The 72,089-nt window shown below is 43.2% G+C and overlaps 1 protein-coding gene across 9 annotated transcripts; it reads left to right on the top strand.

Moving 5' to 3' along the window:
- Positions 1-4,335: 4,335 nt before the first annotated feature.
- Positions 4,336-50,962, top strand: LOC106600628 (zinc fingers and homeoboxes protein 3). Of its 9 annotated transcripts, none has more exons than XR_006769144.1 (9): positions 4,336-4,795; positions 39,700-39,734; positions 40,783-41,919; positions 42,096-42,209; positions 42,431-44,083; positions 44,279-45,148; positions 49,299-49,599; positions 49,767-49,970; positions 50,258-50,962. XR_006769144.1 is itself a non-coding variant. In XM_014192122.2 (8 exons), exons 3-7 carry the CDS (start codon positions 41,128-41,130, stop codon positions 49,548-49,550), a joined length of 3,681 nt encoding a protein of 1,226 aa, XP_014047597.1. In that variant the 5' UTR covers positions 4,336-4,795; positions 39,700-39,734; positions 40,783-41,127; the 3' UTR covers positions 49,551-49,599; positions 49,767-50,962. The 9 variants fall into 9 exon arrangements, 5 of the variants coding, with proteins under 5 accessions (XP_014047597.1, XP_014047598.1, XP_014047600.1 ...); XR_006769145.1 differs by having other exon boundaries at positions 50,264-50,962; XR_001327861.2 differs by having other exon boundaries at positions 49,861-49,970.
- Positions 50,963-72,089: the final 21,127 nt, after the last annotated feature.

Consider the following 72,089-nt stretch of genomic DNA (forward strand, 5'->3'; position numbering starts at 1 on the left):
CTCTGCCGCTGGTATCGCCTTGATAGAAAGAATGTCACTGAAGGGAATGGGGGCCGTTTTACGAGCTCCTGACCAATTGTGCTATTTTGTCTATTTTTTATGTTCAGAATCTTTCCGCCATCGTTTCCTATAACCTAAAAGAGCTTCTGGACATCAGCTATCACTCGATTTGGATGAGGACTTCTACTTCAATGAGTCGGAGGCAAAATACATACTGATTATCCCAGACCAGACCCCAATCCCCAAAACTCATAGAAAGCAAAGACTGCGCTGTAAAGGCCGGCGCACGGGCACAAATATTTTTCATCTGTATTATTTGTAGCTGCCTATTTACCACCACAAACCGATGCTGGCACTAAGACCGCACTCAACCAGCTTTTATAGAGCCATAAGATAACAAGAAAATGCTCATCCAGAGGCGGTGCTCCTAGTGGCCTGGGACTTTAATGCAGGCAAACTGAAATCCGTTTGACCTAATTTCTACTTGCATGTCACCTGTGCAACTAAAGGGACTAAACACTTTAGAGCATCATTACTCCACACACAGAGACACATACAAAGCTCTCCCCTGCCCTCCATTTGGCAAATCGGACCATAAGTCAAAGCCTACGCTGACCAGCTGGCAAGTGTCTTCACTGACATCTTATTCAATCTCTCTCTGACCCAGTCTGAAATAACTACATGTTTCAAGCAAACCACCATAGTCCTTGTGCCTAAGAACATCAAGGCAACCTCTCTAAATGGCTACCGCCACATAGCACTGAAATGCTATGAAAGCTGGTCATGGCTCACATCAACACCATCATCCCAGAAACCCTGGACCCATTCCATTTCGCATACTGCTTCAACAGATCCACAGATTACGCAATTTCTATTGCACTCCACACTGCCCTTTCCCACCTGGACAAAAGGAACACCTACATGAGAATGCTGTTCATTGACTACAGCTCTGCGTTCAACACCATAGTGCTCTCCAAGCTCATCACTAAGCTAAGGACTCTGGGACTAAACACCTCCCTCTGCAACTGGATCCTGGACTTCCTGATGGGCCGCCCCCAGGTGGTGAGGGTAGGCAACAACACATCCGCCACGCTGATCCTCAACACAGGGGCCCCTCAGGGGTGAATGCTGAGTCCTCCTGTACTCCCTGTTGACCCACGACTGCATGGCCACACTCAACTCCAAAACCATCATTCATTTTGCCGACCACACGACAGTGGTAGGCCTGATCACACACGATAGGGAGGAGGTCAGAGTCCTGGCAGTGTGGTGCCATGACAACAACCTCAATGTGGGCAAGACAAAGGGGTTTATCGCGGACTACAGGAAATGATGCGCCGAACACACCCCCACTCACATCGACAGGGCTGTAGTAGAGCGGGTTGAGAGCTTAAAGTTCCTCAGTGTCCACATTACTAATTACTAAGGACCTATCATGCCCAAATACACCAACAAAGTCGTGAAGAGGGCACGAAAACGCCTCTTCCCCCTCAGGAGGCTGAAAAGATTTGGCATGGGCCCTCAGATCCTCAATGTTATACAGCTGCACCACTAAGAGCGTCTTGACTGGCTGCATCACTGCTTGATATGGCAACTGCACAGCATCCGACCACAAGGCACTACAGAGGGTAGTGCATATGGCCCAGTACATCACTAGGGCCGAATTCCCTGCCATACATTACCTCTATACCAGGCGGTATAAAAAGAAGGCCCTCAAAATTGTCAAACACTCCAGCCACCCAAGTCAAAGTCTATTCTCTCTGCTACCTCACAGCAAGCGGTACCTTAGCGCCAAGTCTGTGACCAAAAGGCACCTGAACAGCTTCTACCCCCAAGCCATAAGACTGCTGAACAGTTAATCAAATGGCTACCTGGACAATTTACATCGACCCCCTTTATTATGTATTTATTTATCTTAATTGTTTTCCACTGACTCCCTTACACGGGCTCTATGCACACTCACACACACACACACATACACAATACATACGCTCACACACACACATGCATGCCTATTGACACCACACACACACACACACACACACACACACACACACACACACACACACACACACACACACACACAGCATGCATATTGACACCACACACACACAGACACACTTTACATTCGCTGCTGCTTCTCTGTTTATTATATATCCATCCTGATTGCCTAGTCACTTTTACTGCTACCCACATGTACATACTGTATTCCCTCGTACCCCTGAACATTGACGCTACTGGAACTCATTGTATATACTGTAGACTCGTTATTGTTTTATTGTGTTACTTACTTATTACCTCTGCACTGTTGGGAATAGACTCATAAGTAAGCAAAGTGTACACTGGTTATATTCGATGCATATGACCAATAAAATTTGATTTGCTTCACAGAGAGGAGATTTCCTGCTCTAGTATTTGTGCCGAGTTGCTACTAATTTCAAAATTCAGTTGAAAATAGGTGGTCTCAGAGACAACTGCAGTCTGTACCCCTTGGTAACTGTGGACCAGATCCAGGGCAGGAATGCGCATGAGCGCGTAGCCCACAGGTCGGTAGACTCTTGCTCAACAGTGGTTCTGGAGTTCCATTTACATTGTATTTTTGCTCTGTGTTTTTGGCATGACGCCTAGATACAGCAGAGACTTTTTTATTGAAAAGGGTATTCAGTATTCGGTAACTGGATTTATGAATCCAGTTGACACACTGGAAAACATGGGGACAGTGCTTAGTGGCGACTAACAATTTGTCTTCCTGCCCCGGCTGCTTGAACTAAAGCTGGGGGCGAGCCATGGCATAGAAGGCACTCGGGAAAAGTAGAGTGGATTCCCTCTGTCTTCCTTGAGAGCTAACGCATGAGAATGGTTCGCTGCACAAATGGAAGGGTGTTAAGAGCACAGATGTGCCTCACCCCAATAGTAGTGTGTGGGTTGGCTGCCCCTCTCTACTGCAGGGGGCGTACACCTAGGTTGGGCACCCTTTCTTCCCTCTTCTTCAGAACTGTAGCCTCTGGCCCCTTCAACGCTCTTTACCGCCTCCACATAGGAGATTTGCTGTACAGCCCTGACCCTTGACACCTCAACCCCTTTCACCCTAACAGGGCACTCTGGGAATTTGGAAATATGACCCCCACCACAGTTTCAACATTTTACATTCAGAGACTCTTCAATAACATATTCCTTCCGTCTGCAAACACTTGACAAATGGCCAAACTTTTTACACTTCTTGCATTGCATTGGGTTTTGCAGGAACACTCCTACAGCGTATCTTAAATATCCCAACTTTACATAGGGTGGTAAATCCTCACAAACAACAATGATACAGATAAACTTTTCTCCTTTTTCCCATTCTCCGTACGGGTCAAGCGACATGCATTAACTACTCCTGGAATTTTTTGTTTAAGATATTGATTATCAATGTCCAATGGAACACCAGAGATTTCACCATTTACTGGTGCCCTGCTCCGAAAATCAAAGCTGTTCACTTTATGCGTCGATACTTCCGCGAGCCACAATGCATGCTCCTTTTGCTCTTTAGATACACACGATATCAACACCATACCACTCCCAGTTACTTTGACTGCATCCACTTTTCCCCAACGCCTTCTTCACCATCCTCGTGACTTCAAAAGGGTTTCCCAAATAAACATCCTTATTAAAAAAACGTACTCCAACAAGCAACGACTCATCAGACTCATTTTCCACAACAGTTTTAGCCCTTTTTGTTCCATTCTTGGACTTCACTGTTGTCCAATCATCTTTCTGGACTTCACTGTTGTCCACTCATCTTTCTGGCTAATTGTACTCAACGTGTTTTCAGCTTCAAACAACAGTTATGCTTCCGCCATCTCCCCTTCCATGCACCTCTAGACAGAGCCTGCCATTATCATGACAATCACCCCAACATTTAAAGGAACAGTGACAGGAAATAGGGATTGCGTCTGTGTGCTCCCTCAGGGGCTACATCAGTGTGAATTCCCAAATCTGATATGGGTCACATGCAAAACTGAGTGTGGACAGTCAGAAAAAAAGATTGGGTATAGAAAGAAAACCCGATTTGGGTTCTGAGAGTGGCTGTGTAAATACAGTATCTCTGTGAGTTTACCTCAATCTGATGGTGCTTTCAAAACAACTAATAGGAACTCACAGAGACTTGGAATTCCGAGCTGGATGACTGTTCAAAACGATTTTTACCAGTCAGAGCTTGTTTTATCCCAAGTTCCAAGTCGTACTGAACGCACTGAAATCTGAAGTCGGAGTTTTCAGAATTCAGAGTTCCCAGTTGTTGTGAACGTAGCATGGGGACTTGGTGTAATGACGTTTTGTACCACGCGCCTGTCCCTATCCTGTCCAAAGATGGTGGATCAATGAAGATAATTCACTCCCACTGTTTACCATTGGAAACAAATGGTCAGTTCCTGTCTGCTTAACGGAGTTAATCTCCAATAAACACCAATGCGATAGCAGCTGGGTCTGGTCTACTTAGTTCATTGACTTCAAATGAACCAGAAAAAAACAGTGAGTGGAGTGTCTCGCTTCCTCTTCCGTCTATGCCCTGACTCCGTGTGTTGTATTTTCCTCTCCACTATCCCGGACTCCGGGACGTGAGAGACATTAGGAATAAACATGAGCGACGGGAGCCATTGTGGCCACTAGCCAGTCAAGGAAGAGAGGGGGAGAGAGAGGGGTACCACCACTACCTGAGTTGTTATCAACAAAATACCCACATCTCACAGTTTATTTTCTTATATATGGTTCGGTTTATTGAAGTTGACTTTTTCCTCCATCTGGACTAATTAAGGTGAGTGAGCTTTTTATGAATGTATTTACGTTTTAAAAGTTGTGCGAGCGTTACCTTTGCTGTGCTAGTGTTGGTCAGCTGCATGTCGCTCGCATAAAATGGCGACAGCAAGTGGGTTTCTTTTCCCCCTTTCTGAATTGGTTATAATATTGCAAAGATGTATGTAATCCGCCTGTTAATTTATCGCTCACTCTGCGGAGTAAAAAATGTGAGTAACAACACCCGCCAGTTTTGTTACAATGTATCATTTCGGAAAATTTCATGATGGTCTCATTGACGGGATGTGACTCGCAAGCTTTCCTCTTACAATCACTCTCTCTATTTTAATTAGTCACACTTTTATAGGTTGACTAATGTAGTTATAACGTAATGCAACAGCAAGTAGTTAACGCACTGTAGGCGTTATGGTTTATGTGGAATCTGATTTAATTTGAATCAGTCCATATCGCATCCTCATTGTTTAATGGTTTTGAGGAAGATTGGCTATATTCTATTAAAGTTTAAGATATTCTAAATATCATAAAATCGTTTGTCCATGGACATTTTCCAAATGATCACAATCAGAAATTATTGGAAAATAAGACTAAATAGCCTATTTGTTTCACCCCAGCTGTGACAGAAATGTATTTATCAAACAGTTTATGCGAATGATTGAATGTAATCAGAATATCATAATTTGCACTTTTTTGTCTCTTCATATTTAAATTCATATCTCAATATACACACTGTGTGACTGATAGCCTATATGAATGTATGCAAGCAGCAGTAGTTGTTTTAGGTTACTCCCACAACATGTCAACATTGCCATGCTTTCTGTGTGTGATTTTAGAGATTAGTTCAAAGCTGTACCCCAAAGGCTAATTTGTCTGATGTCCATGTGATAAACAAGCCATAGTGCCCCAGCTCCAATCAAGCTATCTATTCATCAGCCATGTCACAGTTATCACCCCTGACATAAACCAAATGCTATACCTTTGTTGGAAAGAAAAGAGTAGACTAGTCCTTTATAAGTAAATGGAGGAGGAGGTGGGAGTACTACAGTCTGGGGTCTGGTTTAGGAGATCTTATACATTTTGTTCACCAGTGTTGGGTTCTGACCTTTTAAACTTGAAAATATGAAATATCCTTATTCATGTCACCCGAGAGAGGGGAATGTAAAGTGTTTACATTCTACCAGGATATGTTATTGTCAGACATCAAGTGTCCTATGGGAGGAGAAGAGACACAGTCTGGTACAAGTCAACATGGCAGCTGTGAGTTGGGGAGGAGTGAGGAATTAGGGCAGAGGTCAGGTTAGATGAAGTGAGGAAGAACATATATCACTAATCTTCTGGTTAGCAACAGAGGTGTATTGGCTGTTCTTTGTCTGTGCAGCTGTATGACCCAATGGGTGAATAAACTTGGTTTGAGCTTTACTAATTATCTGTGAAATGTTATAATGTTAATTTAGAACCTAACACCAACTAATGTCACTTTTGAAGAATTTATGGAAGAAAAAAATACACACAAAGGCTTCATAATTCATAATGGTCATGTTAACTGATCTCATAGAACAAAACATACATCTCCTAAACCTGTGTCAACCTCAGACCTTATTTTCATAATTTGTTCCAAAACCCTATTCTTTCCCCATTCTTTTTTTTCCCATAGGGATGGCTGAACGAGGTATCTAATTTCCGTGTTTTAGGACTACAAGCTGGCGAGCTCTATTAGGCCTATGAATTCTAGATACTTTTGAAGCACATGTTGTGCTCTGGAAACTCCTATTCAATCCTGTAAAGACGTTTATTACAAAAAGCTAAAACGTTGATACAAAAACCTGTCAAAAAAACATTTTGGACATTGAAATTACAAAGTAATTTGTGGACTATTAGGTTTCTACATTGTGTATAAGCACTACTCATTGAGATGTATTACATAAAAAATGTGACACTTTGTCTTTAGGAGCGTCAAGTTTGTGAGTGAAGATTACTAAAGTTTCTCTTGAAAACGCTCAATATTTAAAGACTGCCTCAAAAATATGATTCAATGGAAATTGAAATGACAATATTGAAAATCGAAGTGACAATATTGAAAATCGAGATGACTATATTGGAAATATAAATACAGTGGGCTATAGGCTACAAAGACCTATATATTTCAATTAGAGGTCGACCGATTATGATTTTTCAATACCGATACCGATTATTGGAGGACCGAAAAAGCCGATACCAATTAATCGGCCGATTTTATAATAAAAAAAATATATAAATAAATAAATAAAAATGTATTATAATAATAATAAATAAATACATATGTATTTATTTGTAATAATGACAATTACAACAATACTGAATGAACACTTATTTTAACTTAATATAATACATCAATAAAATCAATTTAGCCTCAAATAAATAATGAAACATGTTCAATTTGGTTTAAATAATGCAAAAACAAAGTGTTGGAGAAGAAAGTAAAAGTGCATTATGTGCCATGTAAGAAAGCTAACGTTTAAGTTCCTTGCTCAGAACATGAGAACATATGAAAGCTGGTGGTTCCTTTTAACATGAGTCTTCAATATTCCCAGGTAAGAAGTTTTAGGTTGTAGTTATTATAGGAATTATAGGACTATTTCTCTCTCTACGATTTGTATTTCATATACCTTTGACTATTGGATGTTCTTATAGGCACTTTAGTATTGCCAGTGTAACAGGATAGCTTCCGTCCCTCTCCTCACTCCTACCTGGGCTCGAACCAGGAACACATCGACAACAGCCACCCTCGAAGCAGTGTTACCCATGCAGAGCAAGGGGAAAAACTACTCCAAGTCTCAGAGCGAGTGACGTTTGTAACGCTATTAGCGCGCACCCGGCTAACTAGCTAGCCATTTCACATTGGTTACACCAGCCTAATCTTGGGAGTTGACAGGCTTGAAGTCATAAACAGCGCAATGCATTGCAAAGGGCTGCTGGCAAACGCACGAAAGTGCTGTTTGAATGAATGCTTATGAGCCTGCTGCTCCCTACCATCGCTCAGTCAGACTGCTCTATCAAATCATAGACTTAATTATAACATAATAACACACAGAAATACGAGCCTTAGGTCATTAATATGGTCGAATCCGGAAACTATCATCTCAAAAACAAAACGTTTTTCCTGTCGGTGAAATACGGAACCGTTCCGTATTTTATCTAACGGGTGGCATCCCTAAGTCTAAATATCCCTGTTACATTGCACAACCTTCAATGTTATGTCATAATTATGTAAAATTCTGGCAAATTAGTTCACAACGAGCCAGGCGGCCAAAACTGTTGCATATACCCTGACTCTGCGTGCAATGAACGCAAAATGACACAATTTCACCTGGTTAATATTGCCTGCTAACCTGGATTTCTTTTAGCTAAATATGCGGGTTTAAAAATATATACTTCTGTGTATTGATTTTACGAAAGGCATTGATGGTTAGGTACAGTCATGCAACGATTGTGCTTTTTTCGCAAATGCGCTTTTGTTAAATCATCCCCCGTTTGGTGAAGTCGGCTGTCTTTGTTAGGAAGAAATAGTCTTCACACAGTTCGCAACGAGCCAGGCGGCCCAAACTGCTGCATATACCCTGACTCTTGTTTGCAAGAGAAGTGACACATTTTCCCTAGTTAAAAGAAATTCATGTTAGCAGGCCATATTAACTAAATATGCAGGTTTAAAAAATATACTTGTGTATTGATTTTAAGAAAGGCATTGATGTTTATGGTTGGAGCAATGTGTACCTAAGCGATTATATGCAACGCAGGACAGGCTAGATAAACTAGTAATATCATCAACCATGTGTAGTTAACTAGTGATTTATGATTGATTGATTCTTTTTTTATAAGATAAGTTTAATGCTAGCTAGCAACTTACCTTGGCTTCTTACTGCATTCGCGTAACAGGCAGGCTCCTCGTGGAGTGCAATGTAAAGCAGGTGGTTAGAGCGTTGGACTAGTTAACCGTAAGATTGAATCCCCGAGCTGACAAGGAAAAAATCTGTCGTTCTGCCCCTGAACAAGGCAGTTAACCCACCGTTCCTAGGCCGTCATTGAAAATAAGAATGTGTTCTTAACTGACTTGCCTAGTTAAATAAAGGTAAAAAAATAAAAATAAAAATCGGCCAAATCGGCGTCCAAAAATACCGATTTCCGATTGTTATGAAAACTTGAAATCGGCCCTAATTAATCGGCCATTCCGATTAATCGGTCGACCTCTAATGTATATATGCGTCAGCCTACTAAATATATTTCAAAATTAAAATCAAATTCACTAGCCTATACTTGTAACTTTGTAGGTAGCAGGTGCTGCACCAGAATCACATGTTCTGTTCTGCTTTATGGTTTGAATGTTGTGCGTAATTCCAGTCTATTTAATACAGTGTAGTACAGTAATACAGTTATCACACACCTTGGAGACATGAACACTGCATGTGTGAGGCACTGAAATAGGAGCAGGCCAGCGACTCTCCTGTCACCACTCACAGGAGTGCGTGGAAAAAAACAAGCCCACGAGAGCCAGGAATTGTGTGTGTGTGTGTGTGTGTGTGTGTGTGTGTGTGTGTGTGTGTGTGTGAAAAATTAAATTAGGAGGGTGGGAGGGAACGGGATGGGGGGGCGGTTGCCATGGGAGGGAGTGTGTGTGTGTGGAAAAAATGAAATTAGGAGGGTGGGAGGGAATGGATTGGGGGGGCGGTTGCCATGGGGAGAGTAACACACCAGTGGCATTGCCGACCTTTCTCTCTGGGCCAAACTTATTCAAGGGAGAGGGAGGGACGTAAATACATCCATCCATGCATACATGCAGGGGGGCACAGTTGCCCAAATGGAGGGCACTTACTCTCTCGAGGAGGGGTGGAATTTCATTCCCCCCACAGTAACAAAGGCCTGCTCAGCCTCTTAAAACTTCTTTGGGATAGGGGGCGGTATTTTGACGTCCGGATGAAAAGTGTGCCCAAAGTAAACTGCCTGCTACTCAGGCCCAGAAGCTAGGATATGCATATGATTGGTAGATTCGGATAGAAAACACTCTAAAGTTTCTAAAACTGTTACAATAATGCCTGTGAGTATAACAGAACTGAAATGGCAGGCGAAACCCAGAGGACAAACCATTAAAAAAAACACTGATTTCAATGGCTGGCACTTTTATAATAGGACGAAATCGTCCCTGATTGCAGTTCCTAGGGCTTCCACTAGATGTCAACAGTCTTTAGAAAGAGTTTCAGGCTGGTTTTTGGAAAAATGATTTGTAGTTTTTCTAAGTGGCTCCTATTTTGGCTGTAGTGTTTCCAAGCGCGTGGAAGAGAGGGCGTTCTTTGGTATTTTGCTCCGGTAAAGACAATAACGATTCTCCGTCTTAAATTTGATTGTTTATTTGCGTATTAGGGTACCTATTGTTTGATTAGAAATGTTGATTGACTTGTTTGGATAAGTTTATTGGTAACGTTTGGGATTCATTTTGGATGCATTTTGAAGGAAGGAAATTGAGTGAATTATTGATTGAAGCGCGCCAGCTAAACTGAGTTTTTATGAATATAAAGAAGGACTTTATCCAACAAAAGGACCATTTGTAATGTAACTGGGACCTTTTTGGAGTGCCAACAGAAGATCTTCAAAGGTAAGGCATATATTATATCACTATTTCTGACTTTCGTGTCGCAACTCCCTGGTTGAAAATGATTTGTTATGCAATTGTGTGCTGGACGCTGTCCTCAGATAATCGCATGGTTTGCTTTCGCCGTAAAGCCTTTTTGAAATCTGACACGGCGGCTGTATTGACAACAACGGAAGCTTTATTTTGATGTATTGCACTTGTGATTTCATGAAAGTTAAATATTTAGAGTAATTTAATATGAATTTCGCGCACTGCAATTTCACCGGATGTTGGCCAGATGGGACCCTAGCGTCCCAATGATCTGCAAGAAGTTAACCACTCATACACCAGACAAGCGTAGAGGAAGATTATGTTTGGGAGAAATCCGGAGAGTATTTTCAATCAAATCAGCAAGTGTGAGTCTACACTTGCTGATCTGATTGAAAATACTCTCCGGATTACACTTCTATCTCGCCCGCTAATTGGGATACTTTTGCACATTTGTTGTCTGAGTAAGGTGAATGCTGTAAATCGAGAGGAGTTGATGTATTCTGAAAGACGAGATATTAAGGATTATAATAAATACTGCTTTGATGCCATACAATCAAACCACACACCCATGAGTCGAAATGTGCTTCGCATTTCCATATTTAATTTACAGTATCAAAGTTTATGATTGCAATGTTTGATCCACAGTTAATAGGATGACATGCGTTTTACCCAGGGTTGTTCTGAACAGAATGAACCTACAGTACCAGTCAGAAGTTTACACACCTACTCATTCAAGGATTTTTCTTTATTTTGACTATTTTCTACATTGTAGAATAATAGTGAAGACATCAAAACTATGAAATAACACATGGAATCATGTAGTAACCAAAAAAGTTTTAAACGGATCAAAATATATTTCTTATTACAGATTCTCCAAAGTAGCCACCCTTTGCCTTGATGACAGCTTTGTACACTCTTGGCATTCTCTCAACCAGCTTCATGAGAAATGCTTTTCCATCAGTCTTGAAGGAGTTCCCACATGCTGAGCACATGTTGGCTGCTTTTCCTTCACTCTGCGGTCCAACTCATCCCAAACTATTTCAATTGGATTGAGGTTGGGTGATTGTGGAGGCTAGGTCATCTGATGCAGCACTCCATCACTCTCCTTGGTCAAATAGCCCTTGCACAGCCTGGATAGTCACACTAAGCGCAAACCAGATGGGATGGCGTATCACTGCGGAATGGTGTGGGAGCCATGCTTGTTAAGTGTGCCTTGAATTCTAAATAAATCACAGACAGTGTCACCAGCAAAGCACCCCCTCACCATCACAGCTCCTCCTCCATACTTCACGGTGGGAACCACACATGCAGAGATCATCCGTTCACCTACTCTGCATCTCACAAAGACACAGTGGATACAATCAAAAATCTCAAATTTGGACTCATCAGACCAAAGGACAGATTTCCACCTGTCTAATGTCCATTGCTCGTGTTTCTTGGCCCAAGCATGTCTCTTCTTATTATTGGTGTCCTTTGGTAGTGGTTTCTTTGCAGCAATACGACCATGAAGGCCTAATTCACGCAGTTTCCTCTGAACAGTTGATGTTGAGATGTGTCTGTTACTTGAACTCTGAAGCATTTATTTGGCCTGCAATTTCTGAGGCTGGTAACTCTAATGAACTTATCCTCTGCAGCAGAGGTAACTCTGGGTCTTCCTTTCCTGTGGCGGTCCTCATGAGAGCCAGTTTCTTCATAGCGCTTGATGGTTTTTGCGACTGCACTTGAAGAAACGTTCAGACTTCTTGACATTTACTGAATTGACTGACCTTCGTGTCTTAACCTGTTGGGTCTAGGGGGCAGCATTTGCACGTCTGGATAAAAAAAATGTACCCGATTTAATCTGGTTACTAATCCTACCCAGTAACTAGAATATGCATATACTTATTATATATGGATAGAAAACACTCTAAAGTTTCCAAAACTGTTTGAATGGTGTCTGTGAGTATAACAGAACTCATTTGGCAGGCAAAACCCTGAGACATTTTCTGACAGGAAGTGGATACCTGATGTGTTGTATTGACTTTAAACCTATCCCATTGAAAAACACAGGGGTTTAGGAATATTTTGGCACTTCCTATTGCTTCCACTAGATGTCACCAGCCTTTACAAAGTGTTTTGAGTCTTCTGGAGGGAGATCTGACCGAACAAGAGCCATGGAACGGTGATGTCCCATTAGACACCTGGCGCGCTACTTCATGTTGGGTACCCTCGTTCCAATACGTTATAAAAGACTATGCATTCGTCCACCTTGAATATTATTCATGTTCTGGTTAAAAAGGCCCTAATGATTTATGCTATACAACGTTTGACATGTTTGAACGAACGGAAATATATTTTTTCCCCTCGTTCATGACGAGAAGTCCGGCTGGCTTACATCATGTGCTAACGAGACGGAGATTTTTGGACATAAATGATGAGCTTTTTTGAACAAAACTACATTCGTTATGGACCTGTGATACCTGGAAGTGACATCTGATGAAGAGAATCAAAGGTAATGGATTATTTACATAGTATTTTCGATTTTAGATCTCCCCAACATGACGTCTAGTCTGTATCGCAACGCGTATTTTTCTGGGCACAGTGCTCAGATTATTGCAAAGTGTGATTTCCCAGTAAGGTTATTTTTAAATCTGGCAAGTTGATTGCGTTCAAAAGATGTAAATCTATAATTCTTTAAATGACAATATAATATTTTACCAATGTTTTCTAATTTTAATTATTTAATTTGTGACGCTTGACTTGACTGCCGGTTATTGGAGGGAAACGATTTCCTCAACGTCAATGCCATAGTAAAACGCTGTTTTTGGATATAAATATCAACTTGATAGAACTAAAAATGCATGCATTGTCTAACATAATGTCCTAGGAGTGTCATCTGATGGAGATTGTAAAAGGTTAGTGTATCATTTTAGCTGGTTTTATGGTTTTGGTGACCCTGTCTTTGACTTGACAAAACATTACACACAACTCTTGTAAATGTACTGTCCTAACATACTCTAAATTTATGCTTTCGCCGTAAAACCTTTTTGAAATCGTAAAACGTGGTTAGATTAAGGAGATGTTTATCTTTCAAATGGTGTAACATAGTTGTATTTTTGAAAAATTTGAATTTTGACATTTATTTGGATTCAAATTTGCCGCTCTTGAAATGCACCTGCTGTTGATGGAGTGCACCACGGGTGGCACGCTAGCGTCCCACCTAGCCCCAAGAGGTTAAAGTAATGATGGACTGTTGTTTCTCTCTGCTTATTTTAGTTGTTTTTGCCATAATATATGGACATAGTCTTTTACCAAACAGGGCAAGCTTCTGTATACCACCCCTACCTTGTCACAACACAACTGTCATGACTCTCCTGTGACGATCTGAAGGATCAGGTTACAGCTCTACAGCGTGCTCTCTCTCGTAGAGGGGAGAGCGGGAAGTCGGCTGTTTCATGAAGTCATAAATACCGAAACTCCTTTCCCCACTCTGCCAAGATGAACGTTGAGAATACCTTTGTTACCACAGAGAAAGACTTTGCAGTACGGTAACCTCAAGAGATTTTCTAATGTAACAATATTTCTGTTTTCCAACCAGTTGGAAAAGAAGAGTCAAAAGCGCAGGGACGAGGTCCCCACGTTGAAATGGCTAAGAAATCTACAAACTAAAGAACAATTATTCATGCTGCAGCTGTGTAAATACTTTAGTCTGGTAAACGCATCCGATCTAAGAACGTTTCTGAATGGTACTCTGAAGTACCTATAAAACAACTACAACCATGAAAGACCGAGGGACTTCTGGGGATTTCAACCAGAGACTGATGAACTATTATCCAGCAGACGGACTGGCAATACCAGAGAGGGACAACAAAGGCATACACTCGTAAATATGTAAATTACAATTTATTTTTGAATGAGCGGCTGTTAATGTTAAAAGTATTAGCATTTCATGAGTGTAGTTATCAACTGTATTACAGTGAATCCTCTCTGTGTTTCCTGCTCTTGAGCTGTCCCCACCCCCTTTCCTTTGTCTACCAAGTCATATCGGCTTAGCCCACTACGGACTTTTCTATCATGTCAATAACCAATGTATGACCTATTGTGCATGTGTGTGTTTATGTAATTCTGTGAATAAGTTAGCTAGTAAATAAATAATTACGGCAATTTGTATATTGCTGATTCATGATCTATGTTAGGGTTCATGCAGATATTCAAGGGTTTGCAACATTCAGAATATGACTGATGAGGTAGTAATACATTAATAAGTGAATGTAATCGATAAGTTATTGAAAATATTCGAAGAGTTATATTCGGGAAATAAACATTTTCCCGTGGTGCCCCGACTTCCTAGTTCATTAAAGTTACACGATTAGTTTAATTGCATAATTAAATTACAGATTGTTAATTTATAAAATAAATTCTCTGTCTTCACATTTAATGATAGTCAACGCTACAACACAACTGATTGGCTCAAAGGCATTAAGAAGGAAAGAAATTCCACAAATGCACACCATTGAAATTCATTCCAGGTGACTACCTCATGAAGCTGGTTGAGAGAATGCCAAGAGTGTGCAAAGCTGTCCATCAAGGCTAATTTGAAGAATCTCGTAAAATATATTTAACACTTTTTTTCGTAACTACATGATTCCATATGTGTTATTTCATAGTTTTGATGTCTTCATTAATATTCTACAATGTAGAAAATAGTAAAAATAAAGAAACACCCTTGAATGAGTAGGTGTGTCCAAACTTTGGATTGGTACTGTATGTACACAGTACTTTGTTGAAGCACCTTTGGCAGAAATTACGGTATTGAGTCTTCTTCGGTCTGCACACCTGTATTTGGGGAGTTTCTCCCATTCGTCTCTGCAGGTCCTCTCAAACTTTATCAGGTTGCATGGGGAGCATTGCTGCACAGCTATTTTCAAGTCTCTCAAGATATGTTCAAGTCTGGGCTCTGGCTGGGCCACTCAAGGACATTCAGAGACTTGTCCCGAAGCCACTCCTGTTTTGTCTTGGCTGTGTGCTCAGGATCGTTGTCCTGTTGGAAGGTGAGCCTTCACCCCATTCGAAGGTCCTGAGGGCTCTGGAGCAGGTTTTCATCAAAGATCTTTCCCTCGATCCTGACTAGTCTCCCGGTCCCTGCTGCTGAAAAACATCCTCACAGCATGATGCTGCCAGAACCATGATTCACTATAGGGATGGTGCCAGGTTTCCTCCAGACGTGACCCTTGGCATTCAGGCCAAAGAGTTCAATCTTGGTTTCATCAGACCAGAGAATCTTATTTCTCATGGTCTGAGAGTCTTTAGGTGCTTTTTGGCAAACTCTAAACGGGCTGTCATGTACCTTTTTTACTGAGGAGTGGCTTCAGTCTGGCCACTCTACCATAAAGGCCTGATTGGTGGAGTGCTGCAGAGATGGTTGATGTTCTGGAAGGTTCTCCCATCTCCACAGACTAGCTCTAGAGCTCTGTCAGAGTGACCTTCGGGTTCTTAGTCACCTCCCTGACCAAGGCTCTTCTTCCCCGATTGCTCAGTGCAGCCAGCTCTAGGAAGAGTCTTGGTGGTTCCAAACTTCTTCCATTTAAGAATGATGGAAGCCACTGTGTTCTTGGGGACCTTCAATGCTGTAGAAATGTTTTGGTACTCTTCCCCAGATCTGTGCCTCGACACAATCCTGTCTTTAGACCTCATGGATTGGTTTTTGCTCTGACATGCACTGTCAACCGTGAGACCTTTTATATAGACAGGTGTGCGCTTTTCCAATCAATTTGTAGAAAAATCTCAAGGATGATCAATGGAAACAGGACGCACCTGAGCTCAATTTGAGTCTCATAGCAAAGTGTCTGAATACTTATGTAAATAAGGTATTTCTGCTTTAATTTGTAAACCATTTGCACTGTATGTCGTATTGTGAAGAAAATTATCAGCAGAACACACACTTAGAATGGAGTCATGACTGCATTTATGTGCACCAACAAAATCTGTCTGAAGTGCCTTTTGTATGTAAAATCATGTTCGAACTTAACCTCTATGGGCTAGGTGGGACGCTAGCGTGCCACCCGTGGTGCACTCCATCAACAGCAGGTGCATTTCAAGAGCGGCAAATTTGAATCCAAATAAATGTCAAAATTCAAATTTTTCAAACATACAACTATTTTACACCCTTTGAAAGATAAACATCTCCTTAATCTAACCACGTTTTACGATTTCAAAAAGGTTTTACGGCGAAAGCATAAATTTAGAGTATGTTAGGACAGTACATTTACAAGAGTTGTGTGTAATGTTTTGTCAATTCAAAGACAGGGTCACCAAAACCATAAAACCAGCTAAAATGATGCACTAACCTTTTACAATCTCCATCAGATGACACTCCTAGGACATTATGTTAGACAATGCATGCATTTTTAGTTCTATCAAGTTCATATTTATATCCAAAAACAGCGTTTTACTATGGCATTGATGTTGAGGAAATCGTTTCCCTCCAATAACCGGCAGTCAAGTCAGCGTCACAAATTAAATAATTAAAATTAGAAAACATTGGTAAAATATTATATTGTCATTTAAAGAATTATAGATTTACATCTCTTGAACGCAATCAACTTGCCAGATTTAAAAATAACCTTACTGGGAAATCACACTTTGCAATAATCTGAGCACTGCTCCCAGAAAAATACGCGTTGCGATACAGACTAGACGTCATGTTGGGGCGATCTAAAATCGAAATTACTATGTAAATAATCCATTACCTTTGATTCTCTTCATCAGATGTCACTTCCAGGTATCACAGGTCCATAACGAATGTAGTTTTGTTCAAAAAAGCTCATCATTTATGTCCAAAAATCTCCGTCTTGTTAGCACATGATCTAAGCCAGCCGGACTTCTCGTCATGAACGAGGGGAAAAAATATATGTACGTTCGTTCAAACATGTCAAACGTTGTATAGCATAAATCATTAGGGCCTTTTTTAACCAGAACATGAATAATATTCAAGGTGGACGAATGCATACTCTTTTATAACGTATTGGAACGAGGGTACCCAACATGAACTCGCGTGCCAGGTGTCTAATGGGCCATCATCGTTCCATGGCTCTTGTTCGGTCAGATCTCCCTCCAGAAGACTCAAAACACTTTGTAAAGGCTGGTGACATCTAGTGGAAGCAATAGGAAGTGCCAAAATATTCCTCAGCCCCTGTGTTTTTCAATGGGATAGGTTTAAAGGTAATACAACACATCAGGTATCCACTTCCTGTCAGAAAATGTCTCAGGGTTTTGCCTGCCAAATGAGTTCTGTTATACTCACAGACACCATTCAAACAGTTTTAGAAAATGTAGGGTGTTTTCTATCCATATGTAATAAGTATATGCATATTCTAGTTACTGGGTAGGAGTGGTAACCAGATTAAATCGGGTATGTTTTTTTATCCAGCCGTGTCAATACTGCCCCCTAGCCCTAACAGGTTAACTAGCCATGTGGCAATATAATAAGCTTTCAAATGATGCCCACCTGATCCATATTTATAATGGAATTCTTTGGGATTGTGTAAACAACAGTAATTGTGTGATGGTGGGGATGCAAAGCTGTGTTCCAAACAGAAAACGGTGTGCTTGCTTCAGTTCCTCAATAGCAAAGTTAAGAGGGCTCAAAAAAGTGCCTTATAGTTGAAGGCTCTTTCCTTGAGTCATAAAAGTTCATTGAAATTACTTAGGAACTTAGGCACAGTTTGGAGAGGTGTGTGTGGCCACTTGAGTGAGACTGAAAGTAGCCATGCTGACTCGCACTAGTTTAGAGAAACTTGTAACGTTAGCTGCTGATAGTGATAGTTCCCATCTTGACTGCATCAGATTGATCTAAAAAGATGGCTAAGCTAGCTAGCTAAGCCAGCCGGTCCGCTAACTAATTGAGACGACAATATGCTGCAGTCCCCGTCCTTGTAAACAGATAACAACACTATGATTCAGATTAAACAACAACCTACCTGTTGGTTGTTTGTTGTAGCTCACTCCTTCTCATTTGCGTACCAAGGTGTTGTTATAGATCAGTATATAATCAAATCCATTTTATGTTCTTCAATCTTAAGCTAACAAGGAGGCCAGCATCCTGGAGTCGCCTCTTCACTGTTGACGTTGAGACTGGTGTTTTGCGGTTACTATTTAATGAAGCTGCCAGTTGAGGACTTGTGAGGTGTCTGTTTCTCAAACTAGACACTCTAATCTACTTGTCCTCTTGCTCAGTTGTGCACCGGGGCCTCCAACTGCTCTTTCTATTCTGGTAAGAGCCAGTTTGCGCTGTAGTACACAGCGTTGTACGAGATCTTCAGTTTCTTGGCAATTTTTCGCATGGGATAGCCTTTATTTCTCAGAACAAGAATAGACTGATGAGTTTCAGAAGACCCTAACCCTAGCCTTTTAAAATGATAAACTTGGATTAGCTAACACAATGTTCCATTGGAACACAGGAGTTGTGGTTGCTGATAATGGGCCGCTGTACGCCTATGTAGATATTCCATAAAAAATCTGCCGTTTCCAGCTACAATAGTCATTTACAACATTAACAATGTCTACACTGTATTTCTGATCAATTTGATGTCATTTTAATGGACAAAAAATTGTCTTTTCTTTCAAAAACAAGGACATTTCTAAGTGACCCCAAACTTTTGAATGGTGGTGTACATCATGGGCAAGAAACATAGTAGTAGCACTCTATCAAAGTTGACCTGGTCCAACCATTTCATCTTCGCTCTCTCCTTCTCAAACTGAACAGAACATAGGCTATTTCGCCCTCAAGATTTTTTGGACTGGGCCTAATCAAAAATTATTTTCGGAAGAAACCTTTGACTCCTCCTGAGCTGCTGCCCAACACAGCACAGCCATTGGTTAAGCAGCACACAATGTTTTTGATCAGCAGAGCAGGCTGGGGCTCAGGGTTGGAATATCCATATTATTATTATAATTTTTTTTGTACCTTTATTTAGCTAGGCAAGTTAGTTAAGAACAAATTCTTATTTTCAATGACGGCCTAGGAACAGTGTGCGGCATCCAGCGAAAAATCATATCGCCATTAGCATAACAAAATTTAATAATTAAAAAATATATATCTTTAATTATATCGTTTTATAGATACACCTCTCCTGAATCGAACCACGTTGTCCGATTTCAAAAAGGCTTTACAGCAAAAGCAAAACATTAGATTATGTTAGAGGAGTATATCGTAAAAGTAGCCACATAGCCATTTTCCGACCAACCACATGCATCACAAATAACCAAAAAACAGCTAAATGCAGCACTAACCTTTGACAATCTTCATCAGATGACACACCTAGGACATCATGTTACACAATACATGCATTCTTTTGTTCGATAAAGTTAATTTTTATATATAAAAACAGCATTTTACATCGGTGCGTAACGTTGACTAACTATTTTCCCTCAAATGCATCCGATGAAACAGAGCTAAAATTTACTAAATTACTATTGTAAAACATTTTTAAAATGTAATATTGTCATTCTAAGATTTATAGATGAATATCTCTTGAAAGCACCTGTAATGCCAGATTTAAAATTAACTTTACTGGGTAATCACACTTTGCGATAAAAGGGGATGCGATACTCAGAACAATAGGCTAGCAATAGCAATAGGCTAGCCATCTTGGAACAATCACATATCACATCTAGTCTTGTATACTATCGTCATTAATCCCTTACCTTACCTGGTTGTCTTCATCAGAAAGCACTTCCAGGAATCCCAGGTCCACAACAAATGTATTTTCGTTCGAAAAAAATACTCCTTTATGTTCCAAGAGCTTGTTCTTGTTAGCGCGTCTGAAGGCTGCTCCAAAACTTCCGTCGGCCACGGGACAGCCATTTCGAGAAAATGCATTTTTTCCCCATTTAGGTTCGTTCAAACATGTCAAACGTTGTATAACATAAATCTTCAGGGCGTTTTTCAACAAGAGAGCCAATAAGATTCGAGGGGACGATTGCATTGTGTTTCAATACGTTTCGAAAGGGGAGGGTAACCAGGGGCGTCGGCGTCATAATGGTGATGGCCCTCTCCGTTTGACCACGTTCCACTGCGTCTCATTCATTCAGTTTTCACAGTAGGAGTCTCAAATCACTTTGTAAAGACTGGGGACATCTAGTGGAAGCAATAGGAAGTGCTCAATGAACCATAGCTCACGGTGTGATTAATAGGCAACGTGATGAAGTTGAGTTCGCAATTCAGAATTCCACTTCCTGTTTCGATCTGTCTCGGGGTTTTGACTGCCATATGAGTTCTGTTATACTCACAGACACCATTCAAACAGTTTTAGAAACTTTAGGGTGTTTTCTATCCACAATTATTAATTATATGCATATCCTAGCTTCTGAGTTTGAGTAGGAGGCCGTTTAAAATGGGCACGTATTTTTTTCAAAAATCGCTTTAGCGTTCCTAGGGGAACGCCAAGAGGTTTACCTGTTAGGGCTAGGGGGCAGTATTGACACAGCCGGATAAAAAACGTACCCGATTTAATCTGGTTACTACTCCTGCCCAGTAACTAGAATATGCATATAATTATTGGCTTTGGATAGAAAACACCCTAAAGTTTCTAAAACTGTTTGAATGGTGTCTGTGAGTATAACAGAACTCATATGGCAGGCCAAAACCTGAGAAGATTCCATGCAGGAAGTGGCCTGTCTGACAAATTGTGTTTCATCTTGGCTCTTTTTATTGAAGACTGAGGATCTTTGCAATAACGTCACACTTCCTACGGCTCCCATAGGCTCTCAGAGCCCGGGAAAAAGCTGAACGATATCGAGGCAGGCTCTGGCTGAAACACATTATCGCTTTTGGCAAGTGGCCGATCAGAGTACTATGGGCTTAGGCGCGTGCCCGAGTCGACCGAATGCTTTATTTTCTTTTGTCTGTTTACCTAAACGCAGATTCCCGGTCGGAATATTATCGCTTTTTTTATGAGAAAAATTGCATAAAAATTGATTTTAAACAGCGGTTGACATGCTTCGATGTACGGTAATGGAATATTTAGAATTTTTTTGTCACGAATTGCGCCATGCTCGTCACCCTTATTTACCCTTTCGGATAGTGTCTTGAACGCACAAACAAAACGCCGCTGTTTGGATATCACTATGGATTATTTTGAACCAAACCAACATTTGTTATTGAAGTAGAAGTCCTGGGAGTGCATTCTGACGAAGACAGCAAAGGTAATAACATTTTTCTTATAGTAAATCTGACTTTGGTGAGTGCTAAACTTGCTGGGTGTCTAAATAGCTAGCCCTGTGATGCCGGGCTATCTACTGAGAATATTGCAAAATGTGCTTTCACCGAAAAGCTATTTTAAAATCGGACATAGCGAGTGCATAGAGGAGTTCTGTATCTATAATTCTTAAAATAATTATGTTTTTTGTGAACGTTTATCGTGAGTAATTTAGTAAATTCACCGGCAGTGTTCGGTGGGAATGCTAGTCACATGCTAATGTAAAAAGCTGGTTTTTGATATAAATATGAACTTGATTCAACAAAACATGCATGTATTGTATAACATAATGTCCTAGGGGTGTCATCTGATGAAGATCATCAAAGGTTAGTGCTGCATTTAGCTGTGGTTTGGGTTTATGTGACATTATATGCTAGCTTGAAAAATGGGTGTCTGATTATTTCTGGCTGGGTACTCTGCTGACATAATCTAATGTTTTGCTTTCGTTGTAAAGCCTTTTTGAAATCGGACAGTGTGGTTAGATTAACGAGAGTCTTGTCTTTAAAATGGTGTAAAATAGTCATATGTTTGAGAAATTGAAGTAATAGCATTTCTAAGGTATTTGAATATCGCGCCACGGGATTATCGGAAACTATCACGTTTATTCTTTCAGTGAAATATGGAACTGTTCCGTATTTTATCTAACGGGTGGCATCCATAAGTCTAAATATTCCTGTTACATTGCACAACCTTCAATGTTATGTCATAATTACGTAAAATTCTGGCAAATTAGTTCGCAACGAGCCAGGCGGCCCAAACTGTTGCATATACCCTGACTCTGCGTGCAATGAACGGAAGAGAAGTGACACAATTTCACCTGGTTAATATTGCCTGCTAACCTGGATTTATTTTAGTTAAATATGTAGGTTTAAAAATATATACTTCTGTGTATTGATTTTAAGAAAGGCATTGATGTTTATGGTTAGGAACAGTCGTGCAATGATTGTGCTTTTTTCGCAAATGAACTTTTGTTAAATCATCCCCCGTTCGGCGAAGTTGGCTGTCTTTGTTAGGAAAAATTGGTCTTCACACAGTTCGCAACGAGCCAGGCGGCCCAAACTGCTGCATATACCCTGACTCTGTTTGCAAGATAAGTGACACATTTTCCCTAGTTAAAAGAAATTAATGTTAGCAGGCAATATTAACTAAATATGCAGGTTTAAAAATATATACTTCTGTGTATTGATTTTAAGAAAGACATTGATGTTTATGGTTAGGTACAAGTTGGAGCAACCTTTTTCGCGAATGCGCACCGCATCGATTATATGCAACGCAGGACAGGCTAGATAAACTAGTAATATCATCAACCATGTGTAGTTAACTAGTGATTATGATTGATTGATTGTTTTTTATAAGATAAGTTTAATGCTAGTTAGCAACTTACCTTGGCTTCTTAATGCATTCGCATAACAGGCAGGCTCCTCGTGGAGTGTAAAGCAGGTGGTTAGAGCATTGGACTAGTTAACCGTAAGGTTGCAGATTGAATCCCCAAGCTGACAAGGTACAAAACTGTCGTTCTGCCCCTGAACAAGGCAGTTAACCCACCGTTCCTAGGCCGTCATTGAAAATAAAAATGTGTTGTTAACTGACTTTCCTAGTTAAAAAATATTGATAAAAAATAAAAATAACTTTTAAAAAATCGGCTAATCGGTGGCCAAAAATACTGATTGTTATGAAAACTTGAAATCGGCCCTAATTAATCGGCCATTCCGATTAATCGGTCGACCTCTAATCAAAAGGATCATGCTGTTTGAATGTGGATGCTATGAAAGTGAACTATGTTTGCATGCGATCAGGGGGGTTTTCATTCTGCCGATTCTATTGAAAAATGTTTCTTAAACGGAAAATCCAAGATGGCGTAGCAGTCAGACGTCTTTGTCCTGTCGTGTCCCTTGTATATATATTTTTTAAATATTTTTGTAAACCTCAACTTCTAAATACTCTCCTGCAACCCGCCTCACTCAATGTGGCGTGGATCTGTTTTTTTCTAAAGTATTTCTATTTACTTCGGATCTGGAATCCCTCAACTGAAGCTAGCCAGCTAACTACCTACCAGCTATCAGTCAGCAAACCACTGCTAGCGGTCATCAGCTAACCTTTAGCTCGGAAAGCTCTCGCCAGTTCGTACAACGTGACTCAAACCAGAGCATAACGGACCTATTTATTCCTACTGCAAACTCTGAACATTTTCATCTGGATCTTCGCAAATAGCTAACTGCAATCCCGTGTGACTACTCCTGGCTAGCGTTTCCATCCCGGAGCAAGCACCAATTAGCCTGAAGCTAGCCTGGCTAGGGCTCCTGGGCTACCACCGAAGCCCACTCCTGGGCAACAATATCCGGACCCCTTCGACTGCCGGTACGGGGCACGGAACCCCGCCGATCTTCTATGACTGGAATACCGACATAATCTGCCTGAGGATTCCAACAGGCCCCTCAGGCGTGACGTCCTTTGAAGGCCCATTCTGCTAACCGCGGCCTGCTAGCTACCTAGAGCTACTTGGAACCCTACTAATCCACGACTGGTCTATCGACGTCACCACACAAAGAGGCAAAAACAGACTTACCTCCATCGCGACGTCCCCCAAAGGCCCTTCTGCTAGCTTGCTAGCCCCGGTCTGCTAGCTTGCTAGCCCCGGTCTGCTAGCTTGCTAGCCCCGGTCTGCTAGCTTGCTTGCCCCGGTCTGCTAGCTTGCTTGCCCCGGTCTGCTAGCTTGCTTGCCCCGGTCTGCTAGCTTGCTTGCCCCGGTCTGCAAACTGCTAGCTTGCTTGCCCCGGTCTGCTAACTGCTAGCTTGTTAGCCCCGTTCTGCTAACTGCTAGCTTGTTAGCCCCGGTCTGCTAACTGCTAGCTTGTTAGCCCCGGTCTGCTAACTGTCTGAATTGCCGTGTCCCCAGCCATCCCAACCACTCACTGGACCCATATGTTCACTTGGCTACGCATGCCTCTCTCTCATATCAATATGCCTCGTCCATTACTGTCCTGGTTAGTGATTACTGTCTTATTTCACTGTAGAGCTTCTAGCCCTGCTCAATATGCCTTAACCAACCATGTGGTTCCACCTCCTACATATGCAATGACATCACCTGGTTTAAATGTCTCTAGAGACAATATCTCTCTCATCATCACTCAATGCCTAGGTTTACCTCCACTGTATTCACATCCTACCATACCTTTGTCTGTACATTAAACCTTGAAGCTATTTTATCGCCCCCAGAAACCTGCTCCTTTTACTCTCTATTCTGGACGTCATAGACGACCAATTCTCATAGCTTTTAGCCGTACCCTTATCCTACTCCTCCTCTGTTCCTCTGGTGATGTAGAGGTGAATCCAGGCCCTGCAGTGCCTAGCTCCACTCCTATTCCCCAGGCGCTCTCTTTTGATGACTTCTGTAACCGTAAAAGCCTTGGTTTCATGCATGTTAACATTAGAAGCCTACTCCCTAAGTATGTTTTACTCACTGCTTTAGCACACTCTGCCGACCCAGATGTCTTAGCCGTGTCTGAATCCTGGCTTAGGAAAACCACCAAAAACCCTGAAATCTCCATCCCTAACTATAACACTTTCCGCCAAGATAGAACTGCCAAAGGGGGCGGTGTTGCAATCTACTGCAGAGAGAGCCTGCAGAGTTCTGTATTACTATCCAAGTCTGTACCCAAACAATTCGAGCTTCTACTTCTAAAAATTCACCTTTCCAGAAACAAGTCTCTCACTGTTGCCACTTGCTATAGACCACCCTCTGCCCCCAGCGGTGCCCTCGACACCATATGTGAATTGATTGCACCCCATCTATCTTCAGAGCTCGTGCTGCTAGGTGACCTAAACTGGGACATGCTTAACACCCCGGCCATCCTACAATCTAAGCTTGATGCCCTCAATCTCACACAAATTATCAATGAACCTACCAGGTACAACCCCTAATCCGGAAACACGGGCACCCTCATAGATATCATCCTAACTAACTCGCCCTCCAAATACACCTCTGCTGTTTTCAATCAAGATCTCAGCGATCACTGCCTCATTGCCTGCATCCGTAATGGGTCGGTGACCAAACGACCACCCCTCATCACTGTCAAATGCTGCCTAAAACACTTCTGCGAGCAGGCCTTTCTAATCGACCTGACCGGGGTATCCTGGAATGACATTGACCTAATTTCATCAGTAGGGGATGCCTGGTTATTCTTTAAAAGTGCCTTCCTCACCATCTTAAATAAGCATGCCCCATTCAAAAAATGTAGAACTAGGAATAGATATAGTCCTTGGTTCACTCCAGACCTGTCTGCCCTTGACCAGCACAAAAACATCCTGTGGCGTTCTGCATTAGCATCGAATAGCCCCCGTGATATGCAACTTTTCAGGGAAGTTAGGAACAAATATGCTAAGGCTAGCTTTTTAAAACAGAAATTTGCATCCTGTAGTACAAATTCAAAGTTCTGGGAGAGTGAAGTCCATGGAGAATAAGAGCACCTCCTCCCAGCTGCCCACTGCTCTGAGGCTAGGAAACACTGTTACCACAGATAAATCCACTATAATTGAGAATTTCAAAAAGCATTTCTCTATGGCTGGCCATGCTTTCCACCTGGCTACCCCTACCCCGATCAACTGCCCGGCACCCTCTACAGCAACCTGCCAAATCCCCCACCATTTCTCCTTCACCCAAATCCAGATAGCTGGTGTTCTGAAAGAGCTGCAAAATCTGGACCTCTACAAATCAGCCGGGCTAGACAATCTGGACCCTCTCTTTCTAAAATTATCTGCCGAAATTGTTGCAACGCCTGTTCAACCTCTCTTTCGTATTGTCTGAGATTCCCAAAGATTGGAAAGCTGCCGCAGTCATCCCCCTCTTCAAAGGGGGTGACACTCTAGACCCTAACTGCTACAGACCTATATCTATCCTACCCTGTCTTTCTAAGGTCTTCAAAAGCCAAGTTAACAAACAGATTACCGACCATTTCGAATCCCACCGTACCTTCTCCGCTATGCAATCTAGTTTCAGAGCTGGTCATGGGTGCACCTCAGCCACGCTCAAGGTCCTAAACAACATCAGAACCGCCATCGATAAGAGACATTACTGTGCAGCCGTATTCATCGACCTGGCCAAGGCTTTCGCCTCTGTCAATCACCACATTCTTATTGGCAGCCTCGACAGCCTTTGGTTTCTCAAATGATTGCCTCGCCTGGTTTACCATCTACTTCTCTGATAGAGTTCAATGTGTCAAATTGGAGGGCCTGTTGTCCGGACCTCTGGCAGTCTCTATGGGTGTGCCACAGGGTTCAATTCTCGGGCCGATTCTCTTCTTTGTATACATCAATGATGTCGCTCTTGCTGCTGGTGATTCTCTACGCAGATGACACCATTCTGTATACTTCTGGCCCCTCTTTGGACACTGTGTTAACTAACCTCCCTCTGAGCTTCAATGACATACAACTCTCCTTCCGTGGCCTCCAACTGCTCTTAAACGCAAGTAAAACTAAATGCATGCTCTTCAATCGATCACTGCCCACACCTGCCCGCCCGTCCAGCATCACTACTCTGGATGGCTCTGACTTAGAATACGTGGAAAACTACAAAGACCTGGGTGTCTGGTTAGACTGTAAACTCTCCTTCCAGACTCACGTTAAGCATCTCCAATCCAAAATTAAATCTAGAATTGGCTTCCTATACTGCAACAAAGCCTCCTTTCATGCTGCCAAACATACCCTTGTAAAACTGACGATCCTACCGATCCTCGACTTTGGCGATGTCATCTATAAAATAGCCTCCAACACTCTACTCAACAAATTGGACGCAGTCTATCACAGTGCCATCCGTTTTGTCACCAAAGCCCCATTCACTGCCCACCACTGCGACCTGTACGCTCTCATTGGTTGGCCCTCGCTTCATACTCGTCGCCAAACCCACTGGCTACAGGTTATCTACAAGTCTCTGCTAGGTAAAGCCCCGCCTTATCTCAGCTCACTGGTCACCATAGCAACACCCACTCGTAGCACGCGCTCCAGCAGGTTTACCTCACTGGTCACCCCCAAAGCCAATTCCTCCTTTGATCGCCTTTCCTTCCAGTTCTCTGCTGCCAATGACTGGAACAAACTGCAAAAATCACTGAAGCTGGAGACTCATATCTCCCTCACTAGCTTTAAGCACCAGCTGTCAGAGCAGCTCACAGATCACTGCACCTGTACATAGCTCATCTGTAAACAGCCCATCTATCTACGTCATCCCCATACTGTATTTATGTATTTATCTTGCTCCCCAGTATCTCTACTTGCACATCTACCATTCCAATGTTTAATTGCTATATTGTAATTACTTCGCCACCATGGCCTATTTATTGCCTTAACTCCCTTATCTTACCTCATTTGCACTTACTGTATATAGACTTTTTGTTTTCTTTTTTTCTACTGTATTATTGACTGTATGTTTTGTTTATTCCATGTTTAACTCTGTGTAGTTGTATGTGTCGAATTGCTATGCTTTATCTTGGCCAGGTCGTGTTAGCAAATGGAACTAAATACCTGAATTTGTCCAATAGAAACTCTCTGTTGCAACTGTTGGACTAATGATTACACCCCAGGTCAGCTACAGTTGAAGTCGGAAGTTTACATACACTTAGGTTGGAGTCATTAAAACTCGTTTTTTTACCACTCCACAAATTTCTTGTTAAAACCTGTCTGGGCCAGTGGGATGCTTGCGTCCCACCCTAATCAACAGCCAGTGGAATCGCGTCGCGCTAAATGCAAAACCTCATAAATGCTATAACTTCAATTTCTCAAACATATGACTATTTTACACCGTTTTATAGATACACCTCTCCTGAATCGAACCACGTTGTCCGATTTCAAAAAGGCTTTACAGCAAAAGCAAAACATTAGATTATGTCAGCAGAGTACCCAGCCAGAAATAATCACACAGCCATTTTCAAAGCAACTAGCATGCATCACAAATACCCAAAACACAGCTAAATGCAGCACTAACCTTTGACAACCTTCATCAGATGACACTCCTAGGACATCATGTTACACAACACATGCATTTTTTGTTCGATAAAGTTCATATTTATATATAAAAACAGCATTTTACATCGGCGCATGACGTTCAGAAAAAACTTTTCCCTCAAATGCTTCCGATGATCAGCGCTACAATTTACAAAATTACTATTCGAAAACATTGTTAAAATGTAATATTGTCATTCAAAGACTTATAGATTAACATGTCTTGAATGCCATCTCTTTGCCAGATTTAAAAATAACTTTACTGGGAAATCACACTTTGCAATAAACGACGTGGTATGCCCAGAAAAAAAGTCTAGGCTGTAAATGTTGGAGCCATCTTGGAACGATCAACCATCAAAAATACTATTGTAAATAATCCCTTACCTTTGATTATCTTTATCAGAAGGCACTTCTAGGAATTCCAGGTCCATAACAAATGTAGTTTTGTTCAAAAAAGTTAATAATTTATGTCCCAATAGTGTTAGCGCGCTCCGAAGGCTAGTGAAAATGTACCGTGTGCGTCTGACTTGTCGTCAGGAATGAGCAAAAAATATATATTTAAGTTCGTTCAAACATGTCAAATGTTGTATAACATAAATCTTTAGGGGCTTTTTCAACCAGGGCTTCAATAATATTCCATTGGGACGGTTGCATTGTCTTTCAAAACGTTTCGAAAAGGGAGAGTATCCATGGGCGCCGACATCACATTGGTAATGGCCCATCCCCTGTGACAAAGGTAAACATCCTCTCTTTCAGTCAATTTTGATGGTAGAAGGCTCAAACCACTTTGTAAAGACTGGGGACATCTAGTGGAAGCTTTAGGAAGTGCGAAATGTATCCCAAGCCCCTGTGTGTTTCAATGGCAAATGTTTGAAGTGATATCCACACATCAGATTTCAGTTTCCTGTCAGGATTTGTCTCAGGGTTTTGACTGCCATATGAGTTCTGTTATACTCACAGATACCATTCAAACAGTTTTAGAAACTTTAGGGTGTTTTCTATCCAAATCAAACAATTATATGCATATTCTAGTTACTGGGCAGGAGTAGTAACCAGATTAAATCAGGTACGTTTTTTTATCCGGACGTGCAAATACTGCTCCCTAGCCCTAACAAGTTAATAAACTATAGTTTTGGAAAGTTGGTTAGGATGCATGACACAAGTAATTTTTCCAACAATTGTTTACAGACAGATTATTTCACTTATAATTCACTGTATCACAATTCCAGTGGGTCAGAAGTTTACATACTTGACTGTGCCTTTAAACAGCTTGGAAAATTCCCGAAAATGATGCATTGGCTTTAGAAGCTTCTGATAGGCTAATTGACATAATTTGAGTCAATTGGAGGTGTACCTGTGGATGTATTTCAAGGCAAACTCAGTGCCTCTTTGCATTGACATCATGGGAAAATCAAAAGAAATCAGCCAAGAAAAAGTGTAGACCTCCACAAGTCAGGTTCATCCTTGGGAGCAATTTCCAGATGCCTGAAGGTACCATGTTCATCTGTACAAACAAACAGACAGTACGCAAGTATAAACACCATGAGACCACGCAGCCGTCATACCGCTCAGGAAGGAGACACATTCTGTCTCCTAGAGATGAACGTACTTTGGTGCAAAAAGTGCAAATCAATCCCAGAACAACAGCAAAGGACCTTGTGAAGATGCTGGATTAAACAGGTACAAAGTATCTATATCCACAGTAAAACGAGTCCTATATCAACATAACCTGAAAGGCCGCTCAGCAAGGAAGAAGCCACTGCTCTAAAACTGCCATAAAAAAAAACAGACTATGGTTTGCAACTGCACATGGGGACAAAGGTTGTACTTTTTGTAGAAATGTCCTCTGGTCTGATGACACAAAAATAGAACTGTTTGGTCATAATGACCATCATTATGTTTGGAGGAAAAAGGGGAAGGCTTGCAAGCTGTAGAACACCATCCCAACTGTGAAGCATGGGGGTGGCAGCATCATGTTGTGGGGGTGCTTTGCCGCAGGAGGGACTGGTGCACTTCACAAAATAGATGGCATCATGTGGAAGGAAAATTACGTGGATATATTGAAGCAACATATGGTCACAAATGGGTCTTCCAAATGGACAATGACCCCAAGCATACTTCCAAAGTTGTGGCAAAATGGCTTAAGTACAACAAAGTCAAGGTATTGAAGTGGCCATCACAAAGCTCTGACCTCAATCCTATAGAAAATGTGTGGGCAGGACTGAAGAAGTGTGTGTGAGCAAGGAGGCCTACAAAACTGACCCAGTTACACCAGCTCTGTCAGGAGAAATGGGCCAAAATTCACCCAACTTATTGTGTGAAGCTTGTGGAAGGCTACCTGAAACGTTTTACCCAAGTTAAACAATGTAAAGGCAATGCTACCAAATACTAATTGAGTGTATGCAAACTTCTGACCCACTGGGAATGTGATGAAAGAAATAAAAGCTGAAATAAATCATTCTCTCTACTATTATTCTGACATTTCACATTCTTAAAATAAAGTGGTGATCCTAACTGACCTAAGACAGGGAATCTTTACTTAGATTAAATGTCAGGAATAGTGAAGAACTGAGTTTAAATGTAGTTGGCTAAGGTGTATGTAAACTTCCGACTTCAACTGTATATGCTGAAAAATGTGTGCAAAGCGGTTTTGAATGTGTCAATGTCCGTCACCTTGATGATTAAAATTTCTCTCGACCTGTGCACCTACGTTGTAAACATTTATTCATAGGCTTAGCTGTAGCAACCTCATGATGGGCGTAGGGAAAATGTGATTATTATGCGCTGACCTATAGTGCACAGTGGACACGTCTGCACAGGGTTGGGGGATTCATTGTGCTGATGGAAGTTACTCTGGCATTGGGCTGAAGGACTGCGTGTGTGTGGGTGCTGTCAGGTTTGTGCTGTTGGGAGTAATTTCCCTAGAGCTGTCCTCCAGTACTGCACCAATGCCTCTTGGGGAGAGGGGAAGGAAAGGAGTGGGGGGGGTGTAGTTGTTACGTAGAGGTTTGGATATTATAGAGAGGAGATTGAGTCTGTCTGTGAATGTGTGCGCCATCCGCATGCCTAATGCGAATATCACCTTTCCAAAATGAAGGCTCCCAAAATCCTGTAGAGTGAAGGTCCTGCTACAGATCTGAAAATGTTCACAAAGCTTTTGTGCTGTGAATTGTTTGGCGAGCCTATAAGTGTGGAACTGTGTCATGCAGTGTTTTAAAATTGTCCAGAGTGCAGTGTGTATGAAGGAGGGGAAGTGAAAGGAGGACAGTGAGCGGTGGGGGAAGGGAGAGGAGAGGGGATGGCATGGGATAGGAGCTCTCTTTACAGAAGATTGAGAGACTGGAAGGGGAGCGAGGAAAGACTGGGGTTCACTATATTGTAGGGCTGTCCCCGTCAAAAAAATCTTAGTCGACCAATCTTAGTCTGTTCTTTCGTCGTGTTTTTTTTCATATATTGATACATCCTATGTGTTTTAATCATCAAATCAACTATATTCACTGAGCTTGTCTGATGCTTTAAGCACAATGTTTGATTAAATATTTAAGACACACACATGACTAGAGGAGAACCGTCCAGCAATTAATTTGATAAAAAAAAGACAGCGAGTGACTATCCCCCGTTGTCTCTCTCTCCTCCCTGCTGCAGCGACCACCACAGAACATCAAACTGTTTATCGCACCTTCTGTGTTGCTAAAGCTGCAGCAAAATTACAGCCATTTCTGACTGAAAAATTCTGTTATTGAAATCCGTCATTTGTTTAGAAAAAACATTCCCTTTACCATTGCTCTCTTTACGTGACACATGTATGCTTTGCATGCACGTGACCAAAGACCTATTTGCACGGGACCAGTATTACTGGAGAACGTTGGTTATGTAATTATTACTCCAGAATGTCCGTTATTCCAGAGGACTATTCGGAGGGGTTCGTTTTTTTTCCAAACTGCCCCCTGTAATAAAAATAAAAATGTCTTAATAAATTGACTGTTATGACGGAAGCCTGGAGGTTTCTATTCTATGCGTGAAGATGCAGTATTTCAACATGTCCAGGTGATAGGGCCACATTGATAACTCCAGCTTGGTTCCCAAGTTTCTAAACCATACCAAACCATCTTTCGTATAGTGTCTCCATAATAATTGAATTGTGGAAGTGTGATCATAATCATTAGGATATTTTAGCAATCCGCAGTATGTCCTAAATGCCCCCCAGCCTTCAGATTTGCGCTAAACAGTGCAATTGCAGTTTAGATGCAGGGGCGAAAATCTGATATCCACTTTGGAGGGGACATTTTCTCAAGAGCAATTCCTGAGGGGGACACCAAAAGTAGTGCTGTAACACATAGCCTACATTGTAATATGGTAAATGTATATTGAGGAACCAAAGAAATAAGGTGTTTGCCGTACTCCTAACTACCGGTACCCAAAACTACACAACTAATCACAACAGCAATACATTTACATTTACATTTAAGTCATTTAGCAGACGCTCTTATCCAGAGCGACTTACAAATTGGTGCATTCACCTTATAATATCCAGTGGAACAACCACTTTACAATAGTGCATCTAAATCTTTTAAGGGGGGGGTTAGAAGGATTACTTTATCCTATCCCAGGTATTCCTTGAAGAGGTGGGGTTTCAGGTGTCTCCGGAAGGTGGTGATTGACTCCGCTGTCCTGGCGTCGTGAGGGAGCTTGTTCCACCATTGGGGTGCCAGAGCAGCGAACAGTTTTGACTGGGCTGAGCGGGAACTGTGCTTCCTCAGAGGTAGGGAGGCGAGCAGGCCAGAGGTGGATGAACGGAGTGCCCTTGTTTGGGTGTAGGGCCTGATCAGAGCCTGAAGGTACGGAGGTGCCGTTCCCCTCACAGCTCCGTAGGCAAGCACCATGGTCTTGTAGCGGATGCGAGCTTCGACTGGAAGCCAGTGGAGAGAGCGGAGGAGCGGGGTGACGTGAGAGAACTTGGGAAGGTTGAACACCAGACGGGCTGCGGCGTTCTGGATGAGTTGTAGGGGTTTAATGGCACAGGCAGGGAGCCCAGCCAACAGCGAGTTGCAATAATCCAGACGGGAGATGACAAGTGCCTGGATTAGGACCTGCGCCGCTTCCTGTGTGAGGCAGGGTCGTACTCTGCGAATGTTGTAGAGCATGAACCTACAGGATCGGGTCACCGCCTTGATGTTGGTGGAGAACGACAGGGTGTTGTCCAGGGTCACGCAAAGGCTCTTAGCACTCTGGGAGGAGGACACAAGGGAGTTGTCAACCGTGATGGCGAGATCATGGAACGGCAGTCCTTCCCCGGGAGGAAGAGCAGCTCCGTCTTGCCGAGGTTCAGCTTGAGGTGGTGATCCGTCATCCACACTGATATGTCTGCCAGACATGCAGAGATGCGATTCGCCACCTGGTTGTCAGAAGGGGGAAAGGAGAAGATTAATTGTGTGTCATCTGCATAGCAATGATATGAGAGACCATGTGAGGATATGACAGAGCCAAGTGACTTGGTGTATAGCGAGAATAGGAGTGGGCCAAGAACAGAGCCCTGGGGGACACCAGTGGTGAGAGCACGTGGTGCGGAGACAGATTCTCGCCACGCCACCTGGTAGGAGCGACCTGTCAGGTAGGACGCAATCCAATCTAAAAGGTAGCTAGCAAATGTGAAACGGATTAAAATGACAAGAGTTGACAGCTGTATGAGTTCACCATTTACACAACATATGCTGCAACCTTTTGTAATTTTAATAGTTTGTTTCATATTGGCTGGCTTCCAACAATAGCTGAATTTGCAAAGCTAGCGAGCACCAATTCAGTTTCAGTGGTGTTTGCTATAATCTTTGCTACCCGGGTTAAATAAAGGTGAAATTAAATAAATAAAAGTTCCCTTGCGACAATTTAGCTTTTGCAACGAGACCATTAAATATATTTAAGACAATGGTAGATGAGAGTGTAGTTCTGTTCAGTTTGGACTTCAGTTTATCGCTAACCTTATCACAGGGACTTTGAAGCACTAACTTACATCATCTGCATGCTGATTCCATCTTTGACGACGCCACATAAATGGAATAGGTACTAGCTAGCTTAATAGTTAATATTTGCGCGCTAGCTCTGCATATTCAGCTAGTGTGTGTGTGCGCGATTGACTGGATGAAACTCACGGCAGTTACGTAGCAAGCTAAGGAACTGGCAGTGGATCAAACCATTGTGAGGCAAAGGGTGGGGGGGTCGTAATCTTTTGAAACTTAAAAACGCGCTATTAAGTGTCTATAATCAGCACAATTGCTTTCATTGCCTATTATTAATATTTAAATTACATAGTTATGTTTCAGTGATATATTGGGGGGGTCGTATTTTTCCCAGGATGGGGGGGTCGTGTCCCCCCCCCGGGATTTCCGCCCCTGTTTAGATGCATTTTAAGGCTATTGATGAGAAAGTTAATTTATCATTTTCAAACGTTTAGGTCATTTGTATGCTGCGTTGTGATCTATTAACAGCAAGGGTTGTATTAAATATGCTCAATACTGATGCATTTTGCAATATTCAATTCATATGCACAAAACCTGTATGAACAAAAGCATTCACTATGAAACTTGATAGGCTACATTTAGGTCATGCATATAGCTTATGTGCAGCACTTAGTTCAATTTATCGAATAAGTTATTGTTTTCATGCTAAAACCGCGAGCAACACCTGTCAAACTCGGACACTTCTCTCAAAACACAGGGATGTCGATTAGCACGGGACTTAGTATTATCAGAGGACATTGGAGTTCGCCAAAAAAACGTAGGTTATTCTAGCTAGAATGTAGGGCTGGGCGGTGTACCGTATTTTACTATATACCGGTAGTGATGCACGGACCGGTTTGGGTTTTTCCTTTACCTTCTATAACGGTATTTGAATGTTTGGTTTGATAAATATGATACGCCGTGTGTAACGTCCATCTTTATAGTTTACTCCGCTACTCGAGTCTCTCCTGTCTCTCTCTCCACGCCGCTTTCCACACAGACCTAGTCGCACCCCCTGTCAATCAAGAGTGCATTTGTTGCTTGACCACGAGATACTTTTGTTCAGTCTGCATGGTCAATGCAGCACATGCAACAATGTTGTTTCCAATTTGATCTTAATATAAATCCACAAGTGTTCAATAATTACAATATTAATTTGTGTTTCTTACATTTGCAAACTGCCAGTTTGTAATTTCTTAGCAAGTAAAGCTACATCGTGTTAGCCACTAATGCTAGTTAGCTGGCTAGAAAACGAACTAATAAAAGTACTGAGTCAGAGCAAACGTAGCGAGCTAATACAGCCTGATACCAGTGCTGGTGGAGGCCTAAATCAGCATGTTGTTTGTGCAACAGTATCTTCTATATCAAGGAGGAATAGGCAAAGCTTGAATTTGTTGGCTATATGAATAAAGATTTAATGTAGCCAAAGGTTATAGGGTCCCCTAGGAAACACTGAACATCACTTTGGTTCCTACCCTGTCACAATAACTTGTCCATGGCATTTTCATTCATTGTCATATCAAACAACACTGTATTCAAAGTGCCCACTATTATCTATATTCTAACTATAATAAACGTTATATTTCCATGATTCCAAAAGTTCACCCATGTGTTTTGATCTATATCGCAATTGCAACATTTAGTTAAAATAAGGCCTAGTATTTTTGCTCACATCGTGGAAATGATCTCAAATGAGTGCAGGAAATGCAGAAATTGATAAAAATGCAGGAAATTATTTTAGGTTGAATTGAACAGTATAAAACAATCAGAATGGAGAAAGACCCATTTGAAATAATTTACAATATATGTGTTGCCACCCAATGGTCACACACAACTCATAAAGCAAATTTAGAACTTTTATTAATCAAAAACATAAAATAGCGTCATACCGTCCAAAATTTGAAAAATACCATATGATATGATATTTTGGCCATATCGCCCAGCCCTACTGTAATTGTTACTCTCCTGCCATGTAAAAATGACTGACATGGCAGATTCGGACGGGACAAAAATGACAGATGTGGTGTTTAGTGCTTGTGCACAGAATTACATTTCCTGACCTCTCCCAGTAAAACTAATCCTGTCCAAATAGGGCACAATGGGACCTGACCTATAGCATATCATAATCACATCAATGACTTGTTTATAACAAATTCTAAACACCGTAACACGTGACAGCAAAATGGATGCAGAGGACGTGACAAATAAGGTTTACTGGTTGCTCAGGAGGTAAAGGGAAAATCAGATGTGTGGAATAAATTTGACTAGTTGTGGAAAATACTGGAAATCAAGAAAATGTTAAGGAGCAAGCGCTGTGTGCCAAACAGGTGCTGTATAGATTACAATATATTTTTTCTGACCTTTTGGAACAAAGTAAACAATATTTGAATTAATTATAAGCATACCAGGGAGTCTGTAAAGTTTTCTTGCTAAGCCTTTGTTGCAGCAAAGACTAAAAAAATCTAACTAATTCAGTCGTGAATGCAATTTCCGAAATGGAGAAGTTTATTGTTTAAGCTAATTATTCAAGGCTCACTTTATTTTAAAACTGAAATGTTTAATAGCATTTAAAATCATGAATGACTCGTGATGACATGAACGAATGATTGATTGATTGATACAGTAGCCTATACAGTGCCTTCAGAAAGTATTCAGGCCCCTTGACTTTTTCCACATTTTGTTATGTTACACTCTTATTCTAAAATGTATTAAATAAATACAAATCCTCAGAAATCTATACACAATACCCCATAATGACAAAGTGAAAACAGGTTTTTAGAAATTTTAGCAAAGGTATTACAACTTTAAAACAGAAATACCTTATTTACAAAAGTATTCAGACCCTTTGCTTGAGCTCAGGTGCATCCTGTTTCCATTGATCATTTTTTAGATGTCTCTTGATTGGAGTCTACCTGTGGTAAATTCAGTTGATTGGACATGATTTGGAAAAGCGCAAACCTGTCTATATAAAAGGTCTCACAGTTGACCGTGCATGTCAGAGCAAAAACCAAGGTCAAAATAATTGTCCGTAGAGCTCCGAAACAGGATTGTGTCAAGGCACAGATCTGGGGAAGGGTACCAAAAATGTCTGCAGCATTGAGGGTCCCCAAGAATACAGTGGCTTCCATCATTCTTAAATGGAAGAAGTTTGGAACCACCAAGACTCTTCCCAGAGCTGGCCGCCCATCCAAACTGAGCAATCTAGGGAGAAGGGCCTGGGTCAGGGAGGTTAATAAGAACCCGGTGGTCACTCTGACAGAGCTCGGGAGTTTATTTTGAGGAGATGGGAGAACCTTCCAGAAGGACAACCATCTCTGCAGCACTCCACCAATCAGGCCTCTATGGTAGAGTGGCTAGACAGAAGCCACTCCTCAGTAAAAGGCACATGACAGTCCGCTTGGAGTTTGCCAAAAGGCACCTAAAGGACTTTCAGACCATGAGAAACAAGATTCTCTGGTCTGATGAAACCAAGATTGAACTCTTCGGCCTGAATGCCAAGGGTCACGTCTGGAGGAAACCTGGCACAATCCCTATGGTGAATTATGGTGGTGGCAGCGCATTTGTTATAAAATATAATTTTTATTAGTGTTGCACCATTGTTCTTATGTAATATAACCATATTTAATTTTCAGTAGCAAATGTCTTAGACTGATGGACTGTGCAATCCCCACTGCCTCCACAATGGCAAAGCATTGTATTTGGAACAAATCATTCACTAAACCTCAACTAAATCTTGTAATAAATATTGTGGAAATTGAGCAAGTTGAGGAGACTAAACTGCTTGGAGTAAACCTAGATTGTAAACTGTCATGGTCATAACATATTGATGCAACAGTAGCTAAGATTGGGAGAAGTCTGTCCATAATAAAGCGCTACTCTACCATGATATGATCTGGTAGAGCAGCACTAACAACAAGGCAGGTCCTATAGGCCCTACTTTTGTCGCACCTTGACTACTGTTCAGTCGTGTGGTCAGGTGCCACAAAAAAAGGACTTAGGAAAATTGCAATTGACTCAGAACAGGGCAGCATGGCTGGCCCTTGGATGTACACAGAGAGCTAACATGTCAAAGTGGAGGAGAGATTGACTTTATCACTACTTATATTTATGAGAGGTATTGACATGTTGAATACACCGAGCTGTCTGTTTGAACTACTGGTGCACAGCTCGTACACCCATGCATACCCCATAAGACATGCCACAAGAGGTCTCTTCACAGTCCCCAAGTGAAAAACAGACTGTGGGAGGCGCACAGTACTACATAGAGCCATAACTTCATGGAACTATTCCACATCAAGTAACTGATGCAAGCAGTAACATTTGATTTTAAAATACACTTTATGGAACAGCGGGGACTGTGAAGCAACACAAACATAGGCACAGACACATGCATGCACACACGATAACATAAGCACTATACACACACGTACACGTGGACTTTGTATTGTAGATATGTGGTAGTGGTGGAGTTGGGGCCTGAGGGCACACTGTGTTGTGAAATCTGTGAATGTATTGTAATGTTTTTAAAATTGTGTAACTGCCTTAATTTTGCTGGACCCCAGGAAGAGTAGCTGCTGCCTTGGCAGCCACTAATGGGGATCCATAATAAATACAAATACAAATGGATCATCCACTCAGACAGATGTCTTGTACACCATGCTACTTTTTTTTTGCTACTAAAGAAATCACTGTTGACCAACAGCTTGTCGACTAAATGGAGTCAGCCCTAATACTGTACATTGGCCTATAGCCCTATAAAAACATTGTTACTTGGCTTGTGAGTTGAATTTTAAAAGCAGCACACTATATTGACAAACAAGAATACCAAAACATGAAGGCATCAAATATGTTTGTTTATATTATACAGTAGATAATGGTACCACCATTTAAGACATCTCCAAACCAGATAATATTAAATGACTTGGAGGAATTTCATTGTGTAGTGTAAAATGTGTTTCTGGGCACATTTTTATGAATGCATTTCCTCACTGATTTCTCTGTGTACTCTTTCTCTCTCTCTCCACATTGTCTTATACAGTATCAATCAAAAGTTTGGACACATACTCATTCAAGGTAATTTTTTAAATTTTTTTTACTACTTTCTACATTGTAGAATAATAGTGAACTATGAAATAACACATATGGGATCATGTAGTAACCAAAAAAGTGTTAAACAAATTAAAATATATTTTAGCTTCTTCAAAGTACCCACCCTTTGCCTTGATGACAGCTTTGCACACTCTTGGCACTCTCTCAACCAGCTTCACCTGTAATGCTTTTCCAGCAGTCTTGAAGGAGTTCCCACATATGCTGAGCACTTGTTGGCTGCTTTTCCTTCACTCTGAGGTCCAACTCATCCCAAACCGTCTCACTTGGATTCAGGTCGGGTGATTGTGGAGGACAGGTCATCTGATGCAGCACTCCTTCACCCTAAAATAGCCCTTACACAGCCTGGAGGTGTATTGGGTCATTGTCCTGTTGAAAAACAAATGATAGTCCTACTAAGCACAAACCAGATGGGATGGCGTATCGCTGCAGAATGCTCTGGTCGCCATGTTGGTTAAGTGTGCCTTGAATTCTAAATAAATCACAGACAGTATCACTAGCAAAGCACCCCCACACCATCACACCTCCTCTATGCTTCATGGTGGGAACCACACATGCGGAGTTCATTCGCTCACCTACTCTGTGTCTCACAGAGACACGGCGGTTGGAAACAAAAATCTAATTTGGACAGAATTCCACCGGTCTAATGTCCATAGCTCGTGTTTCTTGGCCCAAGCAAGTCTCTTCTTATTATTGGTGTCGTTTAGTTGTGGTTTCTTTGGTTAGAGTGTTGGGCCAGTAACCGGAAGGTTGCTGGATCGAATCCCAGAGCTGACAAGGTAAAAATCTGCCGTTCTGCCCCTTGTTTAATACTTTTTGGGTTACTACATGATTCCATATGTGTTAATTCATAGTGTTGATGTCTTCACTATTATTCTACAATATAGAAAAAAATTAAGAAAATCCCTTTGAGTAGGTCTCCAAACTTTTGACTTAGCACATAGTTTAATTAATCATACATGATGTATGATTAATTAAACTTGTAATTTTTTTTTTCTCTTCATCTTATTTGCAGGTTCTTCTCTGGCTCCCTGAAAGGAACACACATACATGCATGCATACATACATACATACATGCATACATGCATGCATGCATGCATACATACATACATACATACATACATACACGCATACACACACACACACACACACACACACACACACACACACACACACACACACACACACACACACACACACGCACACTGTGACGTGAGAAAACAACTCATGGTCATGTTCTCCCACGCTCCCCTCCCAATGGCTTGTCTATAATCAGGACCCCAACCCCAACTGAACCACAACCCGACCCCCGTACTCCTCGGTCGGCTACCACAACCAACTCCCACCCTCTTCTCCAACCATGGCCAGCAAGAGGAAGTCCACCACCCCCTGTATGATCCCCAATAAGACCATTCACCTCCGTGAGGAGCTGGAGCAGGACTCGTGGCTGTCAGACCCTCCTTTCCTCCTCAGACAAGCCCAGGCCTGGGACCAAGGCTACCCCGTGGGCGGTAACAGGCAGATCCCGATGGAGCGATCCCCAGTTGAGTCCTCCAGGCTTGAGGGGGGCGACATTGTCAAAGACTGGGGCGGCACCTACACATGCAGGCATTGTAACTTTGAGAGCCAGGACCTCAACCTGTTCCTGGACCACGTCTACAGTGGCCACCCGGACTTCAGAGCTGACCCCAGCTTCCAGTGCATGGACTGTGGGGTGTCGGCAGCCAAGTTCGAGGGCCTGGCCCTGCACAACGCTCGGGTCCATCTCAGCACTGTGAGCACCACCCTACAGCTGAGGAAGAGGGACATGAGGTTGGTGGTGGAGCAGAGTCTGGTCACAGGGACAGAGACAATGAGGGACACAGAGATCTCCATCACCAAGACCCCCATCATGAGGATGCTGAAGGGCAAGTCAGAGTCCAAGAGGATTGTGGTGTCCCATTCTTCCCCTGATGAACCCTCCTCAGACCCCCCACCCCTCTCCATCTCTGCCTCCAAAGAGACCGAGAGAAAAGAGACCCCCAAAGTGACGGTTACTCACGTCCCTACCATAGTGCACAATGGGACGGTCACCAAGGTCACGCTGCCCTCAGCTATTCAGATAGTGAACGACTCGGGGGCTCTGCCCATGCTCAAGACCGCCATCACACAGGTACTTAGTACATACATTTTTGCTGCGTTTCGGGTACTGGTAAGTTCATTACTGCAAATGAGAATTATTGAACTTATTTGGTTCAATGTTTTATTTAATTACTTTGCCAGAATGTGTACATCTTCCCTCAGGGAGTTGAATGCAATTCAAAGTTTTTTTTCTATTCTCTGAACCAGGTTGTGTCCGTGATCCAGAACAGGAACTTTCACCATCAGACAGCTCCCATCACTGTCTCCTCAGCTTTCTCCTCCACCTCCTCTTACTCCACCTCCTCCAAGAACATGCCCAAGGTACAATTCCCCCTTTGATTAAATTGTGTTGGTCCCACTTTATATGAAGACTTTATAGGCAGTGTAGGTACACATTATTACAAATACATGTTTTTTAGTGTCTTTTGAGCTGAGTGTAAATCTTCTCCTGTTTCATATGAAATAGTTCCATGAAGTAGTGTAAATTCTGTAATTACGATTTTGGTACTACATAAAATATGTTTCTACCTTCTGTGGTCCAGGTGATGATCCCTCTGAGCAGTATCCCAACCTACAATGCCTCCATGGACTCGTCCTCCTTCCTCAAGACATCCTTCAGTAAGTTCCCCTACCCCACCAAGGCAGAGCTCTGCTACCTCACCGTGGTTACCAAGTTCCCAGAGGAGCAGATCAAAATCTGGTTCACCGCCCAGAGACTCAAGCAGGGCATTAGCTGGTCTCCAGAAGAGATTGAGGAGGCCAGGAGGAAGATGTTCAACACCATCATACAGACTGCGCCACCTAGCACCCAGCACCAGACACTACACCGTGGCCAGACCCAGGCCCAGCATACCATCACGGTCCTGCCTGCCTCTCTGGGTCCTACGGGGATCCCTCACATCCTCCAGAGCTCTCTGGTGGGCCAGGGAGGGGTGATTGTCACCCAGCCCATGATGGCCAATAGCATCCAGGTCAGCAGTGCCCCCATGGCCCTGGCGGTCACACCCAAGCATCAAGCTGCGGCCCGGCCTATGGTGCAGGCCCGGCCTGCCGCCGCCCTGGTGGCGGATAAGGGGATCAGCATGGCAGGGGGGACAGTGGGGAGCAGTAGCAGTGGAAGCAACATCAGTAGTAGTAGTAGTAATGGTGGAGGGAGTACTAGTAGTATCAGCAGTGGTAGTAGTAGTTTCAGTAGCCATGCTAGTGTTATTAACTTTAGCCTTGGCAACAACCGAGGGAACAACATTCATAGCAATCCCAATGGCAAAGCCATCAACACCAATGGTAAAATCAATCTTGCTATTGCTATTCTCAATGGTAAAAGCAACAGCAATGCTATCAGTATGGTTAAAAGCATCAGCACTGACAGTAGGCGCAATGTCGGCAGCAAAAGCCACAACAGTACTATTGATAAAATGATCAGTGAGAGTAGAGTCATCGCTGATATCAAAAGCACCATTGACAACAAACCCAATAGCAGCAAAGATACTAACAGCAGCAGCTTGAGCAACAACAAATCAACCACCACCCTGACCTGTGGTCCCACAGTCACAGCTACTCCTCCCCCTACAACCTCCACAAACACCACCAGTAACCCCACCACCACCAAAACAGAGGTGGCTTCTTCCCCCTCCACCAAACATTCTTCCCTGGCACCAAGTGGGAGCACGGTTGCCAGTGGAACCCCAAGTTCCCGAACGCTCCCCAACACCTTCCTGGACCCTAGCTTCTACAAGAACAAGAAGTCAGTGGAGCAACTGTGGGCACTCAAAAAGAGCTTCACTAACAACCAGTTCCCCAACCAGGAGGAGGTGGACCGTCTCATCTCCTTCACCGGCCTGACCATGCGCGAGGTCCGCAAGTGGTTCAGCGACCGCCGCTATCACTTCCGCAACCTCAAGGGGGGGCGTTCAAGTACGGGCGTTCAGGGTGGTGGTAGCACTCCAACCACACCCGGGTCGGCTAGTGCAACCACCCGATCTGGGACCCCCAGTGGTAACAGTGGTACCCCCATGGACCTGTTGGACACTGCCACTCCCAATGAACCCCCCCCAAAAAAACAGCAGGGGTTGGCAGCCCTCAGCTCCCCTCCCTCACAGATGCCCACTTCCCCAACCACCCCGTCCAGACGGCCCCCCAGACCCCCCTCCCCAGACTTCACAGCCATCCGCTACAAAGAGAGGGACCCTCAGCAGGTGAGTGGTGGTGTGACTGTGATGATTATGACTTAGTTTATCTACACATAGCTTAGTGTTCCATAAGATTTTTTAAAATCTCATATCGGTTAAGTATCCCTTTAATGTGTATTTACTGCCAATCAAATTTGCTCACTGTGACATGAGAAACTTACGCTCATCTACCCTACAGTAATCTCCTCTCTACCCCACCAGGTGAGGGCGCTGGAGGCCAGTTTCAGCCAGGACCCTGACCCCTCCGGAGAGGAGGTGGACCACCTCCGGTCTGAAACCAAGATGACCCGCAGAGAGATCCACAGCTGGTTTGCTGAACGCAGGAAGAGAGTCGCTGCTGAGAAGAAGAAAGAGGAGTTAGAGAGGGAGGAAGAGGAGGAGGAGGAGATGGATGTAGGGGAGGTGGGAGGTAAGAGTAATGATGATGCCGGGGTGAAGAATGAGGAGGATGCGGAGGAGAGGCAGAAGGAGGATGGTTCAGGCTCAGAGCTGAAGGTGAACCCCATTAAGATCAACCTGAAGATGCTCAAAGTGACTGAGTCCAATGGCAAAATGGAGACTGAGGCAGGGCAGGCAGACAGCCCTACGATGCCTACCCTATTTCCCCGAACCCTTACCCCAGAACCCTCCCCAGCCCCAACCCTCACCCCTGTTCCAGCCACAATTCCATCTCTAACCCCAAATCCAACCACATCACCCAAACCCTCTGCCTCTACAACCCCAAAACCAGCAGCACAATCTTCCACCCCTGCCCTCAAGCCCTCCACATCCCCCAAACACTCCCCTATCCGGGGCAAGAAGACGTTAGGGCAGCTCCACCTCCTGAAGCAGGTGTTTTCCCGGACCCAGTGGCCCAGTGCGGTCCAATATGACGAGCTGATTTCTTCCACGGGGCTGCCCAGGCCCGAGGTGGTGCGCTGGTTTGGTGACTGTCGCTACGTGCAGAAGAACGGCCAGCTGAAGTGGCTAGAGGCCTACCAGACCATGGTCCTGGAAGAGGACTTCCAGAGGGGAGACACTCAGATTCTAAAGGCCCATCTGGAGGCTCATGGGAGTCTGGAGGAGGAACAGGTACGACTCTCCCATTATCTCGGATCAAGATTTTTTATATTACAGAGTGGCTGCTGTTCTGGATTTTCTAGAACCCGACTTGCCGTGGCTAATGATACGGATATTTCTGCACATGCGCAGGATTTTCTTTTTACATAGTTATTTATTCCGCTGCCAACGTAGCTTCTGCTCAGTGCTCCGCTGCCGCTTCCCCCTACTACAATAAATACAAAATTAAATCAATGCTAAAGACATGGTCAACATGTCTATCTGCATGTAGCCTTACACCCCTTTTTTTCCAGGAGGGGTGTAAGGCTACATGCAGATATCATGTTGTACACAATCGACATGCAAGGAATAATAGTGAGCCTAAAACGTTCGGCTGCCCAGAGCTGTTCCACCAGCTAGGTAGCCTACTCGTGCGGTATTTGCATGATTATTGAGAAGTGAAATAGCAGTTAGTAGGGCAGCGTTTTCCAAACTCGGTCCTCGAGACCCCAAGGGTATGTTTTAGTTTTTGCCCTAACACTACACAGTTGATCAAATTATCAAAGCTTGATGATGAGTTTTTTATTTAAATCAGCTGTATAGTGCTAGGGCAAAAAACTAAATGTGCACCTCTTGGGGTTCAGAGTACCGAGATTGGGAAACCCTGTAGTAAATCCTGTGTGTGGTTAAAACTCACATAGTTTTTTGCCCAAATGCAAAACTCAAGTGGGGAGTTACAGTTGAAGTCGGAAGTTTACATACACTTAGGTTGGAGTCATTAAAACTTGTTTTTCAACCACTCCACAAATTTCTTGTTAACAAACTATAGTTTTGGCAAGTCAGTTAGTACATCTACTTTGTGCATGACACAAGTCATTTTTCCAACAATTGTTTAGAGGCAGATTATTTTGCTTGTAATACACTGTATCCCAATTCCAGGGGGTCAGAAGTTTACATCCACTAAGTTGACTATGCCTTAAAACAGCTTGGAAAATTCCAAAAAATTATGGCTTTAGAAGCTTCTGATAGGTTAATTGACCTAATTTGAGTCAATTGGAGGTGGACCTGTGGATGTATTTCAAGGACTACCTTCAAACTCAATGCCTCTTTGCTTGACATCATGGGAAAATCTAAATAAATCAGCCAAGACCTCAGAAAAGAAATTGTAGACCTCAACAAGTCTGGTTGTCCTTGGGAGCAATTTCCAAATGCCTGAAGGTACCATGTTCATCTGTACTAACAATAGTACCCAAGTATAAACACCATGGGACCACGCAGCCATCATACCACTCAGAAAGGAGACGCGTTCTGTCTCCTAGAGATGAACGTACTTTGGTGCGAAAGTGCAAATCAATCCCAGAACAACAGCAAAGGACCTTGTGAAGATGCTGGAGGAAACAGTTACAAAAGTATCTATATCCACAGTAAAACGAGTCCAATATCGACATAGCCTGAAAGGCCGCTCAGCAAGGAAGAAGCCACTGCTTCAAATCTGCCATAAAAAAGCCAGACTACAGTTTGCAACTGCACATGGGGGCAAAGATCGTACTTTTGGGAGAAATGTCCTCTGGTCTGATGAAACAAAATTGGAACTGTTTGGCCATAATGACCATTGTTATGTTTGGAGGAAAAAGGTGGAGGCTTGCAAGCTGAAAAACACCATCCCAACCGTGAAGCACGGGGGTGGCAGCATCATGTTGTGGGGGTGCTTTGCTGCAGGAGGGACTGGTGCACTTCACAAAATAGATTGCATCATGAGGTAGGAAAATGATGTGGATATATTTAAGCAACATCTCAAGACATCAGTCAGGAAGTTAAAGCTTGGTTGCAAATGGGTCTTCCAAATGGAAAATGACCCCAAGCATACTTCCAAAATTGTGGCAAAATGGCTTAAGTACAATGAAGTCAAGGTATTGGAGTGGCCATCACAAAGCCCCGACCTCATTCCCATAGAAAATTTGTGGGCAGATCTGAAAAAGTGTGTGCGAGCAAGGAGGCCTACAAACCTGACTCAGTTACACCAGCTCTGTCAGGAGGAATGGGCCAAAATTCACCCAACTTATTGTGGGAAGCTCATGGAAGGCTTCCCGAAATGTTTGACCCAAGTTAAACAATTTAAAGGCAATGCTACCAAATACTAATTGAGTGTATGTAAACTTCTAACTCTCTGGGAATGTGATGAAAGAAATAAAAGCTGAAATAAATCATTTTCTCTACTATTATTCTGACATTTCACATTTTTTAAATAAAGTGGTGATCCTAACTGACCTACGACAGGAAATTTTTACTAGGATTAAATATCAGGAATTGTTTAAATGTATTTGGCTAAGGTGTATGTAAACTTCCGACTTCAACTGTACATACAGCTATGTAGGCAGCATATCAAACACAAGACTTTGACACACAGTCTAATTAGCTATTTACACTGCGTTACTATGTAGTTTTATTTATTTTATTTCACCTTTATTTCACCAGGTGGCCAGTTGAGAACAAGTTCTCATTTACAACTGCGACCTGGCCAAGATAAAGCAAAGCAGTTCGACACATACAACAACAAATGTAATAACCTGGTATTTGTGCACCTGAATGTAAAGTGTGACTAGAGCTGTTGCGGTGACCATATTACCGCTACACCAGCGATCAAGAGTTAAAGACAGTCAAATTCCATATGACTGTTTAGTCACAGTAATTAGGCTTCTCCAAGCTCTGATGCTGCTGATGGTCATTAGTAACCTACCAAACTAGCTAACTGCCTGGTACTCAGCACACTATTGTCCCTCTAATCACTCTGACGTCAATGCAAATGTGTCAAGAATAGTCTGATGGGTGACAATATTAGCCTATCACTTGTGAATTATATATTATCACCTGAATGATGTAACAAACTGACTTTTTGTTGTTGACTTTTCCTAATCATTGTAGCACAGCTCTTGTAGCCTGCCCATTGGCCTATATGTTATGATAAGGTTTGTATGACGAATAAAGTGGCCAATAACTTCTTAAAATTGAGTCTATTATTCCGCTTTACAAATCAAATCAAATTTATTTATATAGCCCTTCTTACATCAGCTGATATCTCAAAGTGCTGTACAGAAACCCAGCCTAAAACCCCAAACAGCAAGCAATGCAGGTGTAGAAGCACGGTGGCTAGGAAAAACTCCCTAGAAAAGCCAAAACCTAGGAAGAAACCTGGAGAGGAACCAGGCTATGAGGGGTGGCCAGTCCTCTTCTGGCTGTGCCGGGTGGAGATTAACAGAACATGGCCAAGATGTTCAAATGTTCATAAATGACCAGCATGGTCAAATAATAATAATCACAGTAGTTGTCGAGGGTGCAACAAGTCAGCACCTCCAGAGTAAATGTCATTTGGCTTTTCATAGCCGATCATTGAGAGTATCTCTACCGCTCCTGCTGTCTCTAGAGAGTTGAAAACAGCAGGTCTGGGACAGGTAGCATGTCCGGTTAACAGGTCAGGGTTCCATAGCCGCAGGCAGAACAGTTGAAACTGGAGCAGCAGCACGGCCAGGGGGACTGGGGACAGCAAGGATTCATCATGCCAGGTAGTCCTGAGGCATGGTCCTAGGGCTCAGGTCCTCCGAGAGAGAGAAAGAAAGAAAGAGAGCATTAGAGAGAGCATACTTAAATTCACACAGGACACCGGATAAGACAGGAGAAATACTCCAGATATAACAGACTGACCCTAGCCCCCCCGACACATAAAGTGCAGAGCCTAACTGGTATACATAAGCAGCACATGAGTTTCAAGTTTGGGGAAGATCATTTTCACAATATGCTGTTCTTTGCTTCTGAACTAGACTAAATTTTCTTCATATCATGCTTCTTTCGACCTGTCTAATAATAATAATGGATGTGTTGTGAAGGTGTAGGGTATATTACATGGATGTATTATACTTTTTTAAATGTAGATGTTCCAAAGGTCTGCATCAGTAGTTTGTGTGGAAGCCAGGAGATGCTAAATGTGTTTATGTTAATTAACGGTCAATTACCATGAGACCTACAGTTATTTGCGTGACAATCACCTGCTGACGAAATTTCCTGACCACCTCAGCCCTACGTGTGACTAGCAATTGTCAATACTCACATGTTGCCTGTGTGTCTATATTTTGAGTAGCATAATTCATGTCACTGGTAATATGTAACAGACTGTGTCTGTCCTCTACAGGTGTTGGAGCTGGCACAGGCTAGTGGGCTAACAGAGGAGCTGGTACGACGCTGGTTTACTACCCAGGTTCCTCTACTTCTGCAGGGGAAGGATAGGGGGGAAGCAGGGGAGACACCCGGGGTGGGGGGAGTAACTGTAACAGCCAGCCCAGCAACCACGGCACCCATGGAGGGAGGAGTGGCGGAGCCGGTCCAAGGAGAGGGGGTGGTGAAAGAGGAGAAGATGGAGCAGTCGGTGTGTGGAGGAACGTAAGGGGGATGAGGAGAGGAGTGCGGGAAAACAAGACTGAATCCTGTAAAAGGTAGTTGGTTTCCCACCAATTTTTATTTGATATGTAGTCTGCATTATTTTCTTGGTATATGTATGTTTTGAATATTGACATATTACACTTATCATTGACATTCACTGAGTTTACAAAACATTAGGAACACCTTTCTAATATTGAGTTGCACCCCCTTTTGCCCTCAGAACAGCCTCAATTCATCGGGGTATGGACTCTACAAGGTGTCAAAAGCGTTCCACAGGAATGCTGGCCAATGTTGACTCCCAATGTTTCCCACAGTTGTCAAGTTGGCTGGATGTCCTTTGGGTGGTGGACCATTCTTGATACACACGGAAAACTGTTGAGTGTGGAACAACCCAGCAGCATTGCAGATCTTCACACTAAAACCGGTGTGTCGTTCAAAGGCATTTAAATATTTTGTATTGCCCATTCACCCTCTGAATGGCACACATGTCTCAAGGCTTAAAAATCCTTCTTTAACCTGTCACCTCCCCTTCATCTACACTGATTTGGAAGTGGATTTAACAGGTGACATCAATAAGGGATCATAGCTTTCACCTGGTCAGTCTGTCATGGAAAGAGCAGATGTTCTTTATGTTTTGTACAGTCAGGGTATAAAGTGGCACCACACTAATTACCCATGTAAGGTTTATTTTAATTTGATTTTTTGTCGCAGGGACAGACTGAGGATCTTAGTCTGAGCAGGGAAGAGGAGTGAGTGAGTGATGGAGGGATGGAGAGAGGTGCCCCCCAACTCCCATATTTCTCTCCAACACTCCGCTATGCTGAAGATGGCACTTGAAACCACCACATCCTCCAATCCACCATTTTCTCCTTCAAACGACAAGTTCCAGTTGAGACTCTAAATGCAGGATTCACAGAGGAAGGGGTGGGAGTAGAGGATATGTTTCTCTCTCTCCGTCCTCCTCTCTGCTGCCGGCCCTGCTGCAGTTGGAGGGAGAAGTGGATGGATTTGGAGCAGAAAAGTAGGGGAGAGATGTGGTTGGGATTTGGACTCCAGCAGACATAGGGAGGGCGTGGGGTTAAAATCCTGACTGGACAGATATCGACCCAGCCGATCCTCTAGTGTGAGGATCCCTGGTGTGTGAAGAGCGAGAGAGACTGACTGTAGGCCTATCCAATAGGTTTTTGGTACTGGGGTACAAGATGAGAACTGCACAGAATGGTTTTTAATGAAACTTGAGTTTAGAGGTATCCTTGTTTTAGCATCAAGTGCTTCTGTTCTGGACATCTATTTCTGTTTTCGTGTATCTTTCTTAAACTGTAACAAACCTTGACTGACTAAAAGAAGTTCCAACATACTTAGGCCTGTTGTATAATTTTTTGATATTATTTGCAGAATAAACAAAATTTAACATTGGTTATTTATTACTTATTTTCAAAGTAACAATAGTCACCATAGGCAATTTTTTTTTTTTTAAATACCGCACAAAAAACTGGTGTTAATAATCTGTGAGATAAGAATTAAGACATTACACATTTATTACATCTTCACCATTTCATCAGGCGACAACCTTTATGCTCATCATGATCCTAGTAAACTAGGTGGGATTTCTATAATTTTGCTTATACTTCTTATCAACCTATCAATTCCTCTACACAAGTGGCTAGTGGGTAGAGGTTTCAATGTGGATCAGATAAACAAGTTCATCATCAATTAAAGAAATTGTGTACTTCATTGATCCATGATTAATCATCACTTCCAAGTGTTTACCTTCTCAGTTAACTGTGTAGTTTCACATTGAAATGGATGTTTATTCATGGAGAATGTTCATATTAAATAGTCAAACAAGCACATAAGATGAGGCCAATAGTTGAATAAGTACTTTATTTAATTCTCAAGCTTGAATATGTTTCACATGAAAGGCTAAATTAAAATGAATACTTTTCTCCATAGCTCAGGCACATTACAAAAAGGATTAGTTTATAAATGATACCATCGGTAACAAAATGATGATGCGTCAAGATCAAAATAAAAACAATGACAAACCAACCAAGGGATTTCTGAATGTGCAATGTAGCTATGTACTCTTACCCTACGTATTTGTTTGGACAGGTCAAATGTTTTATGAGGCGACAGTACAGAATGTCAACTCATTTGAGGGTATTTTCATGCATATCGGTTTTACTGTTTAATGCTTTAATTTCTATGTATCTAGTCCCCCCCCCCCCCATTTGAAGGTGTCAAATTACATTTACATTTACATTTAAGTCATTTAGCAGACGCTCTTATCCAGAGCGACTTACAAATTGGTGCATTCACCTTATAATATCCAGTGGAACAACCACTTTACAATAGTGCATCTAAATCTTTTAAGGGGGGGGTTAGGCCAGAGGTGGATGAACGGAGTGCCCTTGTTTGGGTGTAGGGCCTGATCAGAGCCTGAAGGTACGGAGGTGCCGTTCCCCTCACAGCTCCGTAGGCAAGCACCATGGTCTTGTAGCGGATGCGAGCTTCGACTGGAAGCCAGTGGAGAGAGCGGAGGAGCGGGGTGACGTGAGAGAACTTGGGAAGGTTGAACACCAGACGGGCTGCGGCGTTCTGGATGAGTTGTAGGGGTTTAATGGCACAGGCAGGGAGCCCAGCCAACAGCGAGTTGCAATAATCCAGACGGGAGATGACAAGTGCCTGGATTAGGACCTGCGCCGCTTCCTGTGTGAGGCAGGGTCGTACTCTGCGAATGTTGTAGAGCATGAACCTACAGGATCGGGTCACCGCCTTGATGTTGGTGGAGAACGACAGGGTGTTGTCCAGGGTCACGCCAAGGCTCTTAGCACTCTGGGAGGAGGACACAAGGGAGTTGTCAACCGTGATGGCGAGATCATGGAACGGGCAGTCCTTCCCCGGGAGGAAGAGCAGCTCCGTCTTGCCGAGGTTCAGCTTGAGGTGGTGATCCGTCATCCACACTGATATGTCTGCCAGACATGCAGAGATGCGATTCGCCACCTGGTTGTCAGAAGGGGGAAAGGAGAAGATTAATTGTGTGTCATCTGCATAGCAATGATATGAGAGACCATGTGAGGATATGACAGAGCCAAGTGACTTGGTGTATAGCGAGAATAGGAGTGGGCCAAGAACAGAGCCCTGGGGGACACCAGTGGTGAGAGCACGTGGTGCGGAGACAGATTCTCGCCACGCCACCTGGTAGGAGCGACCTGTCAGGTAGGACGCAATCCAAGCGTGGGCGGCGCCGGAGATGCCCAGCTCGGAGAGGGTGGAGAGGAGGATCTGATGGTTCACGGTATCAAAGGCAGCAGATAGGTCTAGAAGGATGAGAGCAGAGGAGAGAGAGTTAGCTTTAGCAGTGCGGAGAGCCTCCGTGACACAGAGAAGAGCAGTCTCAGTTGAATGCCCAGTCTTGAAACCTGACTGATTAGGATCAAGAAGGTCATTCTGAGAGAGATAGCAAGAGAGCTGGCCAAGGACGGCGCGTTCAAGAGTTTTGGAGAGAAAGGAAAGAAGGGATACTGGTCTGTAGTTGTTGACATCGGAGGGATCGAGTGTAGGTTTTTTCAGAAGGGGTGCAACTCTCGCTCTCTTGAAGACGGAAGGGACGTAGCCATCGGTCAAGGATGAGTTGATGAGCGAGGTGAGGTAGGGGAGAAGGTCTCCGGAAATGGTCTGGAGAAGAGAGGAGGGGATAGGGTCAAGTGGGCAGGTTGTTGGGTGGCCGGCCGTCACAAGACGCGAGATTTCATCTGGAGAGAGAGGGGAGAAAGAGGTCAAAGCACAGGGTAGGGCAGTGTGAGCAGGACCAGCAGTGTCGTTTGACTTAGCAAACGAGGATCGGATGTCGTCAACCTTCTTTTCAAAATGGTTGACGAAGTCATCCGCAGAGAGGGAGGAGAGGGGGGAGGGGGAGGAGGATTCAGGAGGGAGGAGAAGGTAGCAAAGAGCTTCCTAGGGTTAGAGGCAGATGCTTGGAGTTTAGAGTGGTAGAAAGTGGCTTTAGCAGCAGAGACAGAAGAGGAAAATGTAGAGAGGAGGGAGTGAAAGGATGCCAGGTCCGCAGGGGAGGCGAGTTTTCCTCCATTTCCGCTCGGCTGCCCGGAGCCCTGTTCTGTGAGCTCGCAGTGAGTCGTCGAGCCACGGAGCAGGAGGGGATGACCGAGCCGGCCTGGAGGATAGGGGACAGAGGAAATCAAAGGATGCAGAGAGGGAGGAGAGGAGGGTTGAGGAGGCAGAATCAGGAGATAGGTTGGAGAAGGTTTGAGCAGAGGGAAGAGATGATAGGATGGAAGAGGAGAGAGTAGCGGGAGAGAGAGAGCGAAGGTTGGGACGGCGCAATACCATCCGAGTAGGGGCAGAGTGAGAAGTGTTGGATGAGAGCGAGAGGGAAAAGGATACAAGGTAGTGGTCGGAGACTTGGAGGGGAGTTGCAATGAGATTAGTGGAAGAACAGCATCTAGTAAAGATGAGGTCAAGCATATTGCCTGCCTTGTGAGTAGGGGGGAAGGTGAGAGGGTGAGGTCGAAAGAGGAGAGGAGTGGAAAGAAGGAGGCAGAGAGGAATGAGTCGAAGGTAGACGTGGGGAGGTTAAAGTCACCCAGAACTGTGAGAGGTGAGCCATCCTCAGGAAAGGAACTTATCAAGGCGTCAAGCTCATTGATGAACTCTCCAAGGGAACCTGGAGGGCGATAAATGATAAGGATGTTAAGCTTGAAAGGGCTGGTAACTGTGACAGCATGGAATTCAAATGAGGAGATAGACAGATGGGTCAGGGGAGAAAGAGAGAATGTCCACTTGGGAGAGATGAGGATTCCAGTGCCACCACCCCGCTGGCTCGATGCTCTAGGGGTATGCGAGAACACGTAGTCAGACGAGGAGAGAGCAGTAGGAGTAGCAGTGTTATCTGTGGTAATCCATGTTTCCGTCAGCGCCACGAAGTCTAGGGACTGGAGGGTAGCATAGGCTGAGATGAACTCAGCCTTGTTGGCCGCAGACCGGCAGTTCCAGAGGCTGCCGGAGACCTGGAACTCCACGTGGGTCGTGCGCGCTGGGACCACCAGGTTAGAGTGGCAGCGGCCACGCGGTGTGGAGCGTTTGTATGGCCTGTGCAGAGGAGAGAGAACAGGGATAGACAGACACATAGTAGACAAGCTACAGAAGAGGCTACGCTAATGCAAAGGAGATTGGAATGACAAGTGGACTACACGTCTCGAATGTTCAGGAAGTTAAGCTTATGTTGCAAAAATCTTATTGACTAAAATGATACAGTACTGCTGGCTGGTGGAGTAGGCTAGCTAGCAGTGGCTGCGTTGTTGACTTTGAACGTGTAGCCTGCTAGGTAACCTCGGTAGTTTCAGTACTACACCTTGTCATGATACAAAGCAACTTTGTAGCTAGCTAGCTAACATAACACTAATCAAGACGTTCCTTGTAGTGTATTTAGTTTCAACAATGCTGCTCGTCGGTAATAGTTGGCTGGGTTAGGAAAAATGGCGTCGCGGGGGACGGAAATAGCTGGCTAGCTAACCTCGATGGCTGGCTAGCTAACAATTATCAAGCTATGACAAAGACAACTAAGTAGCTAGCTAGGTAACACTGCACTAGTCAAATCGTTCCGTTGTAAAGTATTAGTATCTACAGCGCTGCTAGTCGGTAACGGTTGGCTAGCTGGCAGTGGGTTAATGATGAAATTAATTTAAAGTATGTGTATTAAAGTTGTCAAATTTAGTATTTTGGACACATATTCCTAGGATGCAAAGACTACATCAAGGTTGTGACTCTACAAACTTGTTGGATGCATTTGCTGTTTGTTTTGGTTGTGTTTCGGATTATGTTGTGCCCAATAGAAAGAATAGTAAATAATGAATTCTCATTGTTGTCACTTTTATTGTAAATAATAGAATATGATTCTTAACACTTCTACATTAACGCTACCATGATTGTGGATAATCATGTATGAATCGTGATTGGTAATGGTGAGAGGTTAGCATGTTTTGGGGTATGATCTTTGTTCCTCTAACTTTCACTCATTATTCATGATTATCCGTAATCATGGTAGAATCCAAATCAATGTAGAAGTGTTCAGAAACATTATATTCTTAGCTCCCGAGTGGCGCTGTGGTTTAAGACACTACATCCCAGTGCAAGAGGCGTCACGGCAGTACCTGGTTCGAATCCAGGCTGCATCACATCCGGCCGTGATTGGGAGTCCCATAGGACGGCGCGCAATTGGCCCAGCGTTGTCCGGGTTTGGCCGGGGTAGGCCGTCATTGTAAATAAGAATTTGTTCTTAAAACCTCACTAGGATACGTGGGAAGCTACCGTCACACCTGACCAACATCCAGTGAAAGTGCAGGGCACCAAATTCAAACATCAAATCTCATAATTAAAATTCCTCAAATATACAAGTATTATACACCATTTTAAAGATAAACTTCTTGTTAATCCAACCACAGTGTCCGATTTCAAAAAGGCGAAAGCACACCATGCGATTATGTTAGGTCAGCACCTAGTCACAAAAAACATACAGCCATTTTCCAGCCAAAGCGAGGAGTCACAAAAAGCAGAAAGAGAAAATTCATCACTAACCTTTGATGATCTTCATCAGATGGCACTCATAGGACTTCATGTTACACAATACATGTATGTTTTGTTCGATAAAGTTCATATTTATATCCAAAAATCTCAGTTTACATTGGCGCGTTATGTTCAGTAATGTTTTGCCTCCAAAACTTCCGGTGATTTTGCAGGGAGCCACATCAATTTACAGAAATACTCATCATAAACGTTGATGAAAGATACAAGTGTTATACATAGGATTAAAGATAAACTTCTCCTTAATGCAACCGCTGTGTCAGATTTCAAAAAAGCTTTACGGCGAATGCATACCATGCGATAATCTGAGTACAGCAGTCAGCCACCAAAACAAGCCATACAGATACCTGCCATGTTGTGGAGTCAACAAAAGTCAGAAATAGCATTATAAATATTCACTTACCTTTGATCTTCATCGGAATGCACTCCCAGGAATCCCAGTTCCACAATAAATGTTCGATAAAGTCCATCTTTATGTCCAAATACCTCCTTTTTGTTTGCGCGTTTAGTTCACTAATCCAAATGCACAAAGCGCGGGCACTAAGTCCAGACGAAAGTCAAAAAAGTTCCATTACAGTTCGTAGAAACATGTCAAACGATGTATATAATCAATCTTTAGGATGTTTTTATCATAAATCTTCAATAACATTCCAACCGGACAATTCCGTTGTCATTAGAAAGGAAAGGGAACGGAGTTCGCACTCACGGCCGCGCGCGATAAACAACTAAAGGCTTTCAGCTGAGCCACTTACTGTGAGTGGTCTTATTCTCTCCCATTTTACAATAGAAGCCTGAAACAACTTTCTAAAGACTGTTGACATCTAGTGGAATCCTTAGGAAGTGCAATCTGACCCCATTTACACTGGATATTGGATAGGCAATCACTTGAAAAACTACAAACCTAGGATATGCATATTATTAGTAGATTTGGATATAAAACACTCTGAAGTTTCTAAAACTGTTTGAATGATGTCTGTGAGTATAACAGAACTCATATGGCAAGCAAAAACCTGAGAGAAATCCTACCAGGAAGTGGAAATCTGGATGCATGGGCTCTCTTCAAGTCGTTTCCTATTGAACACACAGTGACGTAGTAATAATTGTGCACTTCCTAAGGCTTCCACTAGATGTCAACAGTCTTTGCAAAGTTGTTTGAGGCGTCTACAATGAACAGAGACCGAATGAGAAGGAGGGGAAGTTGGTGAGGCAGGGAATGACATCACTTCTTGGGGTGCGTTCACGAGGGTGGATCCTCCGTTCCAAAACGTTTTTCAAGACACAGGAACCGTCCGGTTGAAATATTACAACGTTTGACATGTTTGAACGAACGTAAATACAACTTTTTTTACTTTTCGTCGTGACATTGTCCGCGCATTTGGAGTAGCTGAGCTGAACGCGCGAACAACAAGGAGTTATTTCGACATAAATTATGGACTTTATCGAACAAAACAACATTTATTGTGGACCTGGGATTCCTGGAAGTGCCTTCTGATGAAGATCATCAAAGGTAAGGGAATATTTCTAATGCAATTTATGATTTTAGATGACTCAAAGATGGCGGCTATCTGTATAGCCTAGTGTATTTTTCTGAGCTCAGTACTCAGATTATTGCAAAGAGTGCTTTCCTCGTGAAGCTTTTTTGAAATCTTTCACAGCGTTAGCATAAAGGAGATGTTCATCTATAATTCTTTGAATGACAGTTTAATATTTTATCAACGTTTTTGACAAGTATTTTTGTAAATTGTGGCGCTGTTTCACCGGCAGTATTTGAGGGAAAATATTTTCTGAACGTCACGCACCAATGTAAAATGCTGTTTTTATATATAAATATGAACTTTATCGAACAAAAAAATGCATGTATTATGTAACATGATGTCCTAGGAGTGTCATCTGATGAAGATCGTCAAAGGTTAGTGCTGCATTTAGCTGTGTTTTGGGTATTTGTGATGCATGCTAGTTGCTTGGAAAATTGCTGTGTCGTTATTTGTGTCGATGTACTCTCCTAACATAATCTAATGTTTTGCTTTGCTGTAAAGCCTTTTTGAAATCGGACAACGTGGTTCGATTCAGGAGAAGTGTATCTATAAAATGGTGTAAAATAGTCCTATGTTTGAGAAATAGAAATGATTAGATTTGTGGTTTTGAATATGGCGCTCTGATTTTTCACTGGCTATTGTCAAACTCAATCCCGCTAACGGGATTGGCGTCGTAAGAGGTTTTTAAGTTGGGGGTACAGAGAGAGCGAGAGAAAGGGTGTGTGTGTGTGTGTGTGTGTGTGTGTGTGTGTGTGTGTGTGTGTGTGTGTGTGTGTGTGTGTGTGTGTGTGTGTGTGTGTGTGTGTGTGTGTGTGTGTGTGTGTGTGTGTGTGTGTGTGTGTGTAATGGAGTCTTTCTATGAAAGGTTGACAATGGAGACAAAACATTTTACTAAAGTTGCAATGACCAAAAAGTGGCAAGATTCCAACCTTAGGCATTCAGTTCCAAACCCCATTTTCCACTTAATGTCCTCCAGTGATTTTTTTTTTTACTTTGTTGAAAAGCGATATCCCAAGTACTATACTAGTAATATAAAAATATACATTTTGAGCTGTGTTTTTTAGACAACTGCAATCTTCAAGGAGTAGGGAATCGGTGATGTCATCTGCCTCTCCCTTTGCTTAAGAAGCACCTCCCTACTTTAAATCAGCTGTTAAAGTAGGTGAAAAGAAGACTGGAGTGCCACTTTAACTTAATCCATATGGCTTCAAAAAGAGTTTCCCTTCATGGCGCAACAAACTATTTTCCAGGGAGAAAATCTGCTCAAGGGGGGCATTGCAGAGACTGACACACACACACACACACACACACACACACACACACACACACACACACACACACACACACACACACACACACACACACTACTCACACACACACACTTTAAAACAGCTCTCTTCCCCCAGTCCCTGATCTCAGTGAGGGAATCATGTGATCAGACAGGGTAGTCACCTCCGGGTCCCTGTTTCCTTAGCAATCAGTAAAAACACTTTCCAGTGCAAGCTATGAAACAACATCAACAACATCTCTGCCTGGACTGAAATGTTGGCTTGCATGTGCTTTCATCAAAACAACAACAAAATTAGCATATTCACTGTTCATAGCGTCCGCTACTCCCGGCCTAAACCATTATGGGGGTAAAAGTTAAAGGGAGTGACCTTAGATTGGTTTCAGAGGGCAACTTCCATTAAAACACAGACTGAGTGAATATGCCAGACTAGCGTGTCAGTCAGGAATAATCAATAAGATTGATTAAATTTGCTTTCAGGAACAACACATATACATTCAGTTTAAGATCTGCTTTGTAGATGTATGAATAAATTCAAATATTTCTCGCTCCTCTCAATTGATTCACATTCAAATGTGATGTTATGACCTCTGCAGGCTGAGTCATGTCACTACCGACCACAGTGATTTAACCCCTATATGTCTCTGCAGGGTAATATAGAAGTGATGATATGACCTCTGCAGGCCGAGTTATGTCACTACAAACCACAGTGATTTAACCCCTATATGTCTCTGCAGGGTAATATAGAAGTTTGGGACATGCCAATCATCTTCAGCTCCACAGCAAACTGCGCATAAATTATCTTCAGACATTTTTGGGAGCATCTGGAATGCAGCAATGAAATGCAAAACAAAGAAAAACATCCCCTCAGCTGAATAATACACAAAAGTACCACTAACCTACAAGCAAACATTTAGGAACAGCCTTTCAATCCATACAGTCTATAGGATTTCAGTTCTTCAGTTCTTCTTGGCCAGCAATCTCACAACCAGTTAAGACGGTAATGAAAGCGGAATGACAGTCTACAATTAAGACAACTTTAACACATAGCTGAACATAAAGACCAAACTGTTTTGTTTGACCTCCATGACCTCCATTACATTTCCATTCGGATTTAAATGCAAGTCCAGAGACTGTAGACACAGGAAAACATTTTTAAAAGGCCACTATGCATCCAGTGGCACCCTGCCTTTCCTCCCTCCTTATCCTCCTCCATAGATCTACATTGAAACAATTAAGGATGTGACTTCATCACTGGCATTCGAACTTACAGCATTGCTTACTGACACGGATAGCCTAGCCCTGGTCCGGCACTTTCAAAAGCAATATGGCATCCTAAAGGGTAAATCAATGAGACCCTAATCTCCAAATAGGGTAGTACTTTGACAAGGTTACAGTGCATTCAGAAAGTATTCAGACCCGTTCCCATTTTCCACATTTTGTTACGTTACAACCTTATTCTGAAATTGATTCAATTAAAAAAAAATCCTGAGTGGCACAGCGGCCTAAGAGACTACATCTCAGTGCAAGAGGCGTCACTACAGTCCCTGGTTTGAATCCAGGCTGTATCACATCTGGCCGTGATTGGGAGTCCCATATGGCGTCGCCCAATTGGCCCAGCGTCGTCCAGGTTTGGCCAGGGTAGGTCGTCATTGTAAATAAGAATTTGTTCTTAACTGACTTGCCTAGTTAAATAAAGGTTAAATAAAATAAAAAATCAATCTACACACAATACCTCAATTTCTGCAAATGTATTAAAAATTAACTGAACTGTCTTATTTATGTAAGTATTCAGACCCTTTGTATGAGACTCGAAACTAAGCTCAGGTGCATCCTGTTTCCATTGATCATCCTTTAGATGGTTCTACAACTTCATTGGAGTCCACCTGTGGTAAATTCAGTTGATTGGACATGATTTGGAAAGGCACACACCTGTCTATATAAAGTCCCACAGTTGACAGTGCATGTCAGAGCAAAAACCAAGCCATGAGGTCAAAGCAATTGTCCGTAGAGCTCCGAGACAGGATTGTGTCGAGGCACAAATCTGGGGAAGGGTACCAAAACATTTCTGCAGCATTGAAGGTCCCCAAGAACTTAGTGACCTCCATCATTCTTAAACTGAAAAAGTTTAGAACCACCAAGACTATTCCTAGAGCAGGACGTCTAGCCAAGCTGAGAAATCGGGGAAGAAGGGCCTTGGTCAGGGAGGTGACCAAGAACCCGATGGTCACTGACAGAGCTCCAGTGATCCTCTGTGGAGATGAGAGAACCTTCCATTAGGACAACCATCTCTGCAGCACTCCATCAACCAGGCCTTTATGGTAGAGTGGCCATAAAGGCCTGGTTGCCACTCCTCAGTAAAAGGCACATGACATTCTTCTCTGCAGATCCTCTCAAGCTCTGTCTGGTGGATGGGGAGCATCGCCGCACATTTTCAGGTCTCTCCAGAGATGTTCCATCGGGTTCAAGTCCGGGCTCTGGCTGGGCCACTCAAGCAGAGGCGGTTCTGGGGGGGGGCAGTGCCCCTGTGACAACAATTTTGGACCCCCTTGTGGCCCCCCTAAATGTGGAGTATGAAATAATTTTTACATACATTTTTGCTATCGTTCTTTTTTTACATCCGTTATTAGACAGTGGCAAAAATGATGATTATGAACATGGTATTTTGCCTGCTAATGCCTGCAATGCAGTGAAGAAAACGATATGACAACAATAACGTCTAATGTAACTGGCCCCTCTAACAGTACAACTGGCCCCAGCTTGGCCCCCCCAGTTGAAATTGTCTAGAACCGCCACTGCATTCAAGGACATTCAGAGACTTGTTCCGATGCCACTCCTGACGTGTCTTGACTGTGTGCTTGCGGTCGTTGTCCCATTGGAAGGTGAACCGTTTCCCCAGTCTGAGGTCCTGAGCGCTCTGGAGCAGGTTTTCATCCAAGATCTCTCTGTACTTTGCTTCATTGATCTTTCCCTTGATCCTGACTAGTCTCCCAGTCCCTGCTGCTGAAAAATATCCCCGCAGCATGATGCTGCCACCACCATGCTTCACCATAGGAATGGTGCCAGGTTTCCTCCAGATGTGACGCTTGGTATTCAGGCCAAAGAGTTCCATCTTGGTTTCATCAGACCAGAGAATCTTGTTTTTCATGGTCAGAGTCCTTTAGGTGCCTTTTAACTACAAGCAGGCTGCCATGTGCCTTTCACTGAGGAGTGGCTTCCGTCTGGCCTCTCCACCATAAAGGCCTGATTGATGGAGTGCTGCATGGATGGTTGTCCTTCTGGAAGGTTCTACCATCTCCACAGAGGAACTCTGGAGCTCTCACAGAGTGACCATCAGGTTCTTGGTCACCTCCCTGACCAAGGCACTTCTCCCCTGGTTTCTCAGTTTGGCTGGACAGCCAACTCTAGGAAGAGCCTTGGTGGTTAAACATTTCTTCCATTTAATTTCTTAAACCTGTTTTTGCTCTGTCATTATGGGGTATTGTGTGTAGATTTGAGGGAAACAAATGTATTTAATACATTTTCGAATAAGGCTGTAACGTAACAAAATGTGGAAAAAGGGAAGGGGTCTGAATACTTTCAAATGCACTGTATGTAGGGGATGTGGGTGTCATTTGGGACGTAGGGTATAGGGGGTAAGAGTGTTTATACTGTACAGTTGAAGTCGGAAGTTCACATATACCTTAGCCAAATACATTTAAACTTCGTTTTTCACAATTCCTGACATTTAATCCTAGTAAAAAGTCCTTGTCTTAGGTCAGTTAGGATCACCACTTTATTTTAAGAATGTGAAATGTCAGAATAATAGTAGAGAGAATGATTTATTTCAGCTTTTATTTCTTTCATCACATTCCCAGAGGGTTAGAAGTTTACATACACTCAATTAGTATTTGGTAGCACTGTCTTTAAATTGTTTAACTTGCGTCAAACGTTTCGGGTAGCCTTCCACGAGCTTCACACAATAAGTTGGGCCCATTCCTCCTGACAGAGCTGGTGTAACTGAGTCAAGTTCCTAGGCCTACTTGCTCACACACGCTTTTTCAGTTTTGCCCACAGATTTTCTATAGGATTGAGGTCAGGGCTTTGTGATGGCCACTCCAATACCTTGACTTTGTTGTCCTTAAGCCATTTTGCTACAACTTTGGAAGTATGCTTGGGGTCATTGTCCATTTGGAAGACCCATTTGCGACCAAGCTTTAACTTCCTGACTGATGTCTTGAGATGTTGCTTAAATATATCCACATCATTTTCCTTCTCATGATGCCATCTATTTTGTGAAGTGCACCAGTCCCTCCTGCAGCAAAGCACCCCCACATGATGCTGCCACCCCTGTGCTGCACGGTTGGGATGGTGTTCTTCAGCTTGCAAGCCTCACCCTTTCTTCCTCCAAACATAATGATGGTCATTATGGCCAAACAGTTCCAATTTTGTTTCATCAGACCAGAGGACATTTCTCCCAAAAGTACGATCTTTGTCCCCATGTGCAGTTGCAACCCGTAGTCTGGGTTTTTTTTATGGCGGTTTTGGAGCAGTGGCTTCTTCCTTGCTGAGCGGCCTTTCAGGTTATGTTGATATAGGACTCGTTTTACTGTGGATATAGATACTTTTGTACTTGTTTCTTCCAGCATCTTCACAAGGTCCTTTGCTGTTGATCTGGGATGGATTTGCACTTTTCGCACCAAAGTACGTTAATCTCTAGGTGACAGAATGCGTCTTCTTCCTGAGCGGTATGACGGCTGTGTGGTCCCATGGTTTTTATACTTGCGTTCTATTGTTTGTTCAGATGAACGTGGTACCTTCAGGTGTTTGGAAATTGCTCCCAAGGATGAACCAGACGTGTGGAGGTCTACAAATATTTTTCTGAGGTCTTGGCTGATTTCTTTTGATTTTCCCATGATGTCAAGGAAAGAGGCACGGAGTTGGAAGGTAGGCCTTGAAATACATCCACAGGTACACCTCTAACTGCCTCAAATTATGTCAGTTAGCCTATCAGAAGCTTCTAAAGCCATAACATAATTTTCTGGAATTTTCCAAGCTGTTTAAAGGCACAGTCAACTTCATGTAAACTTCTGACCCACTGGAATTGTGATACAGTGAATTATAAGTGAAATAATCTGTCTGTAAACAATTGTTGGAAACATTACTTGTGTCATGCACAAGGTAGATGTCCTAACCGACTTGCCAAAACTATAGTTTGTTAACAAGAAATTTGTGGAGTGGTTGAAAAAACTAGTTTTAATGACTCCAACCTAAGTGTATGTAAACTTCCGACTTCAACTGTATGTTACTTCTAGGGAGACTAAAGTGCAGCTGCTTTTACACCACAAAACAGGCAATGGAATGACATTTTTCAGAATGCAAGTTTGGCAAAGAAAGAAAAGCCTGTGTGTGTGTCTGTGTGTATGTAAAGGCTTGAGTTGCTCCATTGATAAACGTGGAGGAAAGACACGTTTAAAATAGCCTCAGTGTTTTACACATACTTTTTTTTAAATCACATTAGGAATTTTTAAAAGTAAAAAAAACATGGTGACAGAAGCTCTGCTGCCATTGTCTGACCAACAGCACAACAGGAATAAATATATTTACTCACAGTACAGATAAGAGAATAATCATAACTCAACCTGGAAAACAGTTTCAAACTGTTATCTTTTCCTCTCGCTCACTCGCTCACTCTACCTCATCTCTTCCCTCCCTCTCATCCTCCTCTCTCCTTTCCCTTACAAACTTTTGGGCTCGAGTAGACCACAACAAAAAATTCCCCATCTCCTGACATCTTAGCCGAGGGCTGAAACTTCTTAGCATTTTTTTGTTTCTTGTGTTGTTTTTGTCTTTTCTCTTTCCTGTCTGTGACTGACAGCTTCTCTTCCACCACCCACGTACTACATAGAGGGGGGAGGGACACGCAGAGGAGATGGAGAGCAGAGAGAGAGAGAGCTGCCTGAAATGTAGGCCAAAGCGGTGGTGGGCATTTCCAAAGAAACAGTGTTCACAGCAGTCAGTGACATCATCAGTATAGGGAGGGACTGGGCCTTGGAATACGCCCTGCTTGGTCCGGCCTAAACACGATTCTCTCTGCCCACTCTGGCCCTGCACACCATCCTGAGCGTGGGAGAGAGAGGACACTCTAGAATCTCACACAAAACAGAACACCTAAATGCTCAAACACAGACAGATAGAAACACATGTTTATACATAGAAGTACGCACCCTTACACATACCTCCTGTTCTGAGGGTCCAGGTCCAGCAGAGCCTCCTGTGATGAAGTCATTCAGGGGTGTCTGGTAGCGGGCCTTGAAGGAGCCCTTGCTGCCTCTGTTGGTCTGAGCTGCTGGGGACTGGGGCAGAGAGGACATGGAGGAGGCTGAAGACGTGGAGCCTGTATCCCCAGACGCTTATGCCCTGTCTGCGTGACCACTGCCACAGATGCACCTCCTACGGGCAGGAACAAGCTCAGCACCTCCCCATTCTCATCCTAGCAAAGGGAGAGAAAATAAGTTGAAGGAGAGGAGTGAGAAGGGGTGAATAACTGTCTCTCCCAGTAAATTTGTGATGGGCACTTTGACAGGGGTCGTGGAGTCCAGTGAGTGTACGCACCCTGCCCAAGTGATGTCCATGTACACCAACAGAGGCCAGCTCCAGATCCTCATTATTACTGTTCTTCAGAGGGACCGACCAGTAACCTGAGATAACACAGACAAAGCCATAGGTCTAGTAATGCAAACAGAATGATAATCTGAAATGTTTTGACGCCATTAGTTGTCCATGTCCAGGTCAATCTATCCTGCTAGTCAGAGAGCCAGTCAGGGTGTGTCATACTTGTCTTAGCCAATCCGAGTGGGTGTTGTTGGCGTGCATACCTGTCTTGAGGCTGTTGATAGGGAACATGTTGATCTCGTATACCACGAAGCGCAGAAAGGCAAATGCAGAGTTACATACCATGAACTGGAAGGGCTTCCGAGGCCACGTGGGGTTCAAACCGTTATCCGCTGGAGAAAAGATGAAAAGGGATCGATAAGAAAAGATTAGCTATCTAAATTGACCATTGTCATATATTATGCTTCATCATCATAACTCCATATACTGAATTACTATGTGTGTAGGTGAGTGTATTTGTGAACACTATGGGATGTTTTCCCAATCAGGTTCCCACACAGTCCTAAGCTGTTTGTACAACTTCCTGTTTTTCCTTAGGGAAAAGGGATGGATACCTTTGTCCTCCTCTTGTCGTGTCCTGTGTGTGTGTATATATATATATATATATATATATGTATGTATGTATGTATGTAATGTATGTATGTATGTATGTATGTATGTATGTATGTATGTATGTATGTATGTATGTATGTATGTATGTATGTATGTGTATATATATATATATATATATGTATGTATGTATGTATGTATGTATGTATGTATGTATGTATGTGTATATATATATATATATGTATATATATATGTATATATATATATATATATAAGTGTGTGTGTGTGTATATATGAATGTATATATGTGTGTGTATATATGTGTGTATGTATATATATATATATGTTTTCTTCCCATATCTTTTCATATCTTTTTTTCTAAAAACTCAACCTCAAAATACTCTCCTGCAACCCACCTCACCAATTTAAAAAAAAGTATACTGCTCAAAAAAAATAAAGGGAACACTTAAACAACACATCCTAGATCTGAATGAAAGAAATAATCTTATTAAATACTTTTTTCTTTACATAGTTGAATGTGCTGACAACAAAATCACACAAAAATAATCAATGGAAATCCAATTTATCAACCCATGGAGGTCTGGATTTGGAGTCACACTCAAAATTAAAGTGGAAAACCACACTACAGGCTGATGCAACTTTGATGTAATGTCCTTGAAACAAGTCAAAATGAGGCTCAGTAGTGTGTGTGGCCTCCACGTGCCTGTATGACCTCCCTACAACGCCTGGGCATGCTCCTGATGAGGTGGCGGATGGTCTTCTGAGGGATCTCCTCCCAGACCTGGACTAAAGCATCCGCCAACTCCTGGACAGTCTGTGGTGCAACGTGGCGTTGGTGGATGGAGCGAGACATGATGTCCCAGATGTGCTCAATTGGATTCAGGTCTGGGGAACGGGTGGGCCAGTCCATAGCATCAATGCCTTCCTCTTGCAGGAACTGCTGACACACTCCAGTCACATGAGGTCTAGCATTGTCTAAATTCGGAGGAACCCAGGGCCAACTGCACCAGAATATGGTCTCACAAGGGGTCTGAGGATCTCATCTCGGTACCTAATGGCAGTCAGGCTACCTCTGGCTAGCACATGGAGGGCTGTGCGGCCCCCCAAAGAAATGCCACCCCACACCATGACTGACCCACCGCCAAACCGGTCATGCTGGAGGATGTTGCAGGCAGCAGAACGTTCTCCACGGCGTCTCCAGACTCTGTCACGTCTGTCACGTGCTCAGTGTGAACCTACTTTCATCTGTGAAGAGCACAGGGTACCAGTGGTGAATTTGCCAATCTTGGTGTTCTCTGGCAAATGCCAAACGTTCTGCACGGTGTTGGGCTGTAAGCACAACCCCCACCTGTGGACGTCGGGCCCTCATACCACCCTCATGGAGTCTGTTTCTGACCGTTTGAGCAGACACATGCACATTTGTGGCCTGCTGGAGGTCATTTTGCAGGGCTCTGGCAGTGCTTCTCCTGCTCCTCCTTGCACAAAGGCGGAGGTAGCGGTCCTGCTGCTGGGTTGTTGCCCTCCTACGGCCTCCTCCACGTCTCCTGATGTACTGGCCTGTCTCCTGGTAGCGCCTCCATGCTCTGGACACTACGCTGACAGACACAGCAAACCTTCTTGCCACAGCTCTCATTGATGTGCCATCCTGGATGAGCTGCACTACCTGAGCCACTTGTGTGGGTTGTAGACTCCGTCTCATGCTACCACTAGAGTGAAAGCACCGCCAGCATTCAAAAGTGACCAAAACATCAGCCAGGAAGCATAGGAACTGAGAAGTGGTCTGTGGTCCCCACCTGCAGAATCACTCCTTTATTGGGGGTGTCTTGCTAATTGCCTATAATTTCCACCTGTTGTCTATTCCATTTGCACAACACCATGTGAAATTTATTGTCAATCAGTGTTGCTTCCTAAGTGGACAGTTTGATTTCACAGAAGTGTGATTGACCTGGAGTTACATTGTGTTGTTTAAGTGTTCCCTTTATTTTTTTGAGCAGTGTATTATTTACCTCAAATCTGAAATCCACAACAGAAGCTAGCCAGAGGTTGGGCAGTTCACTGGCTAACGTTGGAGTTCAGCTAGCCATGGTTGGCGGTCATCAGCTATCCCTTAGCTTTTCGAGCTATCACCAGTTTTGTACAGCGCAACTCAGACCAGAGCATACCGGACCTATTTTCTCTCCATATCCCCGGATTTCTACCGCAGGCTCTGGACATTTACACCTGGATCTTGCAGCTAGCTAGCTGCTACCCGAGTGACTATTGGATAACATCGATTCAGGAGCAAACACCAATTATCCCGGAGCTAGCCAGCTGAAGAGTTCCATCATCCACTCCTGGGCTACAATCACCTATCCGGACCGGTTTTACTGCCGATGCGGAGCCCCATCAGGCCTTCATGACTGGACTACCGACGTTATCTGCCCGAGGGAGTTATCCAACTGGCCCCTCTGTCGCGACGTAACCTGAACGCCCATCTGCGGCCCGCTAATCGTTAGCTGTCTAATCGGCTGCTATCTGAATCGGACTATCGGACAATTTTCTTGGGCCACTATAACTATAACTATTTTGCCTATTGGACTGGTCTCCCTACCACACGGAACCCCACTAATCTACAGACAGAAACGCACGAGGTGGCTAAAAACAGACCTCCCTCCATCTTCAGCCAGCTTGCTACCTATGCCCCGGCTAGCTGTCTGAATCTCACGGGACCCTTATGATCACTGCTGTTCTGGTTAGTGTTTATTGGCTTATTTCACTGTAGAGCTTCTAGCCCTGCTCATTATACCTTATCCAACCTTTCAGTTCCACCACCCACACATGCTATGACATCTTCTGGTTTCAATTAAGTTTCTAGAGACAATATCTCTCTCATCATCACTCAATGCCTAGGTTTACCTCCACTGTATTCACATCCTACCATACCTTTGTCTGTACATTAAACCTTGAAGCTATTTTATCGCCCCCAGAAACCTGCTCCTTTTACTCTCTATTCTGGACATCATAGACGACCAATTCTCATAGCTTTTAGCCGTACCCTTATCCTACTCCTCCTCTGTTCCTCTGGTGATGTAGAGGTGAATCCAGGCCCTGCAGTGCCTAGCTCCACTCCTATTCCCCAGGTGCTCTCTTTTGATGACTTCTGTAACCGTAAAAGCCTTGGTTTCATGCATGTTAACATTAGAAGCCTTCTCCCTAAGTTTGTTTTATTCACTGCTTTAGCACACTCTGCCAACCCGGATGTCCTAGCCGTGTCTGAATCCTGGCTTAGGAAGTCCACCAAAAACTCTGAAATCTTCATCCCTAACTACAACATTTTCAGACAAGATAGAATGGCCAAAGGGGGTGGTGTTGCAATCTACTGGAGAGAGAGCCTAAACAGTTCTGTCCTACTATCCAGGTCTGTACCCAAACAATTTCAACTTCTACTTCTAAAAATCCATCTCTCTAAAAACAGCTGTGCTCTGGACACCATATGTGAACTGATTGCCCCCCATCTATCTTCAGAGCTTGTGCTGCTAGGTGACCGAAACTGGGACATGCTTAACACCCCAGCCATCCTACAATCTAAGCTTGATGCCCTCAATCTCACACAAATTATCAATTAACCTACCAGGTACCACCCCAAAGCCGTAAACACGGGCACCCTCATAGATATCATCCTAACCAACTTGCCCTCTAAATACACCTCTGCTGTTTTCAACCAAGATCTCAGCGATCACTGCCTCATTGCCTGCATCCGTAATGGGTCAGCGGTCAAACGACCTCCACTCATCACTGTCAAACGCTCCCTGAAACATTTCAGCGAGCAGGCCTTTCTAATCGACCTGGCCCGGGTATCCTGGAAGGATATTGACCTCATCCCGTCAGTAGAGGATGCCTGGTTATTTTTTTTAAATGCCTTCCTCACCATCTTAAATAAGCATGCCCCATTCAAGAAATTTAGAACCAGGAACAGATATAGCTCTTGGTTCTCTCCAGACCTGACTGCCCTTAACCAACACAAAACATCCTGTGGCGTTCTGCATTAGCATCGAACAGCCCCCGTGATATGCAACTTTTCAGGGAAGTTAGAAACCAATATACACAGGCCGTTAGAAAAGCCAAGGCTAGCTTTTTCAAGCAGAAATTTGCTTCCTGCAACACAAACTCAAAAAAGTTCTGGGACATTGTAAAGTCCATGGAGAATAAGAACACCTCCTCCCAGCTGCCCACTGCACTGAGGATAGGAAACTCTGTCACCTCCGATAAATCCACTATGATTTGAGAATTTCAATAAGCATTTTTCTATGGCTGGCCATGCTTTCCACCTGGCTACCCCTACCGCAGTCAACTGCACTGCACCCCCCACAGCTACTCGCCCAAGCCTTCCCCATTTCTCCTTCTCCCAAATCCAGTCAGCTGATGTTCTGAAAGTCTGGACACCTACAAATCAGCCGGGCTAGACAATCTGGACCCTTTCTTTCTAAAATTATCTGCCGAAATTGTTGCAACCCCTATTACTAGCCTGTTCAACCTCTCTTTCGTGTCGTCTGAGATTCCAAAAGATTGGAAAGCAGCTGCTGTCATCCCCCCTTCAAAGGAGGGGACACTCTTGACCCAAACTGCTACAGACCTATATCTATCCTACCCTGCCTTTCTAAGGTCTTGGAAAGCAAGTCAACAAACAGATTACCGACCATTTCGAATCCCACCGCACCTTCTCCGCTATGCAATCTGGTTTCAGAGCTGGTCATGTGTGCACCTCAGCCACACTCAAGGTCCTAAACGATATCGTAACCGCCATCGATAAGAAACAATACTGTGCTGCCGTATTCATTGACCTGGCCAAGGCTTTCGACTCTGTCAATCACCACATCCTCATCGGCAGACTCAATAGCCTTGGTTTCTCAAATGATTGCCTTGCCTGGTTCACCAACTACTTCTCTCATAGAGTTCAATGTGTCAAATCGGATTGCCTGTTGTCCAGGCCTCTGGTAGTCTCTATGGAGGTGACACAGGGTTCAATTCTTGGGCCAACTCTTTTCTCTGTATACATCAGTGATGTCGCTCTTGCTGCTGGTGAGTCTCTGATCCACCTCTATGCAGACAATACCATTCTGTATACTTCTGGCCCCTCTTTGGACACTGTGTTAACAACCCTCCAGACGAGCTTCAATGCCATACAACTCTCCTTCCATGGCCTCCAACTGCTCTTAAATACAAGTAAAACTAAATTCATGCTCTTCAACCGATCGATGCCCGCACCTGCCCGCCCGTCCAGCATCACTACTCTGGACGGTTCTGACTTAGAATATGTGGACAACTACAAATACCTAGGTGTCTGGTTAGACTGTAAGCTCTCCTTCCAGACTCACATCAAACATCTCCAATCCAAAGTTAAATCTAGAATTGGCCTCCTATTTCGCAACAAAGCATCCTTCACTCATGCTGCCAAACATACCCTCGTAAAACTGACCATCCTACCGATCCTCGACTTCAGCGATGTCATTTACAACATAGCTTCCAATACCCTACTCAATAAACTGGATGCAGTCTATCACAGTGCCATCCGTTTTGTCACCAAAGCCCCATATACTACCCACCACTGCGACCTGTACGCTCTCGTTGGCTGGCCCTCGCTTCATACCAGTCGCCAAACCCACTGGCTCCAGGTCATCTACAAGATCCTGCTAGGTATCGTCCCCCCTTATCTCCGCTCACTGGTCACCATAGCAGCCCCCCCTGAAGCACGCGCTCCAGCAGGTATATCTCTCTGGTCACCCCCAAAGCCAATTCCTCCTTCGGCCGCCTCTCCTTCCAGTTCTCTGCTGCCAATGACTGGAACGAACTACAAAAATCTCTGAAATTGGAAACACTTATCTCCCTCACTAGCTTTAAGCACCAGCTGTCAGAGCAG

Source organism: Salmo salar, chromosome ssa03 (assembly GCF_905237065.1).
Source record: "Salmo salar chromosome ssa03, Ssal_v3.1, whole genome shotgun sequence".
NCBI classification, from domain to species: Eukaryota; Metazoa; Chordata; class Actinopteri; order Salmoniformes; family Salmonidae; genus Salmo; species Salmo salar.

Coding starts and splice junctions, on each gene's coding strand:
- LOC106600628 (XM_014192122.2), top strand. CDS start 41,128: ATGGCCAGCAAGAGGAAGTCCACCACCCCCTGTATGATCCCCAATAAG. Junction 42,210..42,430: donor CCTCCAAGAACATGCCCAAG/GTACAATTCCCC, acceptor TCTGTGGTCCAG/GTGATGATCCCTCTGAGCAG. Junction 44,084..44,278: donor AAGAGAGGGACCCTCAGCAG/GTGAGTGGTGGT, acceptor CTACCCCACCAG/GTGAGGGCGCTGGAGGCCAG.